The sequence below is a fragment of the Dipteris shenzhenensis genome, chromosome 15, assembly GCF_047967505.1.
Source record: "Dipteris shenzhenensis isolate YYH24624 ecotype China chromosome 15, Dip_SZ_1.0, whole genome shotgun sequence".
Taxonomy (NCBI): Eukaryota; Viridiplantae; Streptophyta; class Polypodiopsida; order Gleicheniales; family Dipteridaceae; genus Dipteris; species Dipteris shenzhenensis.
Window position 1 is genome coordinate 17,414,899 of NC_141610.1, and position 72,089 is coordinate 17,486,987.

Genomic DNA, 72,089 nt, shown 5'->3' on the forward strand with positions numbered 1-72,089 from the left:
ATTTTTTATGCACATGAAAAGATCTCTTTTGAGATGCAAGTACATTACCACAATCTAAAAAATTCACTTTTCAAATGTCTAACGAGCGCCTTAGAAATCGTGTACATAATGGACTATGCATATGTAAATAAACAAAGAAGAATCATGAAAATTTTGAGTCAAAGTAAAATTCAAATCCATGGACCCGTCAAACAATACCTATGCTTTCCGATTCAGAACACCAAATCCAAATATAAGGTCGAGCGTTGTTAAGAGTTCTTGGGCCATAAGCTGATACGTATCACTACATAGAGTCCACGATTTTATAAACTAATCTAAAGTTTTGAGATACGTGTCCCCCCAAAAAGAGTGCAGACAACATCAAAAAACTCTTTAAAATGGAAAAACAAACACTCAAAACTGTCGTGGACTGTCACAATGACTGCAAGGATTAAGACATTTGAGACGACTCTAGAAACAATCCATTTACTGCAAAGCATTGTGTGAGGCATCCTAACTCTGGTAATACATGGAACATGCCAACCAATTCCATAGAGAAAAGTCCAGCTCAAATGCCCTTTGACATCACTCCAAAACAATTCCTCTTGGCATGTCTAGATGCTCGGTCTTCCATGTTCATTCAAGTGCAATTACTATGACTACACTAGTTCACACATTACATTTTTTATGTACTTTAACATACAACAAAGCATCAGTGATCAAGTGGGTTGCATGCCTATGACAAAAAAAGTGATATAGTCGGTTGCATCAAAGACCACAAGTACTCACATCATAATACTACATTAAATACAAGTTCTGCACTTCAAATTTCATGTCCCTAGAAATCCAGCATTTAAATTGTTTTTCAGACCCTCACATCCAAACGTATATGAAATATTGATCTGTGTGTCTTAGGGAGGGCTTCTATGATACAATCAATGGCATATTGATTCTTCAAGTGCAGTCATTATGAAAACAAACCTCAAGGTATTTTGAAGAATCCAAGAGAAGAAGATCATGATTAAAGCAATGAAGGTCAGTGTCCAAAACAATGAATATAAAAATGATTGTGGGAGCTTGGCCAATGCTCACTCTTAACGCATACACACCAAAAAAGACCATTCGCATCAACAAATGCTTCCACCCTGTCACATCCACCCTAAAACGTTCAACTGAATGGAAGAACAAGATCATCAACATGGTCCCATAATGTCTGCAGCTGCAAAGTTGTATGGATTCCAAAATAAGATCATGGCTAAAGATACTCTTAATCATGGCTGGTTTGTTAACTTAATAAGGACCTTCTTGGAGTTCAAAAACGATGCCTGAACCTTTACCAATCCAATACAAGTTATGGCTTTTCCTGTGTGCCAACATTGGACGCTTGGAAACAAAAGTATCAGTCATCAGCTTGAACTAGATGAAACTGGAAGAATGCAAGTCACAACTTTATCATGGAAGCAGCCCTTGTCTCTCTATGACCACAAGCCATAGAACCTGTGTTTCCTTGAACTTCTGTAGTGTCACATTTGAGAGAAAATAGATGGGCAAACCTGCAGTCAATATTGACTCCTTTTGGAGACACCAGTTTTGCTTGCATCATTTCCATTGACTCTCTTCGAGTATACTAACTTTATGAGAGCATCTGTAGGGAAGAACAGACCAACAATGTGACTCGGGCCGCTCAACTTAAAGCACATTCCTGTTCTGTAAGCCTTGCTAATTATCAGTCATAAAAGGATCAATATCGCCTATATCAGCAACCATAGGTTGCAATGCTGACGAGTCTTCATCAGGAGGAGAAAAGAATGTAGGAAATGGTGTTATGGACACATCTGGCCTTTTATGGAAGGAATCCTTCACAAATACAAAATTTCCTTTGTGCCCTGGTACCTGTCCACATTGCAAACTTATGGTTAAACGGTTTTATTGTTTTTTGTGTTATACTTACCCACAAGCTCACCATCACCGTTAAAACTGTCCACACACCCACCTAGCATGAATGAGGAGAGAGTAAGCCAAACTATCCTGAGAACACAGGAGGATTAATAACCCCCACCAACCCTGCCAGAGAGTACAAGGAGCTTGGCTATCTCAAGGAACGGTAGTATACCCTCTCCTGGGAGGCCTACATTCATGTTAACTTACCATCTAATCACATTTGCAAGTTCAGGCCCCAAGGGTTTTACAGCAAATACCTGCCCTCGAACCCACATCAAATTTCTGGCGGGATCGATCTTGTAAACGAAGACACTCTTTACAGTCCTGCGTTTACCTCCCATGCGCCCTGCCATCTTTTTCCCTTTGAACACCTGTAGTAACATAGTTCATGAAGAGACTGCAGTAAATTCCCTAGACAAATGCAAGAATAATAATTCGAAAGAGCCAATAGAAAGCATAAATGATATCAGTCAGCAGTGAAGCGAGCCGTGGGAGAGACCATCTTCAAAGCAAGGCACCTTCATACCTTCCCTGGATCCTGGCGACCTCCAGTTGAACCCAAACTTCGATGTGAAAGTGAAGCCCCATGAGAGGCAGGCATTCCAGAAAATCCCCATCTCTTCATAGCTCCCTGTTTAAGAGACACACATTAATGCTGGGGCATAAGGAGCACCAAAATACAAGAAAATAGGCAAACAAAGACAAGATAGGGCCTAAAGAAATTCATATATAAAAACACAGGTTTAAATCACAAGCTCAGCAACATAAGCACAAACAAAACATGCCACTTCATCACAGTCGACTCACACCACCCAGATACTTCAAATAATAAAACTTCATGTGCATAGCAAGGACTACATGATGAGCACTCAAAGACAATGCGGGTCACGTGCAAGAGAATTTATACATGCGTGTCCAGTTTTACTTTAGCAAAATGTAACCAGCAGGCTGAGTCTGTATCACTTCTCCAAGAATGGTGGACCAAGGCAATTACTGATAGGCTTTAGCCATAAAGTCAACCTTACTACTTATTTTTGCCCCCTATGGTTATCCCTCAAAGTGATGCCTGATCACTTCAATTGTACTTACTCCTGCCCTCTTTGCTACTGCAATAATACAAGCTCACTTTTCGCTTCCTAGCTTCGTTTTCTGCTCCATTGCTTCCACACAAAGCCTTCATTGGTATCAGAACGGTGTCATGATCCTGCTACAAGCTTCCCCCTGCATCTACAGCCCCCGACTGCAGCTCCACAAGGTCTTCCCTGTTGCAGACTGATCACCATTGCTGCTGGTGCTGGTTACAGCAAATACAGACACTTTTTGCACACTGCAGCCTCTCTGGTGTACTCTTCCACTGTGCAGTCTTGCTGTTGCAGCCTTTCCAGCCCTGCTGTTGCAGTCATTGTCCTTGGAGCAGATCTTCTCTTTGCTGGAGCAGCTTCCATGTGCTGAAGTGCTGTCGCATCCTGCAGCCACATCAGTCGTACTTTGCAGACAGTTGTTCCCAAGCTAATCGACTTAAACGGAGCCTTGCTGCATGTTTTGACAGTAAACAATCACAAAAGGCGCGCAGTTTTTAACAGGTGAAGAACTTCTCTGTTTGCACTGTCCGTACAGACTATCTGTCAGGAGCACCTGACAGTGCCCTGCATTCTGTTCACTGCAGACTGCTGCAGTCGTTTGTCAGCTTAGAGGTTCTGCAAAGGAGCTTTGTGGAAGTCCATTCTTGCAGGAGTTTATTGCTTCAGAATGAAGCTACAATTGATTTTCTGAGGGAGATTGCATGCATTTGCTGCATTTTTTTGTGCAGTTCATTTCTGCAGAGTATTTGGGCCTGCTTCACCCTATGTACTGGTACACTTTGACCTTGCAAATTGAGGCTCTGGTTTCCTTTGCTTTGCAGTAGGCCCACGTGTGTTTGCACGTCATCTCATTTAGCCATTGACCTTGTGTGGTCAGAATCAGACATTTGCACTTGCCTTAGTGCTGTCGTTTGATTCAATCAGTTTTCTTTGGGTTCTTTGCATTTGTGTTCCTTTATCTGTCATTTGATTCAATCAGTTTTCTTTGGGTTCTTTGCATTTGTGTGCCTTTATCTGCAATGGCAAACAATCTTTGGCATGCTTGCTGCTGAAGAAAATTTTGATGACGCCAACTACTCCACATGGTCATACATGATGTGTAATGTGTTGGTGCCCAAGAAATTGTAAAACATCATTGTAGGTTTTCAGGTGAGACCTCTGTCCAAGCAATTGCGGCCACTGCACCCGCCACTACTTGGTGGTAGTAATGTTGTTCACTCGTCATCATCTGCCACTGCTGCCCCCAGAAAATTGTGTCGATGTCATTGAGTGGACAACCTAATTCATATCAAGGGTTTGCTATCACATCGCAGTTGGTGACCATATGCAATCCCAACCATTACAACTTTGATCAATTATTGCAGCAGGAGCAAAGCCATGCCAATCATAATGCCTACACCTTAGGTGATCACACTTTTGCTACCTATCATAAGGGTAATGCAAAAACAGCAAAGCCTAGTTCAAATCTGCAAAAAAGAAAAACAAGAGATAATATTATTGCAGGAAATCAGGTCATGATATCTCTCAAGTGCCGAAAGCACATAGAATCAAAAAATTAGTAGCCTTGCAGTTAGTGATGCTCCATCTTCTCACTCATGAGAAGGATGAATCAGCCAATGTTGCTCACCATGCCTTGGTTACATGCAATGATGTGTATGGGCCAATGCGGACAGCATCTATTGTGTAACACCCTTCTCTTGGCTCTTCTCCTACGTTAGTACAGTCACGGGCGATGGCACTCCAATTTTCCTCCCAGCCAATTCTCAGGGACTTGATGCGCGATCATTCATAATATCCATCGTTAATTCCTTCATCCTTATCCCTGAGACCCACAATTCCCTAGATAGTTCCTGGCCACATGTCTTCATTTTAGGCCCTTACTTAGATGCAACCTTTTTCACCCCTCTCTTGGAATTCCTTTAAAAACAATTGCCCCTTGGCAATTTGCACATTTAGATGCACCTAGGCCCTAGCCCTATTAGAACTACCTAGTCAATGCCATTACGCCCTCACCTAGGACCTTGGCAGTTACTTCTCTTGACCATTTAATTACGCACATTAACTATTACAAAAGTTGGTCATCTAAGAGAAAATGCCCACCGATCTATCCGAGGTCATGCTATCTCGGCTAGAGCATAACATTCCTTCCCTCTTCAAGCATCAGCGTCCTCGATGATGAAATCTGGGAATGCTCTCCGTAACTGGTATACAGATTCCCAGGTAGCTTCCGATAGAGGCTGACCATGCCATGCAACCAACACCGTGGGTATCTTCCGATTTCGTATCTGCATTGTTCCTCGGTCCAGGATCCTTGTTGGTTTGCGCCTTGCAATATCCTCTATCTCCTGAAACAAAACCACACCTTCGATTAGTGAGTCACCTGTATGCAAAAATTTCTTTAAGCGCGAAACATGAAAAACCGGGTGCACCTTACACCCCTGTGGCAATTCTAATTTATAGGCTACACTGCCTATTCTCTTTAGAATTAACCACGGCCCACAGTATCGAGGTGATAACTTAGCACACTCTCCTGAAGTCAACGACTTCAAGTGCGAAGGAATTCTGAGAAAAACTTTTTCTCCTTCTTCAAATACTTTTATAGACCGATTTTCATCCGCATACACCTTGGCTCTATCCATAGCCTGGCGGATATTAGCTCTCGCAAGCGCTAACATCTCCCGCATCTGAACTACAAAGTTCGCAGCACTAGGCACTTTCTGAGGTACTCCAACTATAGTTGGATTGGCTGGCCTATAACCATAGTTCAGCTCAAACGGACTGAACCCGGTAGATGAATGTTTCCTATCATTGTAGGCAAACTCCAACAATGGCAACCACTTGTCCTATGTATGTTGCCTCAATGACACATATGCCCTCAGCATATCCTCTAAAGTCTGGTTGACTCTCTCCGTCTGACCATCCGTCTCAGGATGATCCCCACTACTCATTCCCAACTCAGTCCTTAGTGTCTCAAATACCGCTGTCCAAAAGTGACCGGTAAATCTAACATCTCTATCTGACACTATGGATCTAGGCAACCCATGCAGACGAAATATATGTCTAATAAACAAATCCGCCACTTGCGGGGCACTAACAGACTCTCTAGTCGGAATGAAGTGAGCCATCTTGGTTAGACGATCAACCACCATAAGGATAGAATTATACCCTCCTTGTGTTGCAGGTAACCCTACAATAAAATCCATGGAAATGCTCTCCCACTTACTTAGTGGTATTTCCAAGGGCTGTAAAAGTCCGGGTGGCTTCACCCGCTCGGCCTTACTTACCTGACACGAGAAACACCGTGTCACATATTCATGAATATGCTTTTTCATCTTTGGCCAAAAGAAATCTCGCTTCACGAGATCATATGTCTTCTCGACTCCTGGATGTCCCGCACACGGGCTATCATGGCACTGTCGAATGACTCTCTGCCTGAGATCATTCTGACCAGGTACTACAACCTTGCCATTTCTAACTAGCATACCATCCCTTAAGGTATATCTTGCATACGTTTGGCCTTTTCTGGATGCCAGGTCATCCTTTTCATTTTCCCCGGGTTTTAACACATGAGCTTTAGGCCATAAGCTCTGGACAAACTCGTCCACCTTTTGAGTTTCTCTGATCTCGGTCATTAGAGCACTCTCTAATACCGTGAAACTCAGGTTATGCATAATGCGAGACAACGCATCAGCAACCTTATTGTCTTTTCCTCTTCGGTACCGAATCGTTAGATTAAACTCCTGCATGAGCTCTGCCCACCTAGCTTGGCGGCCCCTCAAGTCAGGCTATTTACAAAAATGTTTCAGAGTATCATGATCTACATCCACATAAAACTCTGAACCATACAGATAATGTCTCCATGTTTTCAAAGCATGGATAACAGCATACAACTCCAATTCATGAGTTGGCCAATTCCTTTGAGAGGGAGAAAGCTTCTTGCTTTCAAAGGCTACTGGCCTTCCCTCTTGAAGGAGGACTGCTCCTACCGCAATGCCACTTGCATCGGTTTTCAGGAACAACGGTTTCTGGGGATCAACTATTTTTAACACCGGTCCTGAGACCACAGCTTGTTTTATGGTGTTAAAACTTTCCTGTTGATTCTGTCCTCAAACAAAAGGTACTTTATCTGAGGTCAGATCAGTCAACGGCGATACTATTCCGGAATATCCTTTGATATGCCTTCTATAAAACTGGACAAATCCCAAGAATGATCGCAACGCGGTCAGACTCTGAGGGATTGGCCAAGTTAGTATCGCAGCCACTTTCTTCGGATCCATTTCTACCCCCTGTGGAGTAATTATGAACCCCAAATACTCAAGCCTAACCATACACAGTATAGTTTTCTTTTTATTCACGTAAAGACTGGCTTTCCTCAAAGTACTGAACACTATCCTTAAGTGTTCATGATGCTCAGTAACACTTTTACTGAATATTAGGATATCGTCAATAAAATGTACTACGAACTTTCCGATATACGGACGTAGTAAATCATTCATAAGCATGACGAAGGTCGCTGGAGCATTGGTAAGTCCGAAGGGCATTACCAAAAACTCATAATGACCAAACCTGCTTCTAAAAGCGGTTTTATGCACATCCTCGGCTCTAATCCGGATCTGATGATAGCCGCACTTAAGATCTATCTTGCTGAAAATCACGGCTCCATGTAATGCATCTAGCAAATCATCAATCCGAGCCATCGGATACCTGTGCTTAACAGTGATATTATTCAATGCTCTGTAATCTATACAGAGGCGAAACGTATCATCCTTTTTTCTCTTTAATATCACTGGCGAAGTAAAAGGTGAGAAACTTGGTTGAATCTGCCCCAACTTGAGGTATTCTTCCAGTTGCCTACGCACCTCCGCTTCTTCAGCAAAACTCATTCTATAGGGAGGTCTATTTACAGGTTCTGCCCCCGGGATTAGTTCAATCTTATGCTGAACTTTCCGCTCTAGAGGTAACCCATAAGGTAGTTCATCCCTAAAACATTCAGAGAACTCCTCTGTTATAAGATTAGCCAGCTTGGCCATCTCACCACTTTGCGTAACATCAGTGCTAGCCGAAGAATCATTCACCGACTCTACCGATGCTGTGCAAAGGAATAAAAACTCTACTCGAGCCTTTCTGATTTCCATCACGGAAACCAACGGTCCCTGAGGTATATCTCTTTCACCTCGCAAGACATAAAGCACATCATTCATCTTGAATTGATATACCTGCTTTTTCCAATCAATGGCTGGATTCTTCCTAGAATGCCACGCCATTCCCAGGGCTATATCTGCATGGGCAAGCTTGGTCATTTCAAAATCAAGCTTCTCAGCATAGTCCTGAATCCGAAGCTCCAACTGGGTAACCCTTTGGTCCCATACTTCAGTTGAACTTCCATCTGCCATCCTGACTGTATACGCATAGTCAGATGGACTTGTCTTTAATTTCAGCCTCTTCACGAGCTTGGAGTTAATCACATTGTGAGTTGACGCTGAGTCAAACAACACAATGACATCATGACTGGCCACTTGCCCTTTCATTTTAATTAACTCCGTATCATTAAAGGCCGTATACCCCGTTGCTGCGGGCTTAGATAGGATGTTATCAGGTGCACTCGTCACTAACTTAGCAACAGATACACATAACAAACAAGGTACTAACCTCTGAGAAGGTCCCGCCAATTGCATCTGCATATGTTCCGCACTGGGACTCTCCTGCATTTCTACGTCGCATTCAGATATTATCATATTAGCCGTGCGACGATCTTTATTCAGTGGACAATCCTTCCACTGATGTCGCTGAAGGCAGCCGAAGCACAATCCTTCTTTTCTAGCTTTCTCTTTTTGTTCAGGGGTCAACGAGGACTTTGACCAAGCCCGGGCTGCCATTGGAGTTATTTTCCTTTTCACCCCAACGGTGGTACTTGTTTTTACTGGTCCCTCAACCGGCTTCACCTGCTTGGTTTAGCCACTTGGCTGCGAGACACTTGTCTTTGAAACCCATTTCCTCTCAAATCCCCCTTTCCTCGGGTGCTCATACTGAGTCCCTGCCTGCACAAATCCACCAGATCTGCCTCTGGCATCCTCATAGTTCAAGGCTACTGCTATAGATTCATCTAGTGTAGTCACATATTTAGCCCGAACTTCCATTTTGATCTTGTCGTTCAGTCCATAGATATAGTCTTTTAACTGAACCGACATAGGGAGAGGGTCTGTTATTTTCATGACACATTCCCTGAATTTGTCAGTGTACTCTGCCACTGACAAGCTCCTCTGACGAAGATTTCTATAAGCATCCCAAGCTCGGGATTCTTCATCAGGTGGGAGAAAGTGTTTCTTGAATTCAGTTTTGAACCCTTCCCAGGTGGTTGGAGCAACTTGATCCTTCTGTTGCTTTATCCACCATCTGTCCGCTGCCTCAATAAACAGGTGTGTGGCCTCGCGGATTTTCTTTAGATCGGATCTAATCTCACAAATGGCGAAGGCTTCTTCCCACTTGTGCAACCAAACCTCGATCACATCAGAGCTGCGCTCGGTCATCCGACCAGCGTACTTCTCCGGTCTATAATTAGCGATATTAGACACTTTGACCCTTGCGCGCTCTAAGGAATGTACACTGGGCTCTGGCTCTGCTGGAGCTTTGCCCTTATCAATCCTAGACGGTCTAGCCGACAAGGCTTGCACCATCTCCCTGATCTCATTTTGACCAGCATTCACTTGAAGCTGCTGGTTCATAATCTGCTGTAAAGCATCCTCTAATATCGAAATCCTACCAATCAAAGTAGGTGCTGCCTGATGTGACATCTGTTGTGTAGACTGTACTCTAGACTCGCTAGGATTTACCCTAGAACTCTGCCCTTCTGCCTCCATTTTGTTGAAAAGGATTTTTTTTTTTTCTTTTCTTTTCTTTTCTTGCGCGGAAACTCCAAAAGTACGGCACTTCAAAATCCCTTTCTGTACCGGAACAACTACTGCAGACTGAAAACTTGAAATATATATAATAAAGGGAAAGAGATGCCCCCTGGATATCCTCGAAGCTCGCAAAATGACTCTGCCTTATTAGATACACGGGTTGCAATCTTCACAAACTGAACGCCTTCAGAATTCCCAGTCCAAGTGCTGGCGACAGCCCCTTTGAAGCATTTTCATTACCAAGTGTCTTTTCTGTGGATATATCTTTCTTTGCAGATTGCTGCCGCTTCTGCTTTGGTATGGAAGTTCTTGTTGGAGTTTCTTCAGTCTTCCGTGCTGAATCTATACCTTTACCCCTTTGACCAAGAGCGATAAGGCTTTGCCAATATTCTGCACTCTTAACCCCAACATGAATCCGCTTCTTTAGTTGACCCAACGACCCCTTTCCGAAATGTGTCGACGTCCGCTTGAAACTAACGAAGTCACCCGTCACCACCTACCGTCCGTCGACGTAGCTCCTTCATAGACCACGGTGACCTTTGATTTCGATGCTCAGTTATGCGCGTCGCTCGCTCTTCCACGACCCATGTCTGCCTACTGATAACCAGCCATATTCCAAAGCGGAACAAACAGGGTCAGTACGTGACGGTCTTCACCAAACTTAAGCGTCACGATACCAAATTGTCACCACCCTTCGTCGTTCCCAATACTGATCTCGCTTAATTCTCTACTGCCGTCCCAGGATCGTCACTAACTGCGCTCTGATACCAAAATGTAACACCCTTCTCTTGGCTCTTCTCCTACGTTAGTACAATCACGGGCGATGGCACTCCAATTTTCCTCCCAGCCAATTCTCAGGGACTTGATGCGCGATCATTCATAATATCCATCGTTAATTCCTTCATCCTTATCCCTGAGACCCACAATTCCCTAGATAGTTCCTGGCCACATGTCTTCATTTTAGGCCCTTACTTAGATGCATCCTTTTTCACCCCTCTCTTGGAGTTCCTTTAAAAACAATTGCCCCTTGGCAATTTGCACATTTAGATTGTCATCCTGCTTCAACATGTATCCACTTGCTTGGTACTATTTCTTTTTGTTTTTCAATAGTATGCTTATTAAGAAATGAAATGTTTTCCTTCTGTTCAGTTACGGACAATGGGGACTAGGTCTAGCATTTGAGGGTGGACCCCCTTGCTTGGGGTTATGGGCATTAGTGACCCACAAGAGTGATGGCCTCTCTTTGAGAGGTACATCTAGAAACCACACCCCACCTGAGTACCCAAACATGGGACCAATCAAATGCACAGATTGCATACCGACCTAGGAACCATTCAAGAGAATGTTCCCTGAGCTTTGGGCATGGTTGTTAAGACACTCGTGTCTTATGGTAAGACACTTAAGACACTTAAGACACGTGTCTTACCTTAAGACACGTTTAGACACGCTCTAAATTTTTTTTATAAAATTAAAAAAACCCTACGTTTTGGACAATGGAACCTTAGACTTTGCATTTTCGTTTCGCCGTACAAGCCGTCCGGTTCCGTACGCTGTTTCGCCTCTCCCGCACAACTGCTGACGATTTGCCGTACAAACTTCACGTACGTACCGTACGGACTCGAGTCTCGACGTACACACGTGACACCCCGTACAAATCCGCCGTACATCGTACGGATCCGCCGTACACTGTACGGATTTACTGTAGTCTGTACGTTACCTTCTGCACCTGCTGGTTTGGGTGACGACCATCGACGTTGGAGGCTGGAGCTCAGCCTGCCTTCAGGTTCACATTGTACACACTGCATCGTTTGCTTCAGCCTTCTTTTAGCTTGTTATATAGTGCTGGCTCCACTCTGCATCTTGCTTTCTCCTTTCCCAAAAAATTGGGCCAATTATGGGCTGATTCTTGAAATCCCTAAGAAAGTTGGCCCTCTTCTGGGTTTGTTTCATATAAGAGCCTGCTAGAATAACAGTAAATTTAAAGGGGGCAAAGTATGGGCTGAAAGCCCTAATTAATTTGGCCTCCTTAGGGCTGCATAGATGATAGCACCTTATGCATTAGACTTGTCACTGCTTAATGCTTGAGCCTTCAAGCTTCTATTGCAGCTTGCTTCAAGCTTGGCATGTGCATTTCTCAACACAATTAGTCTATAGATTGCAGTTCACTTGCTTGTTCTACTTCTCCCAAAATTTATATTGAATTATGCTCGTGTGCATGCCAACATGACAGGTCGCAGGTCATAGCAGCAGAGAATTACAGCATAGCAACAGAGAATTACAGCATAGCAGGCTGCAGCAGAGATTTACCATGCCTAAACCTCCAAATCCACTTTGGGGGATCCATACCACTATGATTAACCCCGCTGTGGCAACGGGGTCAGGAAACAAAGAGTGGAAATGCAATTATTGTGGTGAGCCTTTTGTGAGCTCAGCGACACGTCTTATTCTCCATGTGTCTGGACTTGGTGGTAGGGGAATTGGTGGATGTACTTCTGTTCCTTTTGAGATTGCGCAGAAAGTTATCAGAGATCATCCAAAACTTTGTGGTGGACCTAGTACCATGCCTGCTGCCTTGCAAGATGAGGATTTGTTGGGGCCTGAGTCTCACACTATCAACCTTGATGATGCTATGGATAGTGACTCTAGTGCTATTGGTTCCTCTCATGCAAAGAAGAGGGCCAGGAAAGAGGGCATTGCTTTTGCTACATCCTCACAACCATCCACCACTATGGCTACTTCGAAAAAGCACCAGGGGACTTTATCAGGTGCATTGTCCACACAGTCTTGGCAAAAAGAGCGGCAGCGTTTGGCAGATATTGAAATTGGGAGGACTGTGATTGAATGCAATTTTGCTTTCAATGTCCTACAAACACCACAGTGGAAGAGGATGATCAAGGCAGTGGCAGCTGTGGGAGCTACAGATACATGGACAGGTGTGACATATGGTGCGATGAGGACATCTGTGTTGGAGGAGGAGATAGGCAGAATTAACAAAGCTCTTGATCCTATCAAGGAGGGATGGAAGAAATTTGGTTGTAGCATTCTGTCTGATGGTTGGAGTGATGTTAGGAGGAGGGGCATCATTAATATATTGGTATCCTCATGCCTTGGTACGTACTTTTTGAAAGCTGTTGATACAGGTCGAGGAGGTGCTAGCACTACAGGTGAAGTCATTTTTCAGCATATCCGAGCAGCTATCATTGAGATAGGGCCTGAGAATGTGGTCCAAGTTGTTACAGACAATGCAAGTAATTGTGTGAGGATGGGAGAGCTTGTGGAGGCAGAGTTTCCTTCCATTGTATGGACTCCTTGTGCTTCACATTGCCTAGACCTTCTCATGGAGGACATCGGTCGGCTCCCTTGGATTGCTAGTGTGATGCAGACTGCTAGTACCATTGCAGCCTTCTTTAAGAAGAAGCCCAAGGCCTTGGCCATATTCAGGGAGCATAGCAACTTGGAAATTGTCCGGCCATCGAAGACACGCTTTGCATACATGCACATTGTTTTGGAGCGCCTTCTTGCAGTGCATGCAGCTCTTCGACACACAGTGGTGTCTCGGATGTGGTTAGAGTGGCCTGACTCTACCAGGGCAGAGAGCATGACAGTACAGAGGATGTGCTTGGATCACTCACTTTGGACTGACATGGAGTCCATAGTGAAAGCTCTCCATCCTTTATTCGCTGTCTTGCGGGTGACTGATATGGAGGGAAGTACTCTTGGCTTGGTCCATCATTTCATGGAGCAGTTGCGTGTTTCGCTGAGTACATGTAGCTCCCTCGCACCTGAGAGGTAAGGTTGGTCTATGTCCATTATATTAATAAGTAATGAATCATCACTTATCATAAATCCATTATCAGTGACAAGTGTTTATTATAATTTACAAATTATGTTGATATGTAGATTGGAAGAAATAAGGTCTCTAGTGGATACGAGATGGCAGTTCATGTGTAGGCCCATCCATGGACTTGCAACACTTTTGCATCCACTGTTTAAGTCAGCTGATTTATTCAATAAGCCAGAGTTATTGGCGGATAGAGATGCCTACATAGGGAGGGTTTTTTCAGAGGATGAGCAATTGGAGCTGGACTTGGAGCTTTCTCAGTATCAGAATAGTGTGGGTGCTTCCTTCTCTAGACCCACGTCTAGAAGGAAAGAGATTTGTGTGAAGCCAATTGAGTGGTGGGAGACATATGGCTACTCCACTCCTCGAGTGCGGAAGTTGGCTCTCCGGATTTTATCTCAGGTGAGAGCTGAGACATATATCTTTGAAGTTTGGCATTTGCTATTCCTGGTTAGGTAAAGTTTAAACTGTAAATGTAGATGATGAGTGATCTTGATTCTCACTCCTTTAATCTCGATTTGTAAATACTAAATGCCAATCGGGATTTGGAACCAAATGGCAAAAGGAATGTGCAGCAGGAGCATGCGAGAGGAACTGGAGCTCCTACTCTTTGATCCATACGAAAATAAGGAACAAGTTAAGCACAAGGCAACTCGAGCGCTTAGTATACTGCCGTGCAAACTTGAGGCTTATAAGAAAGCTTAAAAACTTGGCAGGTCCAATGCAGGTAACATTGGTAGCTACTAGCTTGAGTCTATTGTAACATGTTCACAGTTCTATCATCTATGATTTCGATTTTAAATATATCTAGGAAATTGAAATCATAACAATGAACATTGAACATAATAACATATGCTTCATTGCTTCTAAATGTTGTTGCAGGTGGATCCTACAACCATTGACATAACCGAGTTGCCTACTTATGCTAGAGTTGAAGCTGATGAGGAGGAGATATATGCACAGCTACATAGAGAGCTAGAGACCATAGATAGACGAGTCACTCGTTCACGTCGTAGATCAGCAGCATCAGCCATTGCTATTCCAGCACAGAGGGACACATCAGAGGGCAGGGGTAGAGGCAGAGGCAGAGTCAGAGGCAGGAGTGGTGGAAGAGGAGCACGAGGTCGTGGTTGTGCCATCCGACGTGGCCATGGGAGAGCCGTGGCTATGGCCAGTACCTCGTCAGATACACCTATGCGGTCTGCCTTGGACGAGGAGGAGGGGGAGGATGAGGAGGAGGAGGAGGAGGATGAGGTGCCCGAGGAGCCACAGTATGATAGTGAGGGTAACACTATCACTGATGGTGACTTTGGATCCAGCAGTGGCACTGACCTAGCAGATTCAGAGTCCAGACTAGGATGAGTCTTGAGAGACTTGACTCTTGACTCAGATTCAGACTAGGATGAGTCTTGAGATTCAAAAGTTTTCCATTCAGTTATATGTATGAGGATTCAGATTTCATTCAAATTTCATGTGGCATTGGCCGAGTTATTTATGACATATGTTTAAACTTTATTGAAGACTATGATGATTGACTCTTAACTACATTGTACTTCTAAAATGTTAAAACTTAAAACTAGCAGCTAGTCATGCAGCATGCTACATTGCTACCAAGTTGTACTTATACATACTTATATTTTTAAATTTAATATTTATTTAATATTATTATAACTGGAAAACGTGTCTTACGTGTCTTATCTTTAAGACACTTTAGACACTCGTGTCTAAAGCGTGTCTAACGTGTCGTGTCTTAACGTGTCTTACAACTATGGCTTTGGGTGTGGGCCTGGCAGCATGCCAAGAGTAATGGAGATACAAGATAAGACGACAAACAAATGAGCTCAGTATGGCTCAGTTATGACCTTAGAGTACGTCAATAGATAGTCTAAGCTGTTAAGAACCCGTGGGTGCGATCAGAATTAAATTTTGACAACTTTGAAATTTTAGGGTTTTTGGGAGTGACGTGGCAGCTGACACGTGGCAGACTGCCACATGGAATCTGAGCTGGCAGGTCAGTCCACCTGTCCACACATGTGGCAGCATGCATGGCAAGTGGCAGGGCATGCAGGCCAAGTGTTTGGCCCCAAATCTGGTAGATCTAGGGCAAGTGGTGGGCTGTCCTCTTTGGGACTGCAGCCCACCAAAAATCTGGGACAAGTGTCCACCTTCCACTCTAGGTCTAGGGGGGAGCTGAGCCTATAAAAGAAGGCCTCTCCCCTTCATTCCTCACATGAAAATTTCGTCACTTTTCTTCTCCCTCCTTTTGGATGATGCAGCAGAACCTCTCCAGCTCCTTGGGTGCAGCCAGCTTCTCCCCAGGCCATTCTCTCACCTCAGCAGCACTTTCTCTCTCTACAACAGCACATTCTCTCTCTACAGTTCCAGCCCCTCCTCTCCAGAAATCTGCCCCCTCTCAGCTCTTCTGGAACAGCAGCAGCATCCTCTCTCCTTCACCTAGCCTGGAGCAGCCACAGCCCCTTTCTCTCTCCTGCTGCAGTCTTTCTCTCTCTTCTGCAGAATTTCTCTCTCTACTGTTCCAGCCCATTTCCCTTGCAGAAATCTGCCTTTCTGTGCACCTCTGGAATAGCAGCAGCTCCTCTCTTACATCTCCTCCCTTGGGATCAGCATTGGCACTCTCTCTCTACAGCTATCACTCCATAAAAGCTTTCTCTCTCTAGCCTACAGGCTGTTTTTCTAAGCTGTTCTCATTCCAGCCCCATTTTCCACACTCCCCTCACCCAAGGTAGCTTCAGAGGCATCAAGGACTTCATCTACAAAAGGGTCAAGTCACGAAGGGAGCCTGTATTGTCAAGTTTATCTCATTTACAGCACTATTTCATGTTGTTTCTACTATCTTTCTAGAAACTAGTGTTTGTCTCTAATGTTAGATGTAAGTGGTGATTGTTGCAGGCTTCTTCCTTGTGGATTGGGCAAGCCAAGAGCTGAAACCTGAGCTTGGAGTCCTCCTTTTTGTTGTCTACCTTGTACATATGCTTTTGAGTCTTGTATCTAGGTCCTAGGTTTTCACTGAGCTCATCAGTTTGGAAGGTGCATTGCACCTTGGTCTTGTATCTCCATTTTCAAGAATAAAGTGAGCCTGGATAAGGGGGGGGGCCCGTCTTGGCCCCTCAATCATATTGCATTCTCCAATGATATCACTTTGTGTTTAAGCTGTATAAGTCTTAATTCCAGCTTAATTGCAAACTCTTAAGTTCAAGTATATGCGTTTGGCAACTCGCAATCATCTCATTCAAATGCCTCTGCAAAATCCGTTGTTTGAATTGATAGAAAGCACCGAGTAGTTTACATTGGTATCAGAGCTTAGGCAGTGGTCCTGTACTCTGTGCTTTCTCTTGTTGAGTCTCTCCTTCATTGAGTTATCTTGTCATCATGGCAGCCAATGGACCTGACCCTCCTCCTAACCTGCATGAGTTGAGTGCTCTCTTGGCAAACATTGCTCAACAGGTTCAAGTGCTGGAAAGCAGCCAAGCAGGAACTCATGACATAGGGCCCCAATCCCAAGGAAGAGGCCGTGCGGACAACACCAACTCCAACAAGGAGGGAAGATCATCCTCTTCTTCCCCTCCTCGAGGTAGACGGCGTCATCGGAGTCCATCTCCTTCGAGACGTCCACGGAGACGAAGGTATGCAAAGCATAAGGTACCTCTTGGAGATAAGCTCTTCAAGTTTACCAAGTACAAGGGAGAGGACAAGCCCGAGGTCTTGCTGGCCTGGATCCGAGACCTCGAGTATTTCTTTGAGGGGGACGAGTACGAAGACAAGGCGAAGATCTGGTTTGCCGTCTTGCACATGCAAGACCGTGCTTCACTCTGGTGGGCAGCTATGGTCAACACTGGACAGCAAGCCCACACCTGGAAGCACTTCAAGAAGAACTTGATGAGGCACTTCCTGCCTAAGGAGTTTAAGAGAGATACAATGGTGCAGTGGGACATCCTCCGCCAACGCCAAGAAGAGAAAGTCAGTGAGTATGTTGATCGTTTTTGGGATACTTTGTTAAAAGTTCAAGCATTCAGTAGGAAGGATAAAAAAGAGCAGCAAAGGAAGTTCTTTGCTGGCCTACGGTATATCGTTCAGCATGAGGTGGACATTGCCACTCCTACTTCTCTCGAAGACACCATCAACATCGCCTTGAAGGTGGAGAAGAAACAATCTTTTTCCAACAAGCGGAATGGGAGCAACAACAAGCGAAAGTCCCAGGGAACCTCTTCCAAGGAACAAAAGGATAAGGAGACAGCAAAGGACGCACCAAAAGAGCAAAAGTCAGCCAGCCAGCCTCCTACGAAGAAAGCAGCCCGCACTTTCAGCTCATTGTCTCCACAACAGAAGCAAAAGTATTACTCCGAAGGGCGGTGTTTCAAGTGTGGCGATCGAGGCCACAACTTCTACGAATGCCCTCAAGCTGCCAAAAACAACAGCAACAAAGAAGCAGCCCTCAAAAAGCCAGTTTTGGTAGTCAACAAGGTGGAAGCACCTCCGGAAAAGGGAGCTGTAAACGACACCCATAGTTTGTTGAAAACATGGGGTCAGGTAAAGGATCAATCCGCTTTGTTTTTGTTCGATAGTGGAGCTACTCACAACTTTATTTCTCATGAGATGGCACAGAACTTGGGGATAGCCCCAGAGGATAAAGGAGAAGCCTTGGAGGCAACTGCAGCCTTCAAGAACCAAGAAGAGAAGGTGTACCCCATCATCGGCAAGCTTCGGGTACACATCCAAGGGTACTTGGATCATCTACCCTTCATGGTGGCACCACTTCAAGGATCAGATGTAATTCTCGGCATGCCCTGGCATAAGCAAGTCAACCCCCGAATCGATTATGTGAAGAATATTCTAACCCTCCAACATAAGGGTAGAGATGTGAGCATTACAGCGGGAGTTTCAGGAAACACCATTCCTATGGTAAGTCATGCACGATCTCCCAATTTGCTTAAGAAAGGAGTATGTTCTTTTCTAGTGTTTGTACGCGATAAGCAACCAAGTGAAGAAAAGTCAGATCCTCTCACAAAAGAAAGATTAGATTTCCTTCAGGAATTCTCTAGTTGCTTCTCTCAGGAACTTCCTAGTCACCTCCCTCCTGAGAGACCAGAGGATCACAAAATTGACTTAGTTCCAAGGTCTTCACCTCCAAATAGACCCCCATATAGAGTTAGTCAAACTCAACAAGATGAAATCTTCAAGCAAGTCCAAGAACTCTTGGACAAGGGATTGATCCAACCCAGTAGTTCTTCTTTTTGCTCTCCTGTCTTACTAGTCCAAAAGAAGGATAAAACCTTCAGGATGTGCATAGACTATAGAGCCTTAAACAAACAGACGGTTAAGAATCGTTTCCCAATTCCTCGTATAGACGATATCTTTGATCGTTTAGGAGGATTTGAAATTTTCAGCCGTATAGATCTTAAGAGTGGCTACCATCAGGTACGAGTTGTACCTGAGGACATTCATAAAACAGCCTTCCGAACCACATTTGGGCTGTATGAATATATGGTAATGCCATTTGGCCTTACTAATGCCCCAGCCACGTTCAATCGACTGATGGAACGGTTGTTCAGGAACTATAGACAGTTCACTGCCGTCTTCTTTGATGACATCCTCATTTTCAGCAAGAATGAGGAAGAGCATAAGGAACATCTAAAGATTGTATTTCAAATCTTAGCTGAAAATGCTCTTTACATCAATGAGAAGAAAAGTGAGTTCTTTCTTCCTGAGATTCACTATCTTGGTCACATTATCTCACGAGAAGGTGTCCGTATGGACCCAGCCAAGATACAGACAATTGTAGAGTGGCCTGACTTGAAGAATGCCCATGAGGTAAGGTCTTTTCTAGGCCTATGCTCATATTACCAAAGGTTTATTTGGCATTTTGCTGAACTTGCAGCCCCTCTACATGATCTCACTAAGAAAAATCTAAAGTTCAGATGGACCCAAAAAGAAAAGGACTCTTTTAATGCTCTAAAGCATGCCCTGACTACAGCTCCTGTACTGATCATTCCTGACTTAAGGAAACCATTCCTAGTAGCAGCTGATGCCAGTGGCGATTGCCTTGGGGCTTCTCTTACCCAGGATGGTCATGCTGTGGCCTTTGAAAGCCGACGACTAAGAGATGCTGAACTTCATTATGATATCTATGAAAAAGAACTCTTAGCTGTAATTCATGCTCTCAAACTTTGGAAACATTATCTTTTAGGGATAGATTTTCTTGTAAAAACTGATCATGAAAGTCTTAAATATTTTCTAACTCAACCTCTGATCAGAGAGAGACATATGAAATGGTCTACCTTTCTGCAATCATTTCATTTTCAGATACAATATACTCCTGGAAAAGAGAATGTAGTGGCTGATGCCCTTTCTCGTAGACCACGGCTTCACCATATTTCGGTTCCCTATCATGATGAGCTAACAGCCCTCAAAGAATTCTATGAGGGAGATGCTGATTTTGCTCAGCCATGGGCATATTTGAAAGATGGAGGCACCCATCATGCCTACCACATCAGCGATGGCTATTTATTCATGGAGAACAAACTATGTATCACAAAGCAGCTTAGATCTAAAGTGATGGAGGAAAGCCATAACCCACCCTATGCTGGTCATAGGGGTATTGTGGCCACCTTTTCAGCCATGGATAAATTTTTCTACTGGCCTAACATGAAAAAGGACACTGCTGCCCACATTTTAGCTTGTCTCGCATGTCAAAAAGCTAAGTATGAGAGAGGAAAACCCAAGGGTTTACTTCAGCCCCTACCCATTCCTGAGAGACCATGGGAACACATCACCATGGACTTCATTACAGGAATTCCCAGGACCAATCAAAATCATGACATGATTTGGGTGATAGTAGATCGATTCAGCAAGCAAGCCCACTTCATTCCTTGCAGAAAGAATCTCAAGGCACCTGAAGCTGCCCATTTATTTATTAGACACATCTTTAGACACCACGGCATGCCCAAGTCTATAGTATCAGATAGAGACTCAAAGTTCACTAGTAACTTCTGGCAAGCTTTGTTTGAGAACCTTGGAACTCTTCTAAGTTTCTCCTCAGCTTTTCATCCTCAAACGGATGGCCAAACTGAAGTTACGAATACTACACTCTTGGATTTGCTGAAATTTTATGTGCATGACCAGCAAACCTTTTGGGAGAAATTCCTTCCTCTTGTGGAGTTTGCTTATAACAACACAATTCATTCCTCCACTGGAAAAGCTCCTTTCGAAATTGTATATGGTAGATCTTTACCAACTCCACTCATGCAAACAAAAGAGAAAATCTTTGCCGCTGATCAATTCGTGGAGGATTATGACTCTGCTTATGCCACGGTTCGAGCAGCCATTCAAAAGGCACAGGCGAAACAAAGAGCAACTGCAAATAAAAGACGGAGGGCGTTTGCAGTGAAAGAAGGCCAATGGGTCTTATTGAAATTTGAGAAAGCCCGGTTAAAAACCAAAGTGGGCAAAAAGCGCATCTACTTCAAGCTATCCTTTCGATATTATGGTCCTTTTCAGGTGTTGCAGGTAATAAATGATGTCTCGGTCCGATTGAGACTTCCAGAGCATTGGAAGATCCACAATGTCTTCCACGTAAGCTTGGTGAAACCCTTCATTGGGGAACACCTCAAGAGCCCACACTGGACGATGCACCTGAAGTAGAGGACACTGAGATCTTGTTGATCCCAGAACAAATTATTTTGCATAACTTCACTACGGGACGTCGAGACACGACTCGCAAAATGTACCTTTTGAAGTTCAGAGGGCTCCCATCCACCGATGCCCAATGGGTGGACAGAGCTACATTTCAGGAGTGTCCTGAAATCCTGGATGCTTATGAGGAAGCATTTCAGTTGCGGACAACCGAATGAAAGACGGAGGGAATGTCATCCTGCTTCAACATGTATCCACTTGCTTGGTACTATTTCTTTTTGTTTTTCAATAGTATGCTTATTAAGAAATGAAATGTTTTCCTTCTGTTCAGTTACGGACAATGGGGACTAGGTCTAGCATTTGAGGGTGGACCCCCTTGCTTGGGGTTATGGGCATTAGTGACCCACAAGAGTGATGGCCTCTCTTTGAGAGGTACATCTAGAAACCACACCCCACCTGAGTACCCAAACATGGGACCAATCAAATGCACAGATTGCATACCGACCTAGGAACCATTCAAGAGAATGTTCCCTGAGCTTTGGGTGTGGGCCTGGCAGCATGCCAAGAGTAATGGAGATACAAGATAAGACGACAAACAAATGAGCTCAGTATGGCTCAGTTATGACCTTAGAGTACGTCAATAGATAGTCTAAGCTGTTAGGAACCCGTGGGTGCGATCATAATTAAATTCTGACAACTTTGAAATTTTAGGGTTTTTGGGAGTGACGTGGCAGCTGACACGTGGCAGACTGCCACATGGAATCTGAGCTGGCAGGTCAGTCCACCTGTCCCACACATGTGGCAGCATGCATGGCAAGTGGCAGGGCATGCAGGCCAAGTGTTTGGCCCCAAATCTGGTAGATCTAGGGCAAGTGGTGGGCTGTCCTCTTTGGGACTGCAGCCCACCAAAAATCTGGGACAAGTGTCCACCTTCCACTCTAGGTCTAGGGGGGGGCTGAGCCTATAAAAGAAGGCCTCTCCCCTTCATTCCTCACATGAAAATTTCGTCACTTTTCTTCTCCCTCCTTTTGGATGATGCAGCAGAACCTCTCCAGCTCCTTGGGTGCAGCCAGCTTCTCCCCAGGCCATTCTCTCACCTCAGCAGCACTTTCTCTCTCTACAACAGCACATTCTCTCTCTACAGTTCCAGCCCCTCCTCTCCAGAAATCTGCCCCCTCTCAGCTCTTCTGGAACAGCAGCAGCATCCTCTCTCCTTCACCTAGCCTGGAGCAGCCACAGCCCCTTTCTCTCTCCTGCTGCAGTCTTTCTCTCTCTTCTGCAGAATTTCTCTCTCTACTGTTCCAGCCCATTTCCCTTGCAGAAATCTGCCTTTCTGTGCACCTCTGGAACAGCAGCAGCTCCTCTCTTACATCTCCTCCCTTGGGATCAGCATTGGCACTCTCTCTCTACAGCTATCACTCCATAAAAGCTTTCTCTCTCTAGCCTACAGGCTGTTTTTCTAAGCTGTTCTCATTCCAGCCCCATTTTCCACACTCCCCTCACCCAAGGTAGCTTCAGAGGCATCAAGGACTTCATCTACAAAAGGGTCAAGTCACGAAGGGAGCCTGTATTGTCAAGTTTATCTCATTTACAGCACTATTTCATGTTGTTTCTACTATCTTTCTAGAAACTAGTGTTTGTCTCTAATGTTAGATGTAAGTGGTGATTGTTGCAGGCTTCTTCCTTGTGGATTGGGCAAGCCAAGAGCTGAAACCTGAGCTTGGAGTCCTCCTTTTTGTTGTCTACCTTGTGCATATGCTTTTGAGTCTTGTATCTAGGTCCTAGGTTTTCACTGAGCTCATCAGTTTGGAAGGTGCATTGCACCTTGGTCTTGTATCTCCATTTTCAAGAATAAAGTGAGCCTGGATAAGGGGGGGGGCCCGTCTTGGCCCCTCAATCATATTGCATTCTCCAATGATATCACTTTGTGTTTAAGCTGTATAAGTCTTAATTCCAGCTTAATTGCAAACTCTTAAGTTCAAGTATATGCGTTTGGCAACTCGCAATCATCTCATTCAAATGCCTCTGCAAAATCCGTTGTTTGAATTGATAGAAAGCACCGAGTAGTTTACATAGATGCACCTAGGCCCTAGCCCTATTAGAACTACCTAGTCAATGCCATTACGCCCTCACCTAGGACCTTGGCAGTTACTTCTCTTGACCATTTAATTACGCACATTAACTATTACAAAAGTTGGTCATCTAAGAGAAAATGCCCACCGATCTATCCGAGGTCATGCTATCTCGGCTAGAGCATAACATATTGGGGGTATATACCTAGATGAATCCAGGAACATTCCCAAACTCATCCTCTAAAAACACAACATAGTGCAGTTTCAATCTCACGAGAGTCACTCATAAGATTGAAAACCATAAACTCCATCACGCATAGCAAGGACTAACTACTATGACATCCCCACTGACATCATCAGCGCCCAACAGTGAGTGTAGGCCATAGTATAAAAGTATGCTCTCACACATACAAATCCACACACCCACACATACTTGAGCATCCATTTATACAAAGTCTTCGTACTGAGTTTCTGTCAGCACTCCGGAGGTGAAGGGCAAACTCAGCCATGACGAAGGCTAGCACTAAAGGAGAAGGCTAATCAAAATGTAGTCCAAATCTCTTCATTCAAGCTACAACTGCTTGTGAAGTCTAAACGATTTCATTTTAGTCTCTCCCAAACGAGCATCTAAATCTAAATCTAGCTGATAGGGCAACGCACCATTTAAGATAGAAAGAATTATTGCAATACCAACAGGCCACAACTTGGACGAAAACTTCACAAGGTGAAATTTGCATGTCCGCTAATACGGCAGAAGCATATACCTAGATGAATCTAGGAACATTCCTAAACTCATCCTCTAAAAACACAACATAGTGCAGTTTCAATCTCACAAGAGTCACTCATAAGATTGAAAACCATAAACTCCATCACTCATAGCAGGGACTTCACCAAGCATACTTGGAATTACCCATTGAAATCCAAGTCAGATGTCTTTGTCTGCTTTAAGCAAATTCTTTCCATGGTGGAGAATGAGAGCGAACACAAGCTTCTCACACACTACACTAACAGGGGAAGTGAGTACATTTCCCATGAGTTCGTTGAGTTTTTAGCACCTTGCGAGATCATGGATAAGTGTACTGGGCCATAGCAGAATGTTGTTGCAAGACGCAAGAATGGAACAGTGATGGAGATCACATAGCGTATGATGAAGGAAAAGTCTTTGCCCAAAAAAATCTGGTCGGACGCCGTCATGTGTGCCAAGTTTGTCTTAAACAGGTCCCCAACCAGGCCATTAGAGACTCACATACCTGGCATGAACGTTGGACTGTCGAAAACAGAAAAATATTATTGCTTCTGAAATCTGTGCTACATTGTTGCCATCATTCATGTCTGCATCAGATTTTGATGAGCCTCACACTCCCAAGCGCAGGGGTGACGGTAGTGCTGCATCATCAGGTTGTATTTCTAATAATACAAGTGGGCACAACTAAAAGGCCCATGGAGGCTCCAACTCAGCCACAAGCAGGTGCTTTACAGCCAGATATTGGATCTGACTTACAGCCTGACATGCAAGCAGTGACTGAAGAGAGGGCTATCAGACAGCAGAAAACAGCCCCTAGATGGCTGTTAGATACCGTAAAGGACAGCAAACAAGCTAAGCCTTTGTCTGGCTAGACAACGGCAGCCTCTCGTCACATGCAAGGACACTTGGTGGAAGTTGCATTCATTGATACAGCATGCGATGAAGAGCCAGTGTGCCACAAAGACGCCTTTGAGAGGAACGATTGGATTGATGCCATGAAATCTCAATAAGATTCAATACCTTAGAATGGCACTTGGAAGTGTGTGTCATTTTGCTTAAAGGGAAGCATGCTATAGGCACCAAATGGGTATACAAACTCAAAAGAAGGCTCGGAAGAGCACTCTCTATGTCTGCAAGGGTGATGCGGACTTGCTGATTCTAATTTTATATGCGGATGATATGCTCTTGACTGGACCTTCCACTAAGCATATTGCAGCCTTTAAAGCTGATTTGCAGCAGTCATTTGCTATGACAGATTTTGGCCAGCTGCACTACTATCTTGGCATTAAGATTCCTCATGTTGAAGGGGGCATTATGATGAGTCAGTCCAAGTACATTGGACAACTCTTAGGACTGCAAACCAGTTTCTGAATCTATTGAGCCTAGTTTCCATTCCTCCATGGATGATGCTGTTGAGCCCTTTGATGCCTCTCTATCAGTAGGTTGCTGGATGCCTGATATATCTATGCAGACACGGCCACATCTTCAGTATGTTGTTTCCCAGTTGAGCAGATTCATGCATAGTCCCAATACACAGCATCAGTAGGCCATGAAGACAAAACAGGGACTATATGAAAACGGTGAACTCCCTACCTGCTCCCCTCAACTGACCAGCCCATTTCGAACTAGCCCCTTCTGCCCTTCTTCTTCTCTTCTTTCCCCTCCACCTTGCTTCTTCTAGCCCACCCTAACACTTGATTGCCCCCCCTTCTTGCTTATGTCCCATTTCTTCCTCATTTTCAGCCTCTTGGTGTGCGAGTGTTTGGACAGCCCACACTGCTCTAGGACTATCCACATCGTCATCCGCCCTGGTTCAAGTCTTCTCCTCCCTCGAGCACTTCCCTCCTAAACTGCCACAAGACTGCAGCTCAAGTGTAACACCTAGCCCAACTCGAATATCCATGGGCAACCAAACTGGATTGCAGCTCGTTTTCAGGCCCATCACCACCCCCTTGTCAGCAGCCTTCCTTGCACAACCCAATTTTAGACCCGGTGGGCTACTTGGGGAGCCTATAGACAGCCATCGGGCCTTTCCTGGCAAGCCTAAAGACAGCAATGTAAGAAATCCTAGATTTACTATATTTAGAAATGTGCTAAGGAACAGAAAAGAGACTGAGATAGCAGAGAACAAGGAATAATTATATTGCTTGAATGTCTGAAGGGTAGATGTTGTGTCATCCATACAATTGGGCCTCTCTTATATAGAGAGTGAAGAGTCACACATGAAAAGGTGTGTACTCCAAAGGGTGTGTGCATGAAGAGGGGTGTACCCCTTGTGAAGGGTGTGACCCTTGATGAGAGGGTACATTACAATAGGAATGTCTCTTCAATAGAATGTCTCTTGTGAAGGGTTGTGCCTCATTAAGAAGTGTCCCGTCGAAAGGGCAAGGGTTGTGCCCCTTAGGAAGTGTCCCGTCGAAAGGGCATACCCTTCCACAAGTGTCCATTCATCAAACCATCCATAAGTCTAGAAATAGAGAAAGGAATACGTCACAGATCGTGACATCCCCTCCCACTCAAAAGAAGACCCTAGTGGAGATAATGAACTGATGTAGAAAATATCACTGTAAATTCTGAAAATACTGCTGTAAAATGTCAGGGTACTGCTGTAAGTCTTCATCAGACTGCCAAGTAGCGTCGGAGTCGTCCAGATCTCGCCAAAGAACAAGGAATTCCGTGATAAGTTGATGTCGAGTCTCTCGCTGTCGATGGTCCAGAATACGCTCAGAATAAGGAGAACATAATCGTCTTCGATTTCTGGGACATAAGCACCTGCAGGAGGAACTGCTTCATCGCCTGGAATGTACTGTGAGGGGGAAGAGAAGTGGAAGGGAGCAAGAGAGTGAGAGTGAGAGAGAGTAAGAGAGTGACACTCTAGTGCGGGTGTGAAGTGAGAGTGAGCCACACCACAAACTCACTTACGTTTTATTAGGATTAGGTTTACCCTATGACTGTCTTAAGACAGTCATAGGTGTCCTATCTTTAATTCTTTAATTAAGGGTTGGCAATGTGCCTTTACCCCCAACAACCTCCCACCTAAAGGCCAATGTGCCTAAAAGGCAGAAAAGAATAAAAAATTACAGCAATATACAGTTACTGTATACAAGACCATAAAGTAAGAATGGTCTCATCCTAATCCCATGATGTGGCAGCAATGTGCAAACCGCTCTGTAGGCAAGCTCTTAGTGAGCAAATCTGCAGGATTATCATCAGTGTGCACTTTCACAAGCTCAAGTCGCTTGTCTTCCAGTACCTCCCTGATGAAATGATATTTCACTTCTATGTGCTTGGTCTTCTGATGAAAGACCGGATTCTTTGCCAACATGATAGCACTCTGACTATCACAATGCAAAACTGGCATATCTCCTGTAATGCCCAAATCTCCCACCAGCCGAGTAAGCCATATTGCTTCCTTGCAAGCCTCAGTGGCTGCAACATATTCAGCTTCTGTGGTTGACAGTGCAACGCATTTCTGCAACCGAGACACCCATGATATAGCACCTCCTGCAAATGTGAAAATATAACCGGTAGTAGACTTCCGGTTATCTGCATTCCCTGCATAGTCTGAATCTGTAAAACCATGCACCAATGCGTCCTGCCTACCATAGCATATGCACAAGTCTTTGGTACCTTTGAGATACCTCAAGACACCTTTCACTGCTTCCCAATGCCGCTTGCCTGGATTTGCCATATACCTGCTGATGACTCCCACCGCAAAAGCAATATCCGGACGAGTGGCAACCATGGCATACATCAAAGATCCAACTGCAGATGCATACGGAACCTTGGCCATTTCAGCCTTATCATCATCTGATCTGGGGCTGTCCTTACTGCTGAGTTTTAAATGTGGAGGCAACGGGGTACTAATGGACTTCCCCCCCTCCATTTTAAACCTCTGCAGTACAGTACTTTGTCAATGTACTCTTTCTGTGACGAAAACAAAAGTCCCTTGGACCTGTCACGAGTAATACGCATGCCAAGAATATGATTTGCATCACCCAAGTCTTTCATGTCAAAAGACTTATGCAGTTGTTTCTTCAAAGCACTAATCTCATGCTGAGATTTACTGGCAATAAGCATGTCATCCACATATAGAATGAGTAGCATCAAACTGCCATCCTTTGCCCGTTTGGTGTACAAGCAATGATCGGTCTCACACCGATGATACCCTTGGGACTGCATGAAGGCATCAAACTTCTTGTACCATTCCCTTGGCGCCTGCTTGAGTCCATACAAGCTCCTCTTGAGCTTACACACAAGCTGTTCTTTCCCTTTAACAGCATATCCCTCTGGCTGACTCATATAGATCTCATCATGAAGATCTCCGTGAAGAAAAGCTGTCTTCACATCCATCTGACATAAATCCATGTCATCATGAGCAACAAGAGCTAACACTGCTCTCAAAGTAGTCATCTTGACTACAGGGGAAAAAATCTCATCAAAGTCAATGCCCTTCTCCTGCTTAAATCCCTTGGCAACCAATCTGGCCTTATACCGAGGTAAAGCATTTGAATCCACTTTGACTTTGTAAACCCACTTGCATGGCAAAACCTTTCTGCCTGCAGGTAACTGCACCAAGTCCCATGTATCATTCTGAAGTAGGGAGTCCATTTCTGACTGCATGGCTTTCTCCCACTTCTTTTTCTCTGTTCTTCCCATAGCTTCCTTGAAGCTGGAAGGCTCACCACAATCAGTCAGCATGATAAAATCAGCCACATTATTGGCTCCTGGAACAAACCTGGCAGGAGGCCGTTGTGCACGGGTGCTCCTCCTCACAAAATGTTCCGGATTAGGCTGCTGTCCAGCCTGTTCTTCATGCATGACGGGTGGCTGTACCACCATATCTGGCTGTTCTACAGCCCCATCTGTTGGCACATCCAGTGGTGCATCATTGGCAAAATTATCTGGCTGATTTTCAGCCTGTATACCCTCTTGAACAGGGTGATCTGCAGCAGGCTGCTGCTGCATATAAATAGGCATTCTTTGCTGTCCAACATCATCATAAATAACCCTCCTGTATTCCACAGGTTGCACGGGTTCCTTGTGTACACTATCTTCTTTAAAGATGACATCATTGCTGCGTATAATCTTCCGTTTAACGGGATCCCATAACCTGTACCCCATTTCACCTTCGCCACCATAACCCATAAAGATGCATCTGATAGACTTTGGATCCAGTTTGGTGCGTAGATCTTTGCGTACATGAGCAAAGCACTCGCAGCCAAATACACGTAAGTGCTTATATGAGGGAGGCTTGCCAGACCATACCTCCTCTGGCACTTTCAACTCCAAAGCCTTATTTGGTGACCTGTTAATAATGTGAACTGCTGTTTGCACGGCTTCTGCCCAAAAGCCATGGGGTAATGCAGCATAAGACAACATACATCGAACCTTCTCCTGAATAGTTCGATTCATCCGCTCACTTGCACCATTTTGAGATGCATTATGAGGGGCTGTGAGTTCCTGTTTGATGCCCTTAGCTTGGCAAAACTGCACAAAAGCATGTGACACATACTCACCCCCATTATTGGATCTGAGGCATTTCAGCCTACGACCTGTCCGATTCTCAACCTGAGCGACAAACCTCTTGAAAGCATCTAAGGCATCTCCCTTATGCTTCAAAAAATAGACCCACACCTTACGTGTGGCATCATCAATGAAAGTAATAAAATATTTTGCACCCCCTAGTGATAACTGTGGCATCTCACACAAATCAGTGTGCACTAGATCAAGTGGTGCTCTATTCTGGGGAGATCTCCTCTTATGAGGAGTCACAGAATGCTTGCCAAAAATACAATGATCACAAGTAGGCAAATCTGAAAAAGAGAGAGGCGGCAGATAACCCAAACGTGACAGTTCTTGCATTCCTTTAATAGACATGTGTCCCAACCGGCTATGCCACAATGAAACCTTTGGCAGCTCGGTTATGGCAACAACATGATTACCCACACTGGAAACATAAAGAGGGTACAAGGTATCACTCTTAAAACCCTCAGCCACTACAGTCTGGCCATCAGTAATCACCCATTTGGAATCTCCAAATGTGGTGTGGTAACCACTGTCATCTAATAAGCCAGTGCTAATCAGATTTTTCTTGATTTGCAGCACATGGCGAACACCATCAAGCATAAATGACTGTCCATCAGGAAATACTATCTGTATACTGCCAATCCCTGCAATCTGACATGCATAGTTGTTCCCAAGATGAACAACTCCATGAGTACCTGTGTAGGAAGTAAACCACTCCCTATGAGGAGTAACATGAAAAGAGGCACCTGAATCCAAGAGCCAGGTGTGCATGTCATGGCCATCAATAACCAAAGCATGTGCTATTACAGCAGAAGAGCATAAAACATCATGTATGTCACTGTCACTGTCCTCTGCTACAACATTCACTGCATCCAAGTCATCTGCCTTGGCCTTGCCTTTGCCTTTGCTTGCATTTCCTGCATCCTTTGTTTCAGCCTTCTTGGCTTTCTGATCCCGTATGAACTTGAAGCACTTTGACTTCACATGTCCCTTCTTGCCACAATAAAAGCATTCAATGTCCTTTTTGCCACGGGACTGACTGCGGGATTTGGACTTACTAGCAGATCTCCCCTTCTGCTGAGTCCTGCCTCTGTCCTGTACCTGCAAAGCATTTGAAGACTTGCTGCCCGCATTATTCTTCCTGCTCATCTCCTCCATAAGGAGAGAGCTCTCTACATCAGCATAAATAAGAGTGGCATTCGAGTTTGACAGGGTGGTCTTGAAAGTGTCCCAACTCTCAGGGAGGGTACACAGCAAGAAAGTAGCCTTGAACTCCTCATCAAGGTTCAACCCCTGTGCAATCAGCTGTGTAAAGATAGCATTGAACTCACTCAAGTGTGAGGTCATAGCTGTACCTTCCTTCATGCGAAGATCAACCAGCTTCTTCAGCCAATAAACCTTACTAGCTGAGCTCTTTTGGGCATATAATTCTTCTAGTCTTTGCCATAGACCATAAGAGGTCTTTTCAGCCTGTACATTGAACACAAGAGTGTCTGAAATAGTGAGCATGATTGCTGCCCTCGCGGACAAATCAAGCTCTTCCCAGTCATCAGCTGCCATATCAGATGGCTTGACACCCTTCACCCTTATGGGCTTAGCAATCTTCTTTAACAGAAGTACATTCAAGCACTGTTCTGCCCATAATGCATAGTTATGTGCTCCTTCCAGTTTCTTTATGTTCAGAATTGAAGAATCACCTCCTTCTGATGCCATATCAGATGAGGAAAGTACCTGACTCCCTGGAAGTGAAAAAGGCTGAATAAAGGTTCTGATTTCTCAGAAAAGGCCTGCTCTATTCTAGAGCCAGAAGCACTCTCAATGGTGCTGTTTTTTTTACTGTCAGTAAAATCTGCAGGAAAACAGTAAATGTCCCTGCAACTACTGTACCTTCTGACAAACTGTTCTGAGCTCAGAGAGGCATAAAAAACAGTAATTTCAGACTGCTGCTGCTGCTCAACAAGTGCTTAACAGTGCACAATCATCTGACAAAACCACCAACACTGCTGTAAACACTGCTGTACTGACTGTACTGATCACTTCTCCCACCTCAGATGAGGTCTTGCACTGAGTTAAATTGCAAAAAAAAAAACACTTGACTAACACCCAAAAACAGTAAATGATCCTTCAGCCTGTCACAAAACCTGCAACAGTAAATGGGATAAATCCCAAGCAATCACCCTTAGACCAAGGGGAGAAAATGCATCTGAAGATCTCTGTCGGTAACCCAAGTGCTATCAAACAAAGTCTGGGCAAAAGCCCCTTGATCTGACACCTGAATCAAGTGGAGAACACCTCAACACTGAGGTAGCATGCAATATGAAATCTCTCTGACACTTGTATCTGACAATGTGCAATGCATAGACTGCCCCTGTGTACTCAGTAACAACACAAATCACAAAGTACAGACACCAAGAAGAAAATCTTCTGAGCACTGTCAACGATGGGCAGTTAGGGACCGAGTAAACTCGATGCGCCCTGACCAAGCGTGGCTCAACTGAGATTTTCAAAGTGCGTACAAAGAATGTGACCTGCAACAAATGTCACCAAATGCACTGCGAAAATAAAGCAAATGTGTGCTCCCTGGCTACACACTGCCTCAAGGCATATACTGCAAACACATCCAGGCAAAAGCCCTTTGAAATGGTCACCCAAAACTGAGAATTGCACTCAGTAAATCCATAGAAGCTTCTGCAAAACAAGCATCTGACCTTCCTGAATGACAAGTAACTGCACAAACACCACCACTGTGGCACAAGTTACCTCAAGCGTGAGTGACACGAGAGTACCTGATGTACCTCAACAAATGCACAGTATACTGCTAGAATGCTTCAGGAATATTCCTCTTCCAATCAGAAAATGTGCTGTACTTTTCAGTACCTGCAAAGTACCTGCTGTACTTTTGTCCCTGCAGAGTACCTGTATACTATCGGTGCACACTTCCCCCCAAAAATGCTGTACTTCTGTACCCTGCTGTCGACGCCAACCGTACTGTACCTGCAGGTTGCCAAGGCTCCCGTACAAAGTTGTACGGCAGTCCGTACGGCTGTACGGACTGTCCGTACAGCTGATGTATGAACGGCTGCAAAAAAACACAGCAGCTATGCTGCTGTACTGCAGCAGCTTGACGACGCCCACGCCCGCAACAAAAGCCTGCAGGCCTACGAGAGATGCGCCGCCTTAGATCTGCCGTACGAAATGCGATGCCCTTGGAGGTGACCCGCAAAATGCGCCGCGCAGAAGTCCTGCAGCCCGCGACCGCGCCTTCACTACTCGTATTCCCCTCGAAAACGCGCCGCCGTACGGCTCTGCGCCCTGGACGACGTACGGCCGTACGGATCTATCCGTACGTCCGTACGGTACGGATGAGGTAGGCAGTTGAGAGGGGGAGAGAAGGCTTGATAGGCTCTGATACCAGTTGTGAGGGGGAAGAGAAGTGGAAGGGAGCAAGAGAGTGAGAGTGAGAGAGAGTAAGAGAGTGACACTCTAGTGCGGGTGTGAAGTGAGAGTGAGCCACACCACAAACTCACTTATGTTTTATTAGGATTAGGTTTACCCTATGACTGTCTTAAGACAGTCATAGGTGTCCTATCTTTAATTCTTTAATTAAGGGTTGGCAATGTGCCTTTACCCCCAACATGTACGTCTTTAGCCAAGAAATATGAAATGTTGGATGGATTTTACCCCATGATGGTGGTAATTCCAATTTGTAACTTAAAGGTGAATTTTTCTTAACAATCCGGAAAGGTCCATAGTATCTTGATCGCAACTTAGGAAACACAGACTTAACCATCTTATAGCGATGTGGGGCTACAAATAATAGCACCATGTCACCAGTGTTAAATTCCAGGTGACGTCGATGTTTGTTGGCAGACCGTTGATACCGCTCTTGCGCTTTTCGCATATGATCCCTGACTTGCACTAGAATGTCTTGCATTTCTTGAACCAGTTGATCAGCTAGGGCCACTCGATGTTGAAGTACAAAATTTGTTGGTACAATCGGAGTGTGTCCATAAGCTGCTTGGAATGGAGTCATGCTGATGGCACTATGGAAAGAGTTATTATAAGCAAACTCAAGGAGTGGTAGATACTCTTCCCATGCTGCTAGTCGTGACTGAACATAATGTCGAAGCATTTCTTCCAGAACTTGGTTGACTCTTTCAGCCTGGCCATCTGATTCTGGGTGGTAGGCTGAACTGAACAATAGAGTTGTACCCAAAGATTCGAACAGTGAAATCCAAAAGTGACTGGTAAACTTAGGATCTCTGTCGGATATGATATTCTTGGGCAATCCATGGTGTCGGAAGATGTGTTGTATGAAAAGTTTGGCTATGTCCGGAGCCTGTGCACTGCTTTTGCAAGCAACAAAGTGTGCCATTTTGGACAATCGATCAACAATTACCATAATCTGACTATTACCTCGGGAGAATCGTGGTAGTGTTGTAATGAAATCCATGGAAATACTTTCCCACCTTTCAGTTGGAACTAGAAGAGACTGAAGAAGTCCTGTTGGAAGTCGTCGACTTGCTTTCATTTGTTGACAAGATAAGCAAGATGTAACCATTTTGATGACGTCGCTTTTCATCTGAGGCCGGTAGTATGTTGCACTGAGTAACCGATAAGTCTTGTTGATGCCTGGATGGGCAGCATAAGGAACTACATGATGCTCTTTTAACAAAAGACGTCGAACATCCTTGTCATGTGGTACACAGACGCGATCTTGATAATACAGAAGGTCGTCCGTATAAGAATAGGAAGAGAAAATCTTTTGTTCGGAAGTCGAAGGTTGATCTTTTGAAAGAACCTGTACTGCTGTGCCGAAGTCTTTATCATTGAAATACTTTTCTTTGAATGAATTCAGAACATCCACAGATAATGTAGAGATTACCATGGCTGATGCTAGAGGTAACCTGCTGAGAGCATCTGCAACTACATTGCGTAGTCCTGGAATGTACTCAATGGTCATGTGAGAGTTGGCTAGAAACTCAACCCAGCGTGCTTGTCTAGCATTCATGACTGGCTGAGTAAAAATATACTTTAAAGAGTGATGGTCTGTCTTGACCACAGAGTCGGCACCCATGAGATAATGTTTCCAAGAGCGATAAGCATATACAACGGCAAGAAACTCCTTATCATAAACCGGATATCGGGTTTGGATATCAGAATGTTTATGGCTGTCAAAAGCAATAACTCTGCCTTCTTGCATCAAGACTGCTCCTGTAGCGATGTCGGAAGCATCGGTCATGACCTCAAATGGAAGGTTGGGGTCAGCAATAGCCATAACTGGTGTGGTAGTGAGTGCTTGCTTGAGTTGTTGGAAACTATACTCTGTTTCGGGAAGCCACTGAAAAACTGCTGTGCTTTTCAATAATTCGAACATAGGAGCTGCGATTTCGGAAAACTGATAGACCTTTGTATGGTAGAAGTTTGCCAATCCGAGAAAAGAGCGGACATCATGAACATTCTTACGAATAGGCCAGTTTCGGATTACCTCGACCTTCTTGGGATCCACACAGATGCCTTGAGCCGAAATAACATGTCCCAAATATTCGAGTTGGGTCTTGAAGAACTCACTCTTCTCAATGTTGATGTAGAGAGAATTTGCGCGGAGAACTTCAAAAACTTGGTGAAGATGTTGTTTGTGCTCATGTAGGGATCTGTTGAAAACGAGGATGTCATCGAGGTAAACGATGACGAACTTATCGAGGAAAGGCCTGAAGATGTCGTTCATGAGTATCATCGTTTAACCCAAAAGGCATGACCAAACATTCATAGCGTCCATACTTTGTGCGAAAAGCTGTCTTGTACTCATCGCCTTCCCGTATGCGAATTTGATAATAACCTGAACGAAGATCAATCTTTGAGAATTGTGTTGCATGTAGAAGTTGATCGAAGAGGTCATCGATGCGAGGCAATGGATACTTGTTTTTGATAGTGAGCTTGTTGAGGGCTCGGTAGTCGATGCAGAGGCGCATAGACTTATTCTTTTTTTCCACAAGTAGAACAGGAGATCCGAAAGGGCTGCGACTGGGCCGAATGTGACCTTTGTCGAGTAGCTCGGTGACCTGTCTTTGGATTTCTTCATTTTGAGTGTGAGAAACCCGATAAGGAGGTTTCGACGGTGGATTACTGCCGGGAATGAGTTCGATTGGGTGATCCACTGGTCGTCGAGGTGTTAACTGCTTTGGCAATTCCTGTGGAAAAAGATCCAGGTAGGGCTGGAAAAAAGGTTGGTTGAGGTATTCAGGAGGATCCTTTGTTGGTGTCTCCTCTACTGCCGTAACCAACAGAAGTGAAGTCTTTACTTGGCGTTTACGAACCCACTTCTTTACTTGTAGGGCAGAGGCAACTGGGGTTGAAGGAGAGTCCCTAGAACCAATTAGCTCAATAAGTTTTCCCTGGTGGACAAACTGGATAGTATGGCTGCGAAAACTGATTGATGGATCATAGTCGTAGAGCCACTGTTGTCTAAGTATGACATCGTACCGAGAAAGAGGCATAATGTCGAAGTTCAACTTGTCCGTATAATGTTGGATGCGAAAAGACAAGTTTTTGATCCTGGTGTTGCGCAAGAAAGTCGTTCCATTTGCGAGTTCAATCTGATAGTCCATGAGACTAGGACTGGTGGTCAACCGAAGTTTATCGACCATAGAACTAGCTAGGAAATTATGAGAACAGCCACTGTCGATGAGGATGGTGACCGTTGTTTCACGAATCGATCCTTGAACACAAAGTACTTGAGTGGCCAGGGAAGGTTCGGGATTGCGGGCAAGGCTCAGGTGGATGGTATTCGCCATTCGAACAGCTTTGCCTTTCTTGTCTTGTGCTGAGGTAGCATCTTCTTTTTGGGAAGTGCTAGGTTCTATATTAGAATTTTGCTTTGGGCGCTTGGGACAATCGAACCATCTATGGTCGCCTGTTCAGATGGTACAAAGTCCTTTTGTGCTGGAGCTGTTCTTCTTGTCAGTGGCCGCACCTTGACTTTGTGAAGAAGAAAAAGCGCGATCCTTGGGGGAGTGCTTCTGTTGGAATCCAGCAAATGATTTCTGAGGCTTCTCGGGATCTTGAGACTGTCGCTGACCTTGATTACCGAAGTTTTTGCGAAACCTGGTGTTATCTTGAGGGCGAGCACCTTTGGCCATAGGAGAGTTCTGAGTGCGATTAGCACTCTGCTTCCCTGTGTTTAGGAAATCTGTAATGCGCTCTGCGTAAGCAATAGCGCCATCTGTGGTGGTAATGTTTGCTTTAAGAACATCAATGCGTAACGAGGGATTTAGGCCTGAGATGAAAGCATAAAGAATCTCATCCTCAATTAAACCATCAATCTCCAGCACCAATGTGGTGAACTGAGAGATATAGGAAGACAGGGAACCCGTTTGCTCCAATTGTCGGAGTTTTGAACGTGCTTGGAAGTCCGCATTGGCAGGTATAAACTGCTTACGGAGCACGTGTTCAAAACGTTCCCATGTTAACACACTTTTTTCGTCCTTTAAGCGTCTTTGCCACCATAGAAATGCTGTATCCTTGAGGAGGGAGGCGGCCAAGGCGATCTTTTTGCCTTCAGTGAGGTCAACAGTGTCAAAATACATGCGCATTTTTGCAAGCCATTGGTCAACTATTCGGCGATTGCGTTGACCAGTGTAGGCTTCCGAAAATTTTGACGTCAAGTCTTTTAGTTTTGGAAGCTTGAAGTAAACGGTAGAGGGCACGTAGTTCAATGTTTTCTACCTCTGGTGGGAAAGAGTCCGCATCATCGTCTGGTTGCGTCACCTCATCCTCTGTATGTGCGGTACTTCGAGAATCTTGAAGTTGTTGAACTTTCTGAACCAAGTCGGAGATGCTGTCCTGAAGCTGAGATATTTGAAGTTGCAGTAGTGATTCGCCTTGTACGTTGACTTCAGGGGTCTTTTTGGGACTTGATTCTTTGATCTCTTGAGAGGCTTCACGCGAGCGGTGCGACATATCGGAGATCCCTGTGAGAAAAGCGCGAACTTGCGCTCTAGTTTGTACCATTCTTGGAAGAGGGTTCGGGCTGCTCCCTGAGGTTGCTCATGTTGGAGGGGACAGGCGAGGCAGGATGGAACCACCCGTGGAAATCTGGTAAGGGAGGTCCTGTCTGAGGTAACACTGGAGATGCCGAACGTGGTGTTACTGCTCGTGAGAGGACAGGGGTAGGTAGCAGAGTCCACGGATCTGAAAAGGGATAAGGAGCTGCTGTCGGAAGTGGAGGATATCCAGGAGAGGGAGTGCCTTCAGAGTGTAAATACTGACTTGGAGAAGGTACAACCTGTAGAGGAGGATATCTGGTAGCTGAAGGAGGTGGAGAGTACCCTGGAGATGCCGAAGGTGAGGGGTAAAATTCTCTCCAAAAATGAACAGCAAACTCCTAAGGAATATCGTGTTCCGGATATCTTCGTGTCTCGTGGAACACAACCTGTACTGTGCTGAGGAAATAATGTAACTGAGGTGCCTCACGCAGAAGGTAGAGGATGTGGTCCAAGTCACTAGGAGGGCACGTGACACAGAAGACCCAAGATGCAAAGGCTCCGAAATGGGCTGGCTGTGCAATTTGAACACGATATTGTGTGGTAGCTGATGCGTGAGGTGTCCTTGAAATGGCAGGTGAATTACCAGGGGCTTCCATGCTTTAAGGTGGATTCTTTCATTTGCTGTAATTTGTTAAAAGGAAAAGAATCCTTAAAAGCAGATTGGAAAGACTCCACCTGGCAATAATTTAATCTGCCAAGTTGTTGTGTAGAAGAAGGCTGCAAATCGGTGTCCGGAGATCCATGGTGCAATGGTTTGCGAGGAGCGATCGATACTTGTCTGGTCCGGCTGTCAACAAGCTGTCTTCATCGCGCGAGGAGCTGCAACTGGTGCTTGATTTGGCAGGACCCAATAAATGGCGAAACAAGGGGCTGTAGGCTGTCAATGGCGAGGCTCTAGCATTTCCCAGGGCTGGACTGCGCAGGAAAAGCCTGGCTGGTCAAGGACTGCGCAGGAGGGGGGGGGGGCTGGCGAGGCCAAGGATTTGTGTGCAGGGCTGGTCGTACAGAATGGCGCAGGGCTGTGGCAGGCTGCAGGACTTGCACAGGTTTGTACGGCAAGGGCAAGGCTGGCTGCAGGGCGTGTGCAGGCTGTACGGCAGAGGCAACGGCTGGCTGCAGGGAAGGCAGGCTGTACGGCAGGCTTGCGCAGGCTGTACGGCAGATTGGCGGATGGTACGGCACAGGCTGGAAGGCTGATTGCGAGGGCTTGCGCAGGCTGTACGGCCAGGCTGCGCAGGGCTGTACGGCGAGGTGATGGCTGGCCGTACGGGCTGACGCAGGTGGTACAGAAATCCGTACGTGCAGTTTTTTGTTGGAGAAGAGGCGACTTTTCGTTGGGCTGCCTAATGGGTTAGTTGCCCCAAAAATTAAATGGGGGGTTTAGTTAACCCTAGGTAGCTAGGGTAATCCTAGGGGTAGGGGATGGGTTTATTTTTTTTCCCTTTTTACCCCTCTAGGTACCCTTTTGTAGGTACTTGGGGCCTAAAAGGTGTGCCTATTCGAAGGGGTGTGACCTTTGGAATAGGTGCACCTGTTCATGAAGGGATATGTCCCTATTGTTAAAAGGGGTGTGACCCTACATGAATAGGTATGTCCTATTGTCCACGATGGGGTATGTCCCATGAGTGAGGAGTCGAGACTCGTCACCAAAAGGTGTGTCCCAAGGTGGAAAAGGTGCGTCCCTTGGTTTTGGGACAGCCCAAGCACCTGAAAAGACACGATTTTTGTCGTGTCCATTCACATCAACTTGTGATGTGAGGGAGATGGAGAGGCCAGGATGACTTTAGGCCGGGTAGGCGTTTAAAAATTTTACGCTCATCCTCTCCATCTCTTCCATGCACAATGTGCACGGATGTCCTTCTAGCGGAAAAGATGTATCAGATCAGCGCTAGAAGGAGGGGGGCATTTCCTACAGGCAGAAGCGAATTTTGCTCTGATACCACTGTAAGAAATCCTAGATTTACTATATTTAGAAATGTGCTAAGGAACAGAAAAGAGACTGAGATAGCAGAGAACAAGGAATAATTATATTGCTTGAATGTCTGTAGGGTAGATGTTGTGTCATCCATACAATTGGGCCTCTCTTATATAGAGAGTGAAGAGTCACACATGAAAAGGTGTGTACTCCAAAGGGTGTGTGCATGAAGAGGTGTGTACCCCTTGTGAAGGGTGTGACCCTTGATGAGAGGGTACATTACAATAGGAATGTCTCTTCAATAGAATGTCTCTTGTGAAGGGTTGTGTCTCATTAAGAAGTGTCCCGTCGAAAGGGCAAGGGTTGTGCCCCTTAGGAAGTGTCCCGTCGAAAGGGCATACCCTTCCACAAGTGTCCATTCATCAAACCATCCATAAGTCTAGAAATAGAGAAAGGAATACGTCACAGATCGTGACAAGCAAGCCCTCAATTTTCCCCACTCTCCCTCCCTTCACTAGTCCTTTCTCCTTTTTTTGGGTTTATCCTTTCCTCGCAACCTCACCACCCACTTCAATCCTCTCATGTCTTTCCGTTGATAATATGGGTATATGTTAAGGCAATCTAATGTAATAATCATTTAGAAGAGTTAGGGGCACTTTTTGCATTATCTAAGTTGTTTTCTCTAGCCACAGTTGATGGTTAGTTAGTGGTTGAGTTTAAGGGGGGTGAAGGTTTTAACCCTAGTTTGGGAGGCCCATGTTGACAACCCTTGTGCTCTCTCATTCTTATTCTTGCAGCATCAAATCTCGTTTTGCTTCACTCCCATTCTCTCCACTCTCAATCCTGCTCCCATTTCTCACATTTGGTATCAAAGCAAGTTGCCCTAGCCTCCCTCACATCTATTCCAGCACCTCCCTGCTACATTCCAAGTTAGGGAGCACAGTGTTGTCATGAGAAATCCTGTTGGCCTGTTTTTATCAGGCGCTTGCCATACGGCACCTTTCTGTGTTCAGCCGCCACTCTATAGTTTTTATGGAGCTGCTGCTGTTTTTGGAGTGCTGCCAACGAGGCTGCCTAATGTTTTGACAGTTTTCAGGCTGGCTGCCTCCATTCCAGACCCAGCCACCACTGTTGGAGAGAATTTTGGAACAGGTCTGATGAAGGATATCTGCTTGGCCGACGTGTTTTATTAGCTAGGTTTCGAACAGACGCCATCTTCTACAGGGATTTCGGAGCTGTTATTAAGGATTTCGACCTCGCTGCCTGTTGTTTTGAAACTGTAGGCACGCCTCTATTTGATCGTGCTGTTGTAGCTGCTTTGGAGCTGCTGCACCTGTTCCTGAACAGGCGCACCAGTTTGCTTCTGTCCTGGTCTATTTTGATCAGCTTTGTAGCTGTTTTGCAAAGGCTTGCTGTTTTGAGAGCTGTCATCTAGTTCTGAAGGCATTTCTACACAAACAAGTCCCAAAACAGGCTGCTACCTGTGTGTTCCTGACTTGGCCAGTTCAGTACATGCTCTTTTGTCTTGCTTTTTGAAAATGTTGGTGAACCTTGTGGCTCTGCCCTGTGACAGTCTTGGAGGAATCGCAGACTATGGTGAAACCTTTGCCCCCACTTCCAAGATGACCACCATCAGATGTGTTCTTTCATTGGCTGCTCATTTTGGGTGGGAAATACATCAGTTGGATATCAATACAACCTTTCTCAATGGAGACTTGCATGAAGAATGTATGTAAGCCTATTGGTTTTCAAGTGCCTGGTCAGGAAGACAAGGTATGCAAGCTGCATAAGGCACTTTATGGGCTTAAACAAGACCCACGGGCTGGGTATGAGAAGATTCATACATATATGACCAGTTACAGTCTACAGAATAGTCCAACTGAAAGTACCATATGTCAAGAAGCAAAAAAGGATTTGTGAATTGTCACCCTTTATGTGGATGATATGTGGCTCACAGGAACAAGTGAAGAGGAAATTGCAGATTTCAAGAATGATCTTGAAGCTTCATCTGAGATCTCTGATCTGGGGTTGTCACACTACTATCTAGGCAGTCAGTTTGTGCAATCAAATGAGATGCAAGTGAACCATTGATGTTGTTACATACAGTAAGGCTGTTGGATGCCTCACTTATCTTTGGAATACTCGTCCAGATATTCAGTTCAATGTATCCCAGTTGAGCAGGTATATGCAAAGCCCAAAGACACAACATTGGAGTGTTGTAAAGCATGTTTTCAGATACATGCACCTCTTGGTCTGTTCCATGCAAGGGGAGGTGCCTCTCTAGATGGGCTAGCGATTATGATACTAGACACTCCAACAGTACCAATTGTTTCTTTATTGGCAGTTCATGCAATCTTTGGTTGAGCAAGAAACAATCCACTATGGAAGTTGGTTACAGAGCAGCCTTCACAACTCCATAGAATCTGTATGGCTCATGAGATTGATGGCAGATCTTCATGCTGGTTTGCAGCCATCTACTGTAATTCTCACTGACACTTAGAGAGCTATTGTAGTGGCACAAAATCATGTGTTACATGCTCGCATGATACATTATCACTATGTTGGAGAGAAATTGCATGTACGAGGGATCAGTTTGATGTACTATCCTACACATCAAAACGTTGCAAACCTTTTCACCAAGGCTTTACCTAGAGAAAAGTTTGGATCGCAAAACTTTGGGCTTACTTCCATTTTGTGCACGACATCACACCTTGTACATCAGGACATTGTCACTGCAAAGAAATATTGATACATAAAGGCAATGCTAAACAATAATCAGTTAGAAGAGTTAGATGCGCTTTTTCTTATCTAAGGTTTTTTTCCCTAACCACAGTTAGTGGTTGAGTTTAGAAGAGTGTGGATTTTAACCATCGTTGGGATACTCTAGAATTTTGTATGAAAAAAGCGTGGAGAGAGGAAATGTGAGAATCAAGAACTGAAGGTGCAAGAATGAAAGAGTGAAAGAGTACAAGGGTTGTCAACATGACAAAACCCTAGGGGATCACAAATAGGGTTCAAACCTACACACATCTAAACTCTACGATTAGGAGAAAAACCTTTAGATAAGGAAAAACTGTCCCTAATTCTTCTAACTAATTATTATATTGGCCACTAGCTTAAACATTACCAACACCCCCCTAACGTGACAATGTCCTCGTATACAAGGAGTGATCTAAATAACCAAATGGAAGTAAGCCCAAAGCTGTGTTCTCTTGGTAGAGCCTTGATGAAAAGGTCTGCAACATTTTGATGTGTAAGACAATAGATCAAACTGATCTCTCCTACATGATATCTCTCTTTGACATAATGATACTATATCTCAATGTGTTCCATCCTGCACGAAACCTGGGATTCTGTGCCAATACAATAGCACTCTGATGGTCAGTGAGAAATGGAAGTAGATGGCTGCAAGTCACCACAAAGATCGCAAATCAACATCCTGAGCCATGCACGTTCTATTGTAGTTGTGAAGGTTGCCATGTACTCATCGTCACATGATGATGTTGCCACAGTGGACTGTTTCTTGCTCAACGAAGAAATGCATCCGAATAAAGAAACAATTGCCATAGGAGGATGTTGGATCACAAACTGCCAAGTGTCACCCCGGAATGCACCGGGTGAGGGGGTTCCAATCCCCACCCCATAGCCACACAAAGCCTTCCCCACATCCAACAAAAGGCAACGCTGCAGGAAATGTTTTGGTCTTGAAACGTTTCCGAAACGCCAATCCAACTGATAAGAAATGGCGGGGGTAGGCTAAGTAAAACAAATTTGAGGATGCATACAACTTAAGGAATTCTGCGGCAATTACAGCAAATAAGCAACATATGCAGACACACACAATTACTTTAGGAAATCTGCAGCAACTACAACAACATATGCATATATCTTTAAGAATTCTGCAGCAATTACAGCAACATATGCACACACTCAAGCTAGATGACATGTTCCATTAGTTCCAGCATTTAAATAAAATGAGCACAATGCACATAGGCATTACAACATTACTAAAAATTCAGATTACATGGGATCGGGTGATTTGGTGATTCGTTCAATCGATTGTTAATAACTAATGTAATTGGCGGCTTGAGTACAGGTGATGGAACTCATAGCGAGGATTGGAGTTAGTGCGAGGGTATCAATCGAGGTGTCACACAGCGCATCAAATATGGCCATGGGCCAATCTTGTATTTGCTTTATTATTGCAAGTTTGAACAATATATTTTGCAGTAGGGTACCGATCGAGGTGTCGCACAGCGCATCAAATATGGCCATGGGCCAATCTTGTATTTGCTTTATTATTGCAAGTTTGAGCAATATATTTTGCAGTGGACATAATTCATTTTTGGGCCCTAAGATGGCTATGTAAAGCAAATCCCTCATTTTGGAAGAGAGGGATAATTTTGGCTCCTTGGTGCTTTTATGAAATATCATACATACTCTAGATGAGGAAGCGTGAGCCACTCATCTAGGGGGGGAGATTACCCACTCTGCCGCCGTTATCATGGTGTGATTGTGCTCTTCTTCTCCAATTGGTTAAGTGGTGAATTTTTGTTGAAGATGAGGAAGCGTTAGCCACTCATCTAGGGGGGGAGATTGTACCCAGTCTCCTGCCGTTTTCATGGTGTGATTGTGCTCTTCTTCTCCAATTGGTTAAGTGGTGAATTTGTGTTGAAGATAATCACCTTTTGGTTTCAGTGGTATCAGAGCTTTGGTGACGCTCTTCTGAAAGAAGGCGGCTACCCCGTGGCTCATGAGAGAAGTTAATGAGAAGTTTCTTTTGTCAAGGACGAAGAAGAGAAAGCTCACCGAAAGAAAGAAAGAAAAATTACAAAGTTACCATGGTCATCTTGTTGCAAAAGGGAACCGACCTATAGCACTGCAGTGATAGAGGAGCTGCCATCGCGAATTGCGCAATCCATCGCCTTCAGAGGATCACTAGACTCCAAGGCTAGAGGACCAAAGGACTTGGGAGTGAGCAGCCCAACGCCCGCGCACCCATCAGCACCTCCGTGCGCCCACCTGCAGCCTGCAATAATTAAGAGGGATCCTAGAGCCCTCTAGAGTCTACAGCTCTTTGTTTTCTCAAACTGCGCACTACGCAACACCTCGTTAGCAGCGATTGAAGACCAGCCGCCTCTAGACCACGCGCCCGTCTATGCAGACCTATAGTACCACCGGCAGCCTCTGCCCGCACGCTCGTGACAGTCCGCACAGAACCACAGATGGTTTGGACCTAGCAACATTGAAGAATAGATTTTGCGCCGCCATGCAAGACTTCTGTAACCAATGCCATGCAACCCTGCTATTGGCGACATTTCTGACGACGATTGCCTGCTTCTCACTAATCGTCTTTTCATCATGAGCTCCTTCGATGTGCGTGCCCAATCATAAACTCCCCACCGACGACATCCCTGCACGCGTCTCTTCTGGAAAGACCAAAGTCAAAGTTTTTTCTTTGACCTCCAAAACACCTTAGTCCTCTAAGGTCAATTTCAAACCCAAATAAATTTATTTATTTATTTATTTTTATTTTTTTTAAAGAGAGGACATTCAGCAAGCTACGAGGCCACTATTTTTATTTTTAAAAAAAGAGGAAATTCAGCAAGCTACGAGGCCACTCCACCGACCAGCAAAGGTGTTTTTAAAAAAAGAAAAGAGAGCAAAGCAAAATCTGAAGAAGCTCGAATCAAGAAGGCGATTGGAACCACGAAATCACCGTGCAATTAATTGGAGATCGGTCAAGCGCAAAGACGACTACGAGTGACATCATCGAGCACATATCTCCCACTCTAGTCTTTCTACCTCCGATCAAAGAGCGAGGTAAGTGATTTCTTTTGCTTTATATTTCATACACTTAATCTTCCGCCATCCGTTTTTTACCATAAACTCGAATCACACTTTCTTTCATCCGTTTAATTCTCATACACTTACTATCCTTATTTTTCCTCCGCTCCGCTTTATTTGTATTTATCACATTATCATGGCGCATCAACCACAACCACCCACGCTTCAGGAGCAATTAGACCCACTTCAGGCACTGTTGGCGCATGAGCGTGAGCATAGGGAGAGATTGAAAAAGAAAATCAATGGTAAGAAAAGGAAGAGGCATTCATCTGACGATGAGTCTCGTCTGACGATAATTCCGACGATGATCCTATTATCAGGACAGTCAAAACCACACTGAGAGCACATAGTTCGAGAAAGGAGAATAAGATAAGTAAAAAAGCTTTCTCATTTCAAAATTTCGATGGAAAGAAAGAAGCACGCACTATCTTGTCTTGGATCAATCAGCTAGATGATTATTTTTCAAGGGAGAAATTCTCTGAAAAAGATAAGATTAAATGTGCTGCAAATCATTTAGTGGAGAGTGCTGCACTTTAGTGGAACATCACTAAGCACAGTAAAAGACGACCAAAATCTTGGAAGTCCTTTCAAAAGCTTATCAAGAGAGATTTCCTTCCCTCACATTTCAAAGCAAAAGCCAAACAACAATGGGGCAGGCAGTTCAATAAGGAAACGATCTCCACATACACAGATAGGTTTTGGCAGACATTGATCCAATTACAATCCTTAGAGAAAGTTAATGAGCGAGATCAACGCAGGAAGTATGTGACAGGTTTAAAATCTAAGTTGAGAGCCGAGATTAACATGTTTCATCCTCACTCACTGAACTCTGCGATTTCTCTTGCAATGAATTGTGACAGGAAGAATGGATCCCAAAGGAAGGGAAAGATTTGAAACGGCATGTACCCTTCCATAAGAAAAAGAGATTTGATAAAAAGCCCTTCTTTAAATCTAAAAATGGTTTTGTTCCATAGAAGATAGATTCTTCTTCGAAGCCGAACGGTGGAAATTTTTCGAAGAAAGAAATAAGGTGTTTCAGGTGCAACAAGGTGGAACACATAGTCAATGAATGTCCCGAAAGAAAGAAGACCCCGATGGCAAAAGTGCACATGATCGACGACGACGCAGCCACGCAAGAGGGAGGTAAGTATAATTGTCATGCTCTTCTAAAATTAAAAGTTTCATTAATGGCAAAGAGGTTGTTATTCTCCATGAGTACACAAGATTTCATTTCGGAAAGAGCCTTAGCAAAGCTAAACCTAGAGTCTTTTCCATCTAACTATAAGGTCAAAGCTACTTTTACCAAGACAAAGTACAATTGCACTAGAGAAGTCAAGAATCTTGAAATTTCAATCAAACCCTACAAGGATAGACGAGACTTTTTAGTACAAGGAGTGGACATCATCTTAGGAATGCCATGGAGGCATCATTATAAACCTAAGATAGATTACGATTCACATCAGATGTGGATTGAGAAGGACAAAAAAGAATTATGTCTGAAAAGCTTAATGAAACCTGAGATCAATCCTTTACTCAACCACACACAAGCCAAAAGAGCAATTAGAAAACGTGAGAAGACAAATCTGATTTTGGTGAATACGGTAACAGCTACTCAGCCATACACTAAGCCTATACACCAAAAGTTTCTTTCTCAATTTTCTGATTGTTTCTTAGAGGATTTGCCGCTTGGACTACCATGTTCTCGACCTGAAGATCATAGGATAGAAATCCTACCGGACAATACTCCACCTTATAAAGCTCCTTATAGAGTCAACCAGCTAGAGCAAAAGGAAATTCAAAAGCAAGTGGACGAATTGATAGAGAGAGGATTGATAAGACCCAGCAGTTCTCCTTATTAAGCACCTGTCTTATTAGCCAAAAAGAAAAATGGAACCTATCGAATGTGCATAGACTATCGTGCACTAAACAAAATACAGTGAAGAACAAATATCCAATCCCTAGGATTGATGATCTTTTGGACAAATTGAAAGGGACCAAGGTCTTCAGTAAAATAGATCTCAAAACCGGCTATCATCAAGTTCGTATGGTAGAAGAGGATATATACAAGACTGCTTTTAGAACTCAAACGAGATATTATGAGTTCCTAGTTATGCCTTTTGGGCTAACTAATGCTCCAGCTACTTTTAGTAGAATGATAAACCGAATCTTTCTTAAACACCAAGATTGTGTGGTAGTATTTTTTGATGATATTTTGGTGTTTAGCAAAGACATTGAGGAGCATAAGGAACATCTGAAGCTAGTCTTTTCACTCTTGAAAGAAAATCAATTGTACATAAATCTTGAAAAGAGTAGTTTCTTTCAAGATCAGATAGAGTATCTGGGTCACGTTGTATCCGCCGATGGGATTCGAGTGGATCCAAAGAAGATTGAATGAATAGTCACATGGCCTATACACCGAGATATACACGAATTAAAATCATCCTTGGGATCGTGTAGCTTTTATAGAAAGTTTGTCAAGAATTTCGCATACATTCCACATCCATTCACAGACCTTCTTAGAAAAGCTAAGCATTTCTTATGGACGGAGCGTCAACATAAATCTTTTATAGCTTTGCAACTACCCGATTTCTCTAGACCATTCTTTGTTGTTGTAACTGATGCTAGTGGATATGCAATTGTAGCCGTACTTATGCAAGATGGACATCCAATAGCATATGAGAGCCGAAAATCAAAACCAGCGGAATGCAATATAGTACATATGATAAAGAATTAACCACTGTTGTGCATGCCTTACGAATGTGGAAACAATATTTGATGGGAGCTGAGTTCCTTATTAAAACCGATCAGCAAAGTATCAAGCATTTGTTAACTCAACCACTAATATCCGATAGGCACATCAAGTGGGCATCATTTATACAGAGTTTTCAGCCCATGATTCAGTATTAATCTGGAAAAGAAAATGTAGTTCCGGATGCTCTTAGCACAAAGCCAAGTATTAATCACATCACTGCTGTAGAGACCCAGCCTTTCAAAGGTATGAAGAATTCTTGTCAAGGGGATCTAGACTTTTCCGATATATGGAACAAATTAGAGAATAATAATTGGAATCCTATGTTGGACTACTGATGCAATGATGGATACCTCTTTTATCAAAAGAAATTATGCATCACTCGACCCTTTAGACAAATTGTAATGGAGGAAATGCACCAACCACCATATATGGGATATAGGGGAGTGACTGATAGCAAGGAAATTTCATTGGCCTACTATAAGAAAAGATGTGGCTAAGTTTGTAGCCGAATGCATCACTTGCCACAAGATCAAGAGTGATAAAGGAAAGACCCCACGATTGCTAATGCCTTTGCCTATTCCTACGCAACCTTGGGAACAAATATCTATGGATTTCATAACAGGTTTTCCTACTACAGCGAATCAAAATGATATGATTTGGACGATAGTAGATCGCTTTAGTAAGCAAGCTTATTTCATCCCATGCAAGAAGACTTTAACACCTCAACAAGCTGCACATTTATTCATCAAGCATATCTTTGTTCATCATGGCTTGCCAAAGATTATAGTGTCTGATCAAGATTCGAAGTTTTGCAGTAATTTCTGGACTGCATTATTTCATAATCTAGGTTCTCATCAACTTTTCATCCAGAATCAAATGGACAAACTGAAGTTACAAATAGTACTATTCTAGATATGATAAGATCTTATGCGGGAAGTAAACCAAACACTTGGGACAAATATCTTAATGATAGTTCTCATTCTACAACTCGAAGAGCACTGTGACGCCAAAATTTCATATTTTTTATTTGACATTGGTATTGTTTTTCTCTATGTTTAATAAGAGTTTGAGTATCAGGTAATAGCCTAGCAGCTCTCACTTATTTCTATTTTCTAAGATATTGTATGAGATTGAGAGGATGAGTGGAATGGATCATTGTAAATACCATGTGTATGAATGATAAATACCTTAATATGGGGTGAGAGTTATTTGTGTATGGGATATTATGGAATTTTTAGAAAATAGGAAGAGTGAGTCATATAAAGAAGTGGGCTTATGTCCATGTGTTCCAATAATATAAGAGTGACCACATGCCAAGCGTGTGGAAGACATGTGGAGGAGTGTGAAGTCAAGAGGAATCCTTTTAAAATTCCTATGTGGACATATGAAAAAGAGAGGGTCCCTATGGGCTCCATGTGGGGAGACTCTTGACTTTCTCAATATTTTAAGAGTCTTGAGCATCTTTTAATGGGACACAGATAGCAATTGTAAAGAGATGAAGGAGGGTGCAAAATCTCTATAAAAGGAGCCCTCCTCTCCCTTGTTCATCATCTCTTCCACCATTAGGCCTCATGTTGCTGTAGCTCTAGTCTCCTCAAGCCTCTTCCATGAGCTTTCTCTCCCTCTTGTAAATATTCTCTTATGTAGACTCTTGAGTCCATCTCTCTCTAGTTCATTCTCTCTCTATGAGTAGTCTTGGAGCTTCCGCTTCCTCCTGTACATATGAAACCTCTTCTTCTCCCTTGGTTCTCTCTCTTGAGTGTCTCTTTCCTTTTTCAATTGTTTTCTCTTCCAAAGTGCTCAAAAGTGTTGTCTATTCGGCCCCTCATTGCGCATACATGGTTTATCTATTTCCCAAGCCACAAAGGGAGCTCTTCCTTCCCTCCTAGGCGACCTCTATGGGACTTGCATCGTTGATGAAGTCTAAGCATGGAGGTAGTATTCTCCCAAGTCGGCACCAGTAGAAGGAGTAGGTGTTTCTTATGACAGTTTGACCCCCTGTCAATATTTTGCTCATAACTTTTCGCTCGGTGGTCCGATTTAGACAAAACTTATATCAATATGAAGCTCTCTTTAAGGACCATCATCTTAGGTCTTCAATTATTGTATTAGATGTCAAACCAAAAATCTATGACTCTCTGTGTGTGACTGTTTCTTTTTTAGACAGTTTTTACCCCCGTCTAATAAACCGCCCATATATTTCTAACCGCTTCTCTGTTTCTTTCGAAACTTATATCAAAGCAAAGCCCATTTCAAGGCGCATCTCAATATGTGTTTGAATATTTGATATCATGTCTCTGCTGAAATTTATGGGTCTCTGTGTCTAATGACAGTTTGCAGAGTATTTTGAGCTAATTCTAAAGGTATCTAAGAAGGAGGTGCAATGTTTCCTCGGAACCTACCCATCCGACCCAATCAACCCCTTCAGACTCCTCGATATATATCAATTCATGTCATGTTGAACCGCAAGATCTTCTTTCAACAGCATATCGCTCTTCTCTTTGGCGCAGACCAGCTTGCTGAGATTATGGCCTCCGCTGATCCTTTCCTTCTCCTTACTTGAGTACATCACTTCGGATGTTAGCATCTTCATTCTCATGTAAGGGAGGATAGTATGGTGTGGTCTCTTGGTATAAAAGCTTCTTTTAATGTCCCTTTCTCAGTGATGAATATCTCTATCACTCAGTTTAGGAAGTGAAGAGGTGCGTGAACTCCTGGCAACTATGAGAGACTTTTGAAACCCGTTTGAAACCTCCCGTTTCAGAAACTCCTGGCAACTATGAGAGACTTAAGGACCCTTAAGTCTCTCATAGTTGCTAGGAGTTTCTGAAACGGGAGGTTTCAAACGGGTTTCATACGGGTGAAACAGGTTTCAAAAAATGAATGAAACGGGTTTCATTCGGAATGTGAAAATATGTGCATTCATACCTAGGGTATGCATCATGCCATATAAATGTGCAAATAAAGATTATAAGTGACTCCATAGTACAGACATGATACAAAAAACATACATATCAAGTATAAGCACCATACATACTGAATCCTGATCATACAAAAAGCTAGTCATCAATGATCATACATTATACATACTAGAGTACTCAATGATCATCTTCACACATACATACTGAATGATCATACATATTGATAATTGAATCCTGATCATACTGATCATGCATATTGAATACTGATAATAATAAAACCTAGAGTCATCAATAAACCTCCCAAGACCTCCATGGTGATGGACCATGAAGGTAAAAAGGTCAAACTACAACTGGAATCCAAAGTACTGTCTATCAATAATAAGTGACACAGTCACAAATCAAAAGTCAAGCCTCATCATCAATGTCAACATCTTCCTCCTCAACCAAATCCATGTCCTCATCAGCCTCCTCCTCGCTGCTTCTGGAACTCCCAGAAGACTCATAAAAAGCATCCTCATGAGATGTAGGTGCAATCGAAGTACTGGCACCAGCTGCCTGGGAGGATCGGGTGAGGTGAGATGAAGCCATGATCTCCTCATACAACATGGTGTAGATATCCCTCTCCTCAGATGGAATCAACGGCATCTCGTTGCACTTTGTGATGTCGATTTTGTAGGGATTCACCTGCCGAGGCTCAAAGGGGTAGTCCGTTTGCTCGAGCAATCGTAGATTGCAATGGCAAAAGACCAACCTCTCCAATTGCACAGTGGACAATCTGTTCCTCTTCTTCATATGGAGTAAGGCCCATGTACTCCAGTTTCTCTCACAAGGTCCAGAGCTACAGTCTTGTGAGAGAACTTGCATCGCTATGCCTCCTTCAAATCAAACAAGAGACATTCTCAGACTTTACAGTTTAGTGGCAGCTTCCAATTGCTGAGCTATACCCACATGTTTTCAAGTAATAAGAAAGTATTGCCTCCAGGGTTAAGTATTACCAAGTAGGGTGCCTCAATGCCATATTTTTCCCACCAAGAAACTGCTCCTAGCTGAGTCTCCTCTCTCTGTGCATTGCATGATCCAAAAACACCGCTTCGGTTGCGGAAAAGAAGACGCTCATCCTCAAGCTTCAAAAGCAGATCATCATTATCTCTCACGATCTTGCTCATATAAGCTGACCACCCATCCTCTAATTCTCTATCGAGATATTGCTGCTCATTCCTCCATAGAGGATGAAGGATATGAGCAACAGTATGGATTGGCCTATTAAACCAATCCCAACGCGTGTTCCAGATCTCCTTAAGGTCTTCAATCCTTCATAAAAAATTATGAATCAAAGGCAAAACCGATAATGTTTAGAAAAAATGAAAACATAGATTAAAAGGAATTCTAAGCATGCCACTTTGCTAATTGGAAAAATGCTGAACTTCAAAGGATGACTCATGAGTACGGGATACCTGTCTGCAGATAGGTGAGTACATGCATCAAAGGCTTCCCCCACTTTGTCCATGAACTCATAGAGAAGCCCAATGGTGCTCCCCTCCATATCTGTCAATCGGAGAACGCTGTACATGGGGTTCATTGTCTTCACTAGAGCTGCAGCCTCCTCCCACCATGCATCTCTCATGACCATACGGCTGAAACCAATTGCTTTGGGCTCATTCCTATCCCCCCATTGCTGCCAATCACGGAAACAATTGTACGCAGCAAGCCATGCCGCACTTGAACAACCCTCTCCAACATAATGAACATATAAGCAAACCGTGTCTTTGAGGGCTTTAAAAGGTCAAGGTCACTATTTTCCCTGAACATGCTCACGACCTTGGGTCTTTTGGTTACAAAATTTACCATGCTCAAAGCTTTAGAAAAATATATGAGAAACCCAAGGCAACTTTGCCATGTCCTCAATGGCAAGATCCAAACTATGAGAAGCACATGGTATCCAAACAATAGTGGGAAACTCATCCTCAAGCATCCTTCCCATGGACACACAATTGGAGCCATTATCTGTGATCACCTGCACCACATTTGCTATACCAATCTCAAGAATAGCTGTGCACAAATGAGACCATATATATGCACCTGTCACCACTGTCCCTGAAGCTGATGCATCTATAGCACAAAGGAACATAGTTCCTTTGCAAGAGGAAACTGGAATGTTGTAGACATTTCTTTTCCTCACATCTGACCAGCCATCACATAGCAAGGTGCAAGCATACTTTTGCCATGTTCGCTTCAGAGGCTCTAGCTCTCTCATCAATGCTTCTTTCTCATGGTGAAGCTCTTTTGTACGCAATGTCTCATAGCTCGGACCCTCCCACTCACACCCAATACGCGAGATAGCTTGCATAGTTGTAAACTACTCGGTGCTTTCTATCAATTCAAACAACGGATTTTGCAGAGGCATTTGAATGAGATGATTGCGAGTTGCCAAACACATATACTTGAACTTAAGAGTTTGCAATTAAGCTGGAATTAAGACTTATACAGCTTAAACACAAAGTGACATCATTGGAGAATGCAATATGATTGAGGGGCCAAGACGGGGCCCCCCCCTTATCCAGGCTCACTTTATTCTTGAAAATGGAGATACAAGACCAAGGTGCAATGCACCTTCCAAACTGATGAACTCAGTGAAAACCTAGGACCTAGATACAAGACTCAAGAGCATATGTACAAGGTAGACAACAAAAAGGAGGACTCCAAGCTCAGGTTTCAGCTCTTGGCTTGCCCAATCCACAAGGAAGAAGCCTGCAACAATCACCACTTACATCCAACATTAGAGACAAACACTAGTTTCTAGAAAGATAGTAGAAACAACATGAAATAGTGATGTAAATGAGATAAACTTGACAGTACAGGCTCCCTTCGTGACTTGGCCCTTTTGTAGATGAAGTCCTTGATGCCTCTGAAGCTACCTTGGGTGAGGAGAGTGTGGAAATGGGGCTGGAATGAGAACAGCTTAGAAAAACAGCCTGTAGGCTAGAGAGAGAAAGCTTTTATGGAGTGATAGCTGTAGAGAGAGAGTGCCTATGCTGATCCCAAGGGAGGAGATGTAAGAGAGGAGCTGCTGCTGTTCCAGAGGTGCACAGAAAGGCAGATTTCTGCAAGGGAAATGGGCTGGAACAGTAGAGAGAGAAATTCTGCAGTAGAGAGAGAAAGACTGCAGCAGGAGAGAGAAAGGGGCTGTGGCTGCTCCAGGCTAGGTGAAGGAGAGAGGATGCTGCTGCTGTTCCAGAAGAGCTGAGAGGGGGCAGATTTCTGGAGAGGAGGGGCTGGAACTGTAGAGAGAGAATGTGCTGTTGTAGAGAGAGAAAGTGCTGCTGAGGTGAGAGAGTGGCCTGTGGAGAAGCTGGCTGCACACAAGGAGCTGGAGAGGTTCTGCTGCATCATCTAAAAGGAGGGAGAAGAAAAGTGACGAAATTTTCATGTGTGGAATGAAGGGGAGAGGTCTTCTTTTATAGGCTCAGCCCCCCTCCTAGGCCTAGAGTGGAAGGTGGACACTTGTCCCAGATTTTTGGTGGGCTGCAGTCCCAAAGAGGACAGCCCACCACTTGCCCTAAATCTACCAGATTTGGGGCCAAACACTTGGCCTGCATGCCCTGCCACTTGCCATGCATGCTGCCACATGTGTGGGACAGGTGGACTGACCTGCCAGCTCAGATTCCATGTGGCAGTCTGCCACGTGTCAGCTGCCACGTCACTCCCAAAAACCCTAAAATTTCAAAGTTGTCAGAATTTAATTCTGATCGCACACACGGGTTCCTAACAGCTTAGACTATCTATTGACGTACTCTAAGGTCATAATTGAGCCATACTGAGCTCATTTGTTTGTCGTCTTATCTTGTATCTCCATTACTCTTGGCATGCTGCCAGGCCCACACCCAAAGCTCAGGGAACATTCTCTTGAATGGTTCCTAGGTCGGTATGCAATCTGTGCATTTGATTGGTCCCATGTTTGGGTACTCAGGTGGGGTGTGGTTTCTAGATGTCCCTCTCAAAGAGAGGCCATCACTCTTGTGGGTCACTAATGCCCATAACCCCAAGCAAGGGGGTCCACCCTCAAATGCTAGACCTAGTCCCCATTGTCCGTAACTGAACAGAAGGAAAACATTTCATTTCTTAATAAGCATACTATTGAAAAACAAAAAGAAATAGTACCAAGCAAGTGGATACATGTTGAAGCAGGATGACAATAGTAGACTTCCAACGAGCGCTTCGAGTAATATTGAAAGACAATGCACATTGCACAAACAAGGGCCAATACCAAAGCCCTTTGTTCGAGAAAAGTGAGCCTGCAATCTCTGAAATGTCCCATGATGCGGCTCAGCACAAAAGTTGCAGGTCCACTTGGCTGTGCCACTCTTATCATAGTGTGCACCAAAGGAATTGAAGGTGACATTGCTCCACAACGCACTACCTTTTCGAGGCATCTTCTTGCTTGCAAAAAGTGATGTAGAACAGCAAAAGTAATTGCAGCTTTGCAGCCTACATCATGCATGCAAAATGAGCAGATGAATCAAGAGAGGAGCGTTAGATTTCAGAAACATCAGAAAGAGCAGATTTCAGCCTGCATGAAAGGATGCAGCGCCAAATTCAAGAAGAAGGGTAGACTATAGAAAGGACGATTGAATGCACATTGGGGATGATTGGGGGCACAAACCTTGAGAATGAGCAAGAGGGAGCGTACGGGCTGCACGGACGGAGCGTACGGGCATACGGAGTGCACGGGCGTACGGCGAAATGCTTTTTTGCCCCCTTTTGAACCCTACCCAAAAATTAGGGCTGTATGAAACTCGTTTCATACATATGAAACGTTTACACATTTCATACGGGTTTCATACAAGTATGAAACGCGTTTCATATGCAACTAGGCTCTCTCTCTCTCTCTCTCTCTCTCTCTCTCTCTCTCACACACACACACACACTTACTAAAGGTTCAGCAGCTTTCAAACTCAGTATTCTCCTACAAAACTTGCATCAACTTCAGAATGCTCGCACTTCAAGATCAGGCTATGGTGAAAGACAGCAAAGCAATTCATCAAGCAAAGAAATCGTAAAATCGAGGAGAGAGGAAGAGGAGAGAAGGGTACACACACACTAGGGGGCAGAAATAAGGGCTGCTGCCCCCCCCCCCCCGCCCCCCAGGGGAGCAAGAAGATGACAACTCCCATTCCAAGAGAGAGCATGGAAGATCTGAACTTATAGACTTGGCATTAATGTTTTCCAAAAGCTGCCGCCTGCTTTTAGCCAAAGAAGGCTGGCTTTCTCAAAAGCTGAGCTTTCTTCGTCAAATAATGTAATTGCTTTTGCCCTAGTGGGCCCTCTTTTACAGCTGGTCGCACCTTTGCTACGTGCTTTCCCCCTTAAAAAGTGGGGAAATTTGGCACTCTCCAAGGCCCCGTCACAAATAAAATAATACCCAACACATTTCACCCATTAGAGGTTAACTCATTCCAATTCTCTGGACTAATCCTAGTCCCTTCTAGGCATCCCCACTGAGCACATAAACAAATGCAGACAATAAAAACGACACTTTCGCTAGTTACCAGAGTCAATTCTCTTTGACCTAAGTCAAAACAAAATAGCTCTCTTTATTTCTTGGGATAATTACAATTCCCTGACACTTGCACCTAATAAAGTATATCCATCTAGTCATCGGAGATGACACATCACACTTTTATATTTAGCAAGCATGGGTATCACCAGCCCACATGCCACTAAGACTTCACTTACCATGAGAATGGCTTTATTCAAACACTCGAACACCTATGGATCCACATCTCCTACATGGCACAGATTCCCCTGAATTAGCTCCCGACTTCATTCCAAATGGTCCAAAAGGCAAGATCTGAGATTGCAACCACACATCACCGCCAAGACCTAAGGCTTTGCACTCTTCGACACGCATGATGTGGAGACAAACGAGCATGTACAATATGCCCCAAATACTATGAGATTCATGGCCGATACCATTGCTTGTTCACTCATGGGTACATGGACATGAACCAAACACTCATGTTGGACATGGTCTATATCAACAAGATATCATATAGATTTCCATAGATCAACTCCGGCCAGGACAGGGGCCTCCCAGCCCTAAAAATTTCCCATTGGGAGGTCACGTGCTTATCCGGGAGAGCACTTGCAGGCTGCAGTAGCGGGGCTCCAGAAGTGCAGCAATTGCACTAGAGGAGACAGCAAAGGAGTAGCAGCAAGGTATACAGGGTCAGCAGCCAGATCCAGCCTCCAAATGTGCATCCAAGCACAAGAGGAGGAGAATAGAAGGCTTCAGCAGGGTGCAGCAAAGGAACCAGTAAAGGTTCCAGTAGACCCTAGCAATTGCAGAGAGCTCAGGTGATGAGCAGATGATAGAGGTGCAAAAGGGAAGCTGATGGAGAGTTGTGGCCTCCTCCCAGAGCCACTGAAGATCTCATTGAGAGGCAGATTAGAGCGACGGTTCATGGCTTTAATTCCAGCACTAGTGGGCAGCACCTTAATGTCCATGTAGTGTGGTTTATGAGTGCAATTTGTGTAATACACTGGGTCCTCTCTTTAGACATTCTTATTCAGTTATTGGTATCTTGCTGTCTATTCCAAGTCTATGTATGCACATCTCAAGTAGGATCTAGAGTTCTCAAGTGTGATCTCGTGGTTCTAACAGGGTACCAAAAGCTAGGACTTGAGGTAGAAGTACATGTTCAGATATATTTCCAACATGGCATCGAAGCCAGTTTACGATTCAGAGGTAGTAAGAGTCGATAAAGGTGATTGAGCTCCAAGGACCCACAGATCAACACGAGAGGTTCAAAAGGTCAACTTGAAGAGTGTGTTTAAAGGAAGAAGAAGGTGAGCAAAGTGTGCTATCTGTCACTTTACTTTGCAGTTTCTTTCAAAAGCCGATGGCTTTAAAGGATGTGTTTGGGGACAATGGCGAGCTGGACAGGAGCAACCACAGTTGGATCCAAAATGCACCCCTTACGATAGTGGTGTCAAGGTGTACAAGACATGTGGTGACGCCTCTTACCATAAGGGGCGCACCCAAAAAGACAAAATGAAACTTTTTTTTTGTCTTTTTTGCAAGTTTCTTCCTTTTTCCTCTTGTTCTTTTTTTTAAATAGGGGAGGCCAGTTATAAGACATTTCATACCTTCTCTCTCCATGGCCTCTCCATTGCCTGAGGTTCTGATCTAATGCTTGATACCCATCCATGTTCAGCCTCTCATGTTCATCCACGCTCAAGTTCTCAATTGATTGATGAGTTATGAGTTGTACCATGTGTAATATGTTCGCTCTCAATTTAATTCAGATTTATGATGTGTACTGAGTTTTAAATTCATCTAGAAAGAGGAAAAGAGAAGAAGTACAGGGACAAAAACACACTGGACAAGGCCTTACTTGCATCAAACAAAGGAAAGGCCAACAAGGTCAAACTTGGACAAGGTAAGCTCAAGACTGATGGTGACTCCTAAAGAGAGGCAAAGGACTCTTGAGAGAGTGGGGACAAGAAAGGTGAAATCAACTGTGACAAAGGCTTATACAAAGGGAGAAGGCTAATCAAAAAGTAGTCAACTTTCTCTGCATCCAAGCTACAAGTGCCTCTTGAGACAAATTCTCATTTTACTCTCACTCAAACAAGCATTTTGAAGCAAAAAGAATTGTTAATGGGTAACACAATGCTAAAATGGCAAGTTTCAAAAGGTATAGCCTATGCTTTCCATAATGTCAATAGCCAAGCCAAAGCCAAGTCCGTCTAGTGGAGCCAAGGTGTAGACAATTGTCAAGTCATCCCAGGCTTGCAGTTTTTCAATGGTTGTCTACAATAGTGGATGGCATATAAATTGCAGCCATATAGAGTCATAAATAGGCTCAACCAACGAAAAGCATTCCATGTCCTCGCTTATCCATGTTTTTTAAATATCATGATGGGTGAATTCAATTCCCATAGCTACAACTACCAAGCAATCCCTATTATTAACAATCTTTTATAATACACAATTCAATTCCCATACCTACAACTACCCAGCAATCCCTATTATTAACAATCTTTTGTAATACACAATGACGTTTAACCACACTTCGATTGAAATTCTTAACAAGGGGACTGCCCAACGCGTTCACGATGCTTGAATGATGCACGAACCTTTTACCTTTCAAGACGCAAATCGACGGGGAATGAAGACACTAAGTTCCTTGGTATATTGCAATAACACACCTGAAATCCTTTTCCAATGGTAATGCCGGCGATGTCAACATACTGGCCAGGAAGAAAATGGCGTACGGAGATTGGAGTGCCCACTGGCAACAAAGCATCGTCTGTTACAGGAAACTCTACAAGCTTGCGTTTAAGGGGAACATCATACTTCTTGAAATGTCCGAGCACTGGTTTAGTGAGTTGCTTGGGCTTTTTCTGCCCGGCTCCGATCTGTCAAAATCAGGAAAGGCAGGATATCGAACGCAGGGTCTGTTTCTTTCAAAATATTCACTGCTAGTTTGCAAGCGTATTACTGTGGCCTCAAACGTCGGGGAAGAAGCTATCGTTAAGCCAGCATTCCCTTTCAGCTGACAGAAGGGTTTAAAAAATCAGGAAGTACCTGAAGTGCAGTCGTGCAATCTTTCCCACTGAGTTTCACCTGGGTGACAATGTTATCGTCGAACCAAAGGACCGTGAAAGGGAGACGCTTGCCCCACTTATCCCAATCGGCTGTCATGCCACATTTGACAGCGATGGCACCGGTACGGAAAGAATGAGGGCTCATGGGGCGGGGTTTAGCGTCGAGGTCGATGCCACTGGCGCGGGCGATGTCCTCAACGGAAGCTAAAGACTGGGAAGAGAAGGGGAAAGAGGCAAAGGCAGAAATTTTCGGGAAGGAAGGGAAGAAAGAAGGGGAGAGACGAGAGATGAAGGATCTGGAGAGCATATTGGGATGCGGAAAGATCATGGGAAGCGAAGTCTGGCGATGGAGCTCATAACAAACAGAAGCTACGAATTGCTCTTCTTCTTCTTCTCATTCATCTTCCTCTTCAACTTCACTCATCTGCAGTTTCTTTCACACACACCAAAACCCCCCCTTAAACCCTCTCCATTAACCTCTGGTTTAGCTTTACCTCTTCCCTCACAACCATCCTCTCCTTCACAACCCTTTCGTCGCGCCTCACGACCTTCTAGGCAAGCCCCCCCCCCCCCCTCCCCCCTTCAGAAAATGCATGGTCAAGCAAGCCCTCCTCCCCTCGCGTTTGGACAACAACAATGGCCAGTCTACAAGGGCACTCGAATGACCCTCGTCCTCTCATGCCTCTTCTTCTACTAGGACGAGCTGCCACTTGCACAACAATCATCGTGCCCGCCATTCACCCCCCTTGGACAAACTTGGGCTCGCCAAACTGCCTGGGGGGCATGTTCTTAAGAATCAAAATTTTGACACCTCGCACCTCGTGACAGCTCGGCTATACTGGCTTGTGCATGTGGTGTGTATTGACCCTTGCGCGCCAAAAGGGAAAAAATGTTGGCTTCAATGGGCAAGGGCTTGGTTTGTATCATGCCTCAATCCTCACTCCTTTGTACACACACATCACAGGGCTCGCTTCAGATGCTAGTTACTTCTCCTACCACTTGCATTCATCACTTCGATGATGCTTGTTTTTTATTGCGTCGTGCTTGTGAGTGCTGCCAATGTCACCTCGTTGTCCAACAACCATAAATGCCCATGGTTATCATTTTCCACCTGGGAATGGCTAATGGCTCCGCTACCATTCCTAGCCCAGAAATCGCCTCCCCATCCCCGACATCAGTCAAGAGGAGAATCCCATAAAAGCAATTACTAATCCCTTATTTTGTTAGCTAGGAAGTAAGGACACGTGGAAAGCTTAGGGAGAAGAGCTGCCACGTGTCGAAAAAAAGGGCGTCTTAGATGCAAGAGCAAGTAACTACAGACGCAAAGATGGAAAGTTAGGGGTAACACTCCCCCTCATGCCAAGAGATGAAAGGTCGAAGGACAATGTAATTACAGCCTATTCCACCCTCCACCCCTACCCTTTGGATTCTTGCAACACCCCCCATCCCCCTTAGTGAACCCCTCGCTCCGTACTCGATGATGATGCCACTAGCCCTTAAGACAGTCCGCGAGTCATAGTAGCCCTGGTCCACATCAATGGTTTTGGGGCTTCATGGAGCTTTGCACCCCTTAGATTCTCCATGAGGATGTAATAAGGCCTATCGAGTGGATCAAAACGAACAAATGTATCAAATCCTACAAACTTCAGAGGCTTTCTATCGACCTATCAACAAATGGTCTCATGAGCGTGAATTTACATCGAGGCTATGCCTATCGGATTGTCTAACAAACTGTCCCAACATCAACAATCTTTACACAAAACTAGTGGTAGGGAAAGGTGTAAAACCATTACCACAAGATTTATCTTTCTTAATCTCTCAATTGAGCGTCTCAAATTTGCATCTCGGTCTCCTATCTATCGTCCAAGCATCTCAAATTTGCATTCTGGAATCCTTTAACGGAATATCACATGTACTCCACGATGTACAATGTACTCTAGGAAATTAGAAACTAAATTTAAAAGAGTGAAAATTTAAGATCAATTTGTGTTCACAATTGATGGGGATCCAATGATCTACAAAATGAAGAGCTAATCCATGCATGAAAGCCACTATAGCTCCTTTGGTTGATGTATAGCAAGGAGGCAAAAAGTGTTCACTTTCTTGTCTGTTGCAGCCATCCAACCCTGTCTCTCTCTCTCTCTCTCTCTCTCTCTCTCTCTCTCTCTCTCCCTGTATGGTTTCAATGAAGCCCATCACTTCATTCAAGTGTTCGTGTGCTTGTGTCACCTATTGAAAGTATTAGGCATCAAAGATTCAAGAGCTTGGAAAATGTGTATGCATTCATCCATTTAACATCTCTAGTCATGCAGTCTAGTGCATAAAGTTGCATGTTCTGTTACAGATAGGATTGTAGGACTTTTTGCAACTATGAGCAAGCCTTAAACGGGTCTTGAATTGCAAGTTCAAGAGATCCAGGGATTAATGTTGAAAAGTAAGACGAAATGGGTGGTGAAGATCACATTGGACAGAGCATGCCTATTTGGCAGCAACAATTGGAATCACCATAAAAGTAACCAAGATGAGCACATGGGCTACATGATATGAATGACGACATAGAGATGAGCAAAGGCATGGAGCCATTGCAATGGGTAGACTAGAGCATGAAGATGAACTTTTGGGTTGAGGAATGTTGTGAAGGAGTGGATAAATTGATCAAGAAAAGGCAATTTTAGTGCAAAAATTCAGTGGAAGAGCCAAAGGATTAGAGCAAAATTTGATGGAGGCAACAAGCAATGATGAAGCCAAAGGATTAGAGAGAAAATTGATGGAGCCAAAGGATTAGAGAGAAAATTGATGGATGCCGCAGCAATGCCACACTAGTTTTCATTACTTTCCACTCATATACTCCCAATCCTATTGGTTTCCTCAAAATCTTTGCACATATGTGCTCTCGAGCCCTACTACCATCGCTCGCCAAAGCTTTTGAGCACCTTTTTGTGCAACTTTAAGCTACATCTTTACAAAACCAATAAGACACCAACCACTTATTGTCTCTAGTTCAGTTTGGCAATCTAAAACTTCATGTTTAGCTACTTGCCAAACAAACTATAGCATGACTTATCCAAGTATTTCTTGGACCTACACAAAGGCATGATTGCATAATAGGACTCCCATCCATTCTCTTGCTACAATTTTTGTTGAGTATGGCAATCATGAGGTCCAAGCATGGAACTAGTGAGAAACCATTGGCCTATGGGGATAGACCACATACATTAGCTAGCAAATTACCCCTAGTATAGGAACTAATAAAGGAGCTTTGGCTAGCACAAGGACATGGCTACCTAGCTTTCAATAAACACTCAACTGAAGCTTACACTGTTCCTTATAAGCTTTTTGTTTTGCATGAACATTCGTTTATAAGTATGCATTTCATACTAGAACATGCACCCAATCCATTGTTTCATTCTTGGTGAGCACGCATCAGTAAGGGGATGATAATAATATAAGGGGTGAGGTGGCAATAGATTTAACATAACAACAACTGCACTAGCCTTGAATCTTTGCAACATATGAATTGCCAAGAAACTTAACTCCCAAGGGTGTAAAAAGGTGATGGAGGCAACAATGACACCTCTAATGGTTCAATGGCATAGGTGATGATAACTTGGAAAAGGCTGCTAGTCAATTCTATCTTGCCATTCCATGTTTGTATAATGGATGACCACAATAAATGAGCAACAACAAATGTGCACCTTAAGCTTTGCCAAGCCTTTTAAGGTCAAAGAGGAAAATATCAATTGAACTCTAGTTTTGCATTTCATGATAAGCTAGGTTAAGGGTAAAGAGCCTTAAGAGCCTTTACATCTACTTGATGCTTTTAATCAAAATTCTTTATTTGACCATTACAAAGGACATTGTATAGAGCTTATTATTAATCCACACTCTGATGTCAATAGAAAATGCATAGAACCTCTAATACAAGCAAAAAGAACTCCTTAAGTTGGGCAGCATTGGCTCCCTAAATGGGAAAATGAATGATTTATTGACTTCAAAATAAGCCTCCCCTAGTGGAAAGAGAAAAAGGAGTAAGACAATAGTATGAGGGGGACCCTTAAGGTGCCATATGTACTCAAATCCCACCACTACCACGAGGGCTAGCAGAGACAATTGGTAGTGAGTCACCATTGATTCCACCTGGTTTGGTAATAGAAATGACTAGATTGTCCATGGATGCAATCTGCGGTATAAAATTTGCACAGTGGAAGAGGCTGAGCGACAGTGCATGTTGATAATCTTTACCTCCATTGAAGCTGGAACTTTAGATGGCGTAGCGTGAAAAGGGGTAGATCTTGGACAGCAATATGCCATTGTGTCCAAGCAAATTGTTGGCGGGAGGCTTCCTAGGTTGCTTGTGGGCGTGAGGAGGCATGCAATGGTGGTGGTGTTGGAGGCACAGAGGTCATTGTCTGGTGATCAAGGCATGGCTGTGAATTAGAGGCGATGGAAGAGTGCAGGTCATGGAAGGGCCGATCACAAGATTGTGACACCCTTGCCCTAGTTTGCTGCTGTGATCCATCAACCACAAGGCACTGTCGCCCTCGTGTGGATTTTTCTTCTACCTCCTTATTTTTATGCATGTGCTAGCACGTTGATCTACTTGCTTGACTGCCTACGCTTGTATGCTTGTTAGAGAGAGAGAGAGAGAGAGAGAGAGAGAGAGAGAGAGAGAGAGCCTTTTTCTCTACTTTTCTTATCCTTTCTTTTGTTGTAGATTCACTTTTATTGGAAAAGACTAATGTATTATATATATATATATATATATATATGTACATATACATATATACATACACACACACACACACACACATGTAGCTCTATCGCGTGCACACCTCTCTCTCTCTTCCTCTCTCACTTCCGCTAACATGGTATCACAGTCGATGGTGCTCCCACTCCCTTCATGAGTGTCAAGCCCTCCTTCCATGAGGCATCTTTCATTGAGAGAGTTTTCCATTTGAGAGACAACAATCCCTTGTTCCATCAAGGCATTAAGCCCTTGCTTCCATCAAGCCACAAGGCCTCTCTTTGAGCCATCTTCATCACCTCTCATGCTCATCTTCTAGAGCTCATTCCCCTCTCTGATTTGTACTAAAAAGCTCATCATCCCGAGCTATGGAGAGTGAGATACATTCATTTTCTTCTTGAGAGGAATTTCGTTCATGTTTGAGAGGGTAATATTCTTTGAGGAATTTCGTTCTTCTTCAAGAGAAAGAGTATATGCATATATACATACACACACACACACACACACACACACACACACACACACACACACACACACACACACACACACATACACACACATATAATATATATATGTGTGTGTGTATATATACACACACATATATACACACACACACACATACACACATATACATATACATATACATATACATACATATACATACATACATACATACATACACACACACACACACATACATACATACATACATATATATATATATAACCAATACATCTTTTTAGGAGGACCATCCAAGGCAGAGGACCCTTAGACTCAATGAAAATCAAACACTCAATACATATCATTTTAGGAGGACTGCCTAGGGCAGAGGACCCCAAGATAACATCAAGCATGTAGTAAATCTGTTATGATAAGAGATGTCCTCCAAGTAGCCACTGCACATGTGTGCACATCCCTATGAGACGATGATGATGTCGATGAAGCTCTAAGTAGGAATGCCCCAAAAGATGTGACGGTGAAGTCCATCGGGTAGCTAAATGGAGCACTCACATAGTGACTCTCAAAATGGCTGTATGTATGTATGTATGTATGTATGTGTGTACACATACATACATACATACATACAATATATATATATATAGTCTCTTTGCCTTAATACTTTTCTACTTGTATAACCTTTAATTTTTTATTGTATTGTAATTTCCTTAGGATTTTTTTCTTTATCTTCTCAATCCTTATTTCCTCTTTAAAGCTTCCTTCTTAATTTCCATTATGTGCTTTAGATTTTTTGCTCTTGATTTTTTGTTATCCTATTAAAAAATTCTAATGATGAGAAAATTTTAATCAGTTAATCTTTAGATTGATTACATTGAAATAATGTATAGTACATTTTTTTTGGCTCTTGCCTTCTCCTATGCTTGTAATTTTTTATGGGGGATTTTTCTTGAATTCTCAAAAAAAAAATCTTTGAAATAAATGTATTCATGCTACTCTTTATTCCTTGTATTAATTCACTAGACTAACCTTGGATTTTTTTTGTACTAAACTTAAAATTTATTATTAAAGTGGATCCAATTAATCTTGTAAGCACCCTAGTTTTCTTTCAGGGCTTTTTCCTTTAACAATTTAATTCAAATTTGTACTTCCCAAAAAATATAAAATAGTTTACACATTCTAGCCTTTGAAGAGTGACAACTACCCCCCTTGATGTTCTAAATGTTTACTTGAAAGGAGTCGATTACAAACCCCCTTATATTTAAATTGTCATATCTATTGTAGATTCTTGATGGTAGTCTGGCTCTTTGATACAAGTGATAACAAGTGCAGTGCACATGCATTACCCGTCTTCTCTCGCAAATCTATGTTGTTCTAACATCTAGGTTTGTTTGGATGGTGGCAGGTAAGCGGACCCAAACCTTGGAGCCTAAACTTCTTGACAGATTCGACACTTGTATACTTATTTGTGAATAATTTCTATTTAATGTTTTTAAGTTATTATATGACTGAATTGATTGTATGGTTCATTTATTGATGGGATTATTAAATCTAAACACACAATTGATCTCCCAACTAGCCCTTGGTCAGGCTAGTACCATACAATCATTTTTCGGTTTAGTAATGGCTACTCTTTCCTTTGATTTCTAACTATTGGTTTCTTGTGCAAAAACACTCGATCCAACCACTTATGAATTTGCATTATGCAACTACTTATGGCATTAATTTGAAAAAACACTTTTTACACTTATAATACATTTTGATTTTCTACCTCGCATTCTATTACGTGGGCAATAAGTTCCACATGGTGGGCTTACTCCCCACAATGTGGTCTTACCCTTTGGGATGGGGATGGGACACACACACACACACATTTTTTATATTCTCTCTCTCTCTCTCTCTCTCTTCCAATTTCTTTGACACACTCACACCTATGTGCTTTTTGCTCCCCCGTATATGAAATACTCGAATTTCCCCTAGCATTACTTTTGCTTTACCTCTAGACCTAATATCTTTTGTATTGAATTAGCTATTGTATTAAAATTTCCTTGTATATTTATTTTGTCTCTTTAAAATTTTTTCATATATAATTATATTGGCTCTAGTATAATGGTCCTCTTATAATTATTCATTTATGGACTTTGGATTAATAATGGCTCTTAGTATACTTATAATATTTTAAACATTTAAATTAGTGTGGTCTAGCATATGGTGGGTAAACTTTAATGATCTTGTAGATAAAACGTGGGGATTAATATTGAGTTAACTAGTCATAATGATGACCATGTGTAGCTATGTGGAAAAGCGATGGAGAATTACTTATTTTGGAGATATCTTGGAATGGGAGGTATGGAACTCACCCACATTCTTCCTCTCCTATGTAATCTAATGTGGCTTCGACTTCTGCAAGCTGTGGTAGTCTTGATAGTTTGTCAAGTCCGCCCTACTCCGAGGCAATCGATAGAGTGAGCGGGAAAATTGAGCAAGCCTAAAAAAGCAAGCGACAATTTGTTGAAGCGGTAGGAAAATCAAGCAAATGAAGAAAGAATATAAGTGCCCTATGTGTCACATTCCTTGAAATAAAGTAGTCCAAAAGTTAAGGACTATTTAAGTGTGACGCTTGAGCAATATTGTCTCTCTCACTAATCATTTGAGTTTCCCATCTTCAAAAACTTTTGTACCCCAAACAATTCTCAAAATAGCCAACTTCTCCCTTTTCCTTCCCTCACTTCTTTCCTGTCCCTTCCTTGTCATTACTATCATTTAACCTTCACTCTAGGTCCTTTGCCTTTACTCTTGAAACCCTCACTCAATCTTCTTTGGCACCTCTCTCTTTCAACCAATTTACATATACTTCTACATTTTTTGGGTAGACAGTAGGTCATTACACTAGGTGATGACCTACTGTCTCACTTAGTGTGTTGTATCCTACTAGGGCAAAGGTGGGTACACACACACACACACACACACACACACACACACACACACACACTTTCTATACTCTACAAACACACACATGCACACACCCATACACACAAACTCCCTCCCCCAATAGTTAGTGTGATTAAAAAAAAATTTCCTTCCTTATTTTTTAGCTTACTGTACTTTTTAATTCTTAACCTCGGTACCCTTAGGTACCTTATTGCCCCCAAGCAAATTTATTAAAACATAGGCACACACATTCATGTTCATTCACACACTTGTCCCCCTTAAATCTTATTTAAGGGTTTAAGTCTTTATTTTTGTGATTTATGTTCACCCAAAGCCACCCTAAAATTCTTAATGGCCCAGTTTTGTTTATAAAAATTTCCCTTTTTCTCCATTTCTTCATCATAAAGTTTACGAGTAATTTAATTATTTTACATCCCCCTAGCACTTTTTTCACACACACATACACACACACACACTTCCTATTCATTTTTTCCTTAACATTGGCTATCAAAGTGTGAACTGTGTCACTCCAAATACCCGTGAACACCTGTGATGGGTGTATCTGGGTGTCATCCAAGGCCTCTATGCATCTGGCTCTCCAAACGTGCCAAGAGGAAATGCTAGCCAAAATCAACCAAGAGGTGTCCACTGAAACATGTGAAGCTTTGAAAGGAATATGTGGTACATCGTGAAGAGAACAGGGCTCTATCACCTAACAGCGGATCGAGAGTGCCCAAGAAGAAGGCTCACCCTCATAAAACACCTGGGGCCCAATCTTCTCTCTTTTTTACACTCCCTAATTTCCCTAATCCCCCCTGAATTTCCCCTAACTTCCTACCCCCTATTAATTTTCCCTATATTCCATTCTTCCCTATTCTCCTATTTTTTCTATTTACCCCACTTTCCTATTTTTCCTATTTATCCCTATTTTCTTATTTCCCTAATCTCCCTAATTTTCCATTTTCTTATTTCCCTATTTTTCATATTTTTTATTTTTCCTACTTTTCTATTTCCCCTCTCTTCCTAGTTTCCTAATCTCCCTAGTTTCCTTTTTCAATTTCCTCATTTCTAAAATTTCTTCATTTTTCCTTTTTTCTAATTTTCCTATTTTCCTAATTTACCTACTTTCCTATTTTCCCTATTTTGCCCCTTATTCCTCTATTTCTAAAATTCCCCTTATTTTCTTTTTTACCTAACCCTCCCTAAATTCTCCTATTTACCCCCTTATCCCCTAATTCGCTAAAGTCTCTAACTCTAGTCATACCTTACTACTAATAATCCCCGGCTGCTCACACACCTTTTAGTCCGTTAACTAATGCTCCTCCTCGTCTTGCATGGCCCTTGATGGCTTGCCTTCCCAAAACTACCCAAAAACTCCCTACCTACCATGATGCTCCCCTTCCCGACTGACCCAACCACTCTCCTTTATAAGGACTAACACTTCTAGCTCCCATAGTATGTACTACACTGCCTCTTGCCATCACTTTGTACTCCTTAGCCTCCTGTTGCATTTTTCGAAAGCTGCCCCACTGCTATGCCCTTTCATAGCTCTCCCTAGGGCCCTGCTCCACCATGCGGTCTTGGCTTCTGCTCCCGCATGTCTAAACTTCGCACACATTACCCTGTAGCTCTGCCAGACTCCAACCCTCTAGCATGAGGCTCTACTGTAGACTCCACAATCCACACACTCATCTGTCAACTAATGCGCTGCCGTGATGACTCGCTCTCAGCTGTACCTATTTGAGTATAGCATCCGTGCAACACTATCTCTCCCCTCGTTGACCTCAGCCACCTCACACATGGACTCACAGGTCCCCTCTCTCGCTCCTTTACTTTCTCTTTTCTTTTAATCTTACCCCTCTTCAATTCTCCCCCCCCCCTCCTCTCTCTTCTCTCAATTTTCAATACTTCAAACTTATTCCCCCCTCTAACTATGCATTACCTTGACCGCGTTCTTTCCTCATTCCCTAACCTTTCCCTATTGTTCTCTTAGTAATCCCCCCCTCCCTCTCTCTTAATTTGCAATACTTCAAACTTATTCCCCCCTCTATCTATGCATTACTTTTACCCCTTTCTTTCCTCATTCCCTAACCTTTCCCTATTATTCTCTCAGTAATTCCCCCCCCCCTCCCCTCACCCTTAAGTGGTTATTATCCCACTAGCAAAAATCGGGTTTCTTTCTCCCAAATTTTTGTGCTTGATAATACGCTTAATATTTTCAAGTTTATTCCAAGTTTGGTTATTTAAGTGTTTTCTTTTGACTTGTTTCCCTTAACCTTCTCATTATTTAGAATTTCTTAGATTACCTTTTTCAAACTTTTAAAATTTCCTTCCTTTCTTAAATGCTCTAAGGTTTCAGATTCATTTCCACTTTCACGTTTATTGCCCCTCGTCTTAAATTCAATTTATTACTCCTATTATTCCTCATGTTAACCTTCATTGTTAAAAATACCCTAATCCTTTAATAAAAAGTGTTCCAACTTTTAAATTCTCCTCCTGCCTTTCACCTTCTTCTCCCTCCTTTAAAGCATAATTTCAAAATTTAGCTTTTTAAGTCTGTTTTATGAGCAACTATTTTTATTGTGATCCCGATAACAAGGGAGGGGGTGTCTATGACACTTGTCTTTCCAACCAAGTTAAAATATGGTTCTTATCATTTTTCTTATTGGATGGTGGCAGGTCGGCAGACTCCCCTCTTCAATAAAAGTGATGTTGTCAACGACTTATCAAAGCTCTATTGCTCACATTTCCTTTTTTAGAAAATTGTTCACCCTTTAATGATGCTACTTCTTATTTTGGATGTTTATTTTGCAATGTTTATCTATTAAACATTTCTCTTTCTTTCTCCAAATTTGTCTACTCTTCACTATGGAAAGGGGTGTTGTAAATGGATACTACACACACATGCTTTCCCCTGCCACTTTGGTCGGTTGCACATAGGACCTTTAAGTCATCAAGGCCGTTTTTTGGCTTTTTGACTCCCTAATCTAACTTAGTTTTCCTCTTCTTTTAAAAAATGTTCTAATCCTTTTCAAAATCCAAAATGCACAAAGTCCCTCATAGAGGAGACATATCCCTCTTAGAGTAGACATATCTTTTCACAAAACTGAAGTGCACACTGAGACTAAAACCAAGGCAAGTACCAATAGAGGCTTTCATGATTGCTATCAAAGGTTGACTATAATCTCTCCATCCTATCTTTAAACATATCAAGAATTCTACCATCATGACAGCTCAATAGTGGGCAAAATTAGAGGAGATACTTTTGTGAAAGTGCTAATGAATAGCACAATAGATTATCTCCAATATTCACACGACATCACAATCCAATCCATATCTCTCAACAACCCACTTAGACTCTCACTTCCGCCTCCCAAACAATACATTTAAGTCATTCTGGCCCTCGCCTTTTTGACTCCTTTCATTGCTCTTATGAGCAATATTATTTTTATTCCACTTACCTTCTAAAATTTCACCTTTTTAAGGACTCTTCAAACCCGAACAATTAATAGAATTGCCTAGCTTCCTCTCCTTGCTTGATCTTGCTACTGCTAAAGAACTCAACTTATTCTATTTGGATCCACACTTCTAAGTTCTAACCTACCTCGCTCAAGCACATATTTTCCATCCCTTAAATTTGCACTTCTCAATACTTCTTAACCTCTTCGAGTAGATAGTAGGTGATGACCTACTATCTCACTTTGTGTGGTGTATCCTACTGGGGCAAAGGTGGGTACACACACACACACTGTTATGGATAAAATTGTCTAAGGAAAAAGGCATTAATATGTGTGTGTGTTTGTATATGTGGCAATAGTATAATAAAATATGGTGTGCACAGGGCTCAGGGTTGAGGTGGTAGGGCATGACCATGTGCCACCCTTCCACGTAAGAGGACCCATAAGGTGTGTTGTACATAATCCATGGTAGTAATATTATAAAATGTAAGGTGGCATGGCTCCTCCATGTGCCACCCCTCCACCTAGGCTGCATTTAGTGAGATATGGCTCAAAGTCCATGGGAGAAGTAATATAAAATAGGTGGAGATGGATATTATATTGGGTTATTCCCTCCATATAGGATAGGCCCATGTGGGGGAGGTATAGAAGGTCCAAGAGAGCAAGTTAAAT

General features: G+C 43.4%; 3 protein-coding genes across 3 annotated transcripts; 1 reads left to right on the forward strand and 2 right to left on the reverse strand.

The window, feature by feature from the left end:
• Nucleotides 1-839: 839 nt before the first annotated feature.
• On the reverse strand, nucleotides 840-60,272 carry RPL3P (ribosomal protein L3 plastid). Its single transcript, XM_087386530.1, has 5 exons — nucleotides 59,809-60,272; nucleotides 59,430-59,639; nucleotides 2,447-2,551; nucleotides 2,178-2,291; nucleotides 840-1,872 (listed from the first exon to the last, which is right to left on the reverse strand). Exons 1-5 carry the CDS (start codon nucleotides 60,154-60,156, stop codon nucleotides 1,699-1,701), a joined length of 951 nt encoding a protein of 316 aa, XP_087242656.1. The 5' UTR covers nucleotides 60,157-60,272; the 3' UTR covers nucleotides 840-1,698.
• Nucleotides 12,327-15,104, forward strand: LOC147893464 (uncharacterized). Its single transcript, XM_087385630.1, has 4 exons — nucleotides 12,327-13,690; nucleotides 13,802-14,144; nucleotides 14,308-14,469; nucleotides 14,625-15,104. The coding sequence occupies exons 1-4, from the start codon at nucleotides 12,462-12,464 to the stop codon at nucleotides 15,102-15,104; spliced, it is 2,214 nt and encodes a 737-aa protein (XP_087241756.1). The 5' UTR covers nucleotides 12,327-12,461.
• Nucleotides 51,624-52,863, reverse strand: LOC147893465 (uncharacterized). Its single transcript, XM_087385631.1, has 3 exons — nucleotides 52,673-52,863; nucleotides 52,195-52,529; nucleotides 51,624-52,090 (listed from the first exon to the last, which is right to left on the reverse strand). The coding sequence occupies exons 1-3, from the start codon at nucleotides 52,846-52,848 to the stop codon at nucleotides 51,624-51,626; spliced, it is 978 nt and encodes a 325-aa protein (XP_087241757.1). The 5' UTR covers nucleotides 52,849-52,863.
• Nucleotides 60,273-72,089: the final 11,817 nt, after the last annotated feature.

What these genes read in the sequence shown, in the direction of transcription:
- RPL3P (XM_087386530.1), bottom strand. Translation starts at nt 60,156, where the DNA reads ATGATCTTTCCGCATCCCAATATGCTCTCCAGATCCTTCATCTCTCGT. An exon ending in ATTGCACGACTGCACTTCAG is followed by an intron (nt 59,640 to 59,808) that starts GTACTTCCTGAT and finishes TGATTTTGACAG; the next exon opens with ATCGGAGCCGGGCAGAAAAA. An exon ending in GTCGCCAGGATCCAGGGAAG is followed by an intron (nt 2,292 to 2,446) that starts GTATGAAGGTGC and finishes ATGTTACTACAG; the next exon opens with GTGTTCAAAGGGAAAAAGAT.
- LOC147893464 (XM_087385630.1), top strand. Translation starts at nt 12,462, where the DNA reads ATGCCTGCTGCCTTGCAAGATGAGGATTTGTTGGGGCCTGAGTCTCAC. An exon ending in CTCTCCGGATTTTATCTCAG is followed by an intron (nt 14,145 to 14,307) that starts GTGAGAGCTGAG and finishes AAATGGCAAAAG; the next exon opens with GAATGTGCAGCAGGAGCATG. An exon ending in ACTTGGCAGGTCCAATGCAG is followed by an intron (nt 14,470 to 14,624) that starts GTAACATTGGTA and finishes ATGTTGTTGCAG; the next exon opens with GTGGATCCTACAACCATTGA.
- LOC147893465 (XM_087385631.1), bottom strand. Translation starts at nt 52,848, where the DNA reads ATGGTCATGAGAGATGCATGGTGGGAGGAGGCTGCAGCTCTAGTGAAG. An exon ending in ACTCACCTATCTGCAGACAG is followed by an intron (nt 52,530 to 52,672) that starts GTATCCCGTACT and finishes TTTTTTATGAAG; the next exon opens with GATTGAAGACCTTAAGGAGA. An exon ending in GGTAATACTTAACCCTGGAG is followed by an intron (nt 52,091 to 52,194) that starts GCAATACTTTCT and finishes GATTTGAAGGAG; the next exon opens with GCATAGCGATGCAAGTTCTC.